Here is a 72089-nt window from a genome sequence, read left to right as displayed (position 1 = left end):
CCTGTACTAGGATCTGCAGTCGTGGTCTCAACCACCGGAGGGTCGCTGGTGCTGTCCCTTGCCGGAGAACTGTCCCTTGCCGGAGAACGCTCCCTTGCTGGGGAATTCTCCCTTGGCGGTGTAGTCGAAGCAGATGGCATTTCGGGAGCGGCTTCCGGGCACTCCTGGTGAGGCTGCTCTGCTCCTGCACAAACCAATAGTCAGATGTCAGCAAAGAAAGAGCACCCATGCGCGCCTAACAACAGGAAGTAAACCATATACTTACGCTGGGGGCTGCGCTGGGGGCTGCTTTGGGGAATAGTTGCCGGGTCCGGCAAGGTGGTCTTGGACACACCCCCTGCTGTCGCGGTGGGTTCGTCCTCGATGACAATCACCGAGACCTTGGCTCTCTTCGCCGCTCTCTGGGCCAGAGTCCTGAAAAGGAATGGATTCGGAGTAAAGCAAATCAGATACAAGACAAAATAGCAAGAATTGAAGAACTACAAGTACAACAAAGAATCTTACTCTTCTTCTTCCTCGTCGGAGCTGAGTGCGGAGAGATCGAAGTCCGGCTCGCCTCCGGTGCGACGAGGCGGAGGAGTAGGTTCCCTTGTCCGCTTGGCAGGAGCAGTAGCGGTGGACCGGGAAGACCCCGCTCCAGTTGCCGCAGCGGCGTGAGGCGCTCCTGCGGCAACAGTGCTTGCCGCGGTAGAGCGTGTCGCACGGCACGGCGGCTGTTGACTCGTCTGCCGCCCCGCTATGTCCCCGGCCTTGCGGAGACACCTTCTTGATGGAGCTGGGGGCTCCGCTTGCGGCGAGCTGGCTGAAGGTGGGGAGGAGGAGGAGCCGATCTTCAACGAGTCGCTCGCGCCCTTGGCGGGCTCGCTCGACTCAGCTTCAGGCCCGACAAGCTCTTCCTCGCTGGCAAGCTCCTCTCGCTCAACAAGGCTTGCCGCCTCTGCCGCCTCTGCCTCCTCCACGGTGAATCCGAACTCGCCCACGGTAGCGGATGCTGCCGCCTCTTCCAGCCTAGTGGCAATGCGCTGCATCTCCGCATCGGTGGTGTCGCGAGTAAGGCTCTTCTGTTCATCGGAACGAACTGGCACTTCTACCAAGCCGTCAAAGAACTCCCGCATGACGTCGTCTGCAGGCTCTTGCCAAGTTGGGACAATTCCATGCGAATCGCACAGCGTCATCATTGCACGGATGCGGTCGAGCGAGGAGTTGTTGCACAGCGGAACGACACCCCTCGGCAACATGAACGCTTCGGGATGTTGAGGATCGTGCTTGAACAGCTCCAGGATCATCGCATCCAGTTCCAGGACAGTGAAGTTGAAGTTGAGGCCCGGGCTCAGCCTCATGATATCCGCCGTATTCTGGAACTCCCAGGCGGGTCTCCTCCTCTCCTGCAGGGGGGCGATGCAGCGGCGAAGAAAATCTGCGCCAACGGCGCCTACGGTGAGCCCGGCAAGCCTAAGGCATAGGATCCGGGTGACGGCAATCTTCAGCCTATCGTCTTTCGGGGCCACGTTGCTGCAATCATTCCCGCGCGCTACTGGGGCTTGGCACTGGGCGGTAAATGGCTGCGGGTTCTCCTCGACAATCCAGCACCATTCTGCACTCCATTCCTCCCACTTGCTGCGGAGCTCTCCCTCCAGATAAGCTTCCTTCTTGCCAGCTCTCGAGATCCAGGCGATTCCGCCGGATAAAAGCTCCCCTCTCTCAACTCGGGGCATAAAGAAGTGGCGGAAAAGAGCTACGTTTGGATAGACTCCGACAAAGTTTTCGCAGAGATGTGCGAAAACTGCCATGGTCAGAACAGCATTTGGGGTGAAGTCAAGGAGGCGGAACCCGTAGGTGTTCATGATGTCACAGAAAAATTCAGAGAAAGGCGGGCAGAGCCCGCAGTAGAAGAACAGCGCGAAGAAAGGGTATCCATTCGGAGCCAGTTCCGAAGCGGCAGCTGGGAGTACCTTCGTACGTGGATGCACTCGCGTCTCCGTCGACCAGAAGAGGTAGTAGTACTCCCTCAGCTCCTTCGCGGCGAGCTGGGGGGGGGGAGATTGCCCGCTCCTTTCGCAGCTCCGCGAGCCGCTGCGCCTCGGCCGACTTCACGACCTTCCCCTTGTCGGCTTTCGGAGCCATGGCGGAGGTGGTGAGAGAGATCGACGGTGTTGGTGGTGCCGGTGGCGATGAGGGGCGGAGCGCTGCTCTCTTTCAACTTTGGGAAGAAGGGGGGAGCGGCGGAGATTTTTGAGATTGGAGTAGCAACCGGCAAGATGGGCGAACTGCCCCTGTTTCCCCTGCTTATAAAGAGGGAGGGGGCGGGCGTTCCGTCTTTCCGAATAAAGAAACCACCCACGATCTCTCCCATGATGCCGCATTCAACGCGTGCCGTTCGAGGAGGGCACGGTGGATACGGAGTGAGATACGGCGTAACCCAGGCCGCGCGTGCCCGTGCCCTGTTTTGGGCCTGGCCCAACAGCGCTTGGCACCGTGTGTGGCCCAGGCCCGGGGGCTCCTGTCGGTGTTCTAGAGTAGGGGTACCCTAGTATCCCGAACTTGTGCACAGGCAGTTGCAGCACCCCGCGGTAAGGCTTGCCGGGTGACCGCCAAGGTCCTCCGTGGTTCCTTTGGAGCCATTCAAGAACAAAGTATTCAAGCCAAGGAGACAAGGCCCCGGCAAGAGGAGCTTGCCGGGAAGGCCAACCAAGGCATCTCAAGGAGGCCCGGTGAGCGACAAGCTTCCGGACGCGACAAGACAACAGCCGCGGCAAGGCGCTTGCCGCGGCAAACTACCACTCTGTACCCGCGTCCAGCACATCCACCAACGTGTCTCCCTGGGACCTTTCCAAGCGCGCGTGGCAAGAGGCTGTGCGGCCAGCGGTGCGCGGTGGCAAGCGATGCTGACAAGATTGCCATCATGGCAAGCGGTGGCGTCCCTGACGGTCCCTTTTTGCACTATTTGGGCGACGTAGACGGGCATTTAATGCCTTTGTCCCCTGCCGTCAGGGTTAGGTATGATACACTGTACAGGTAGTTGTACCAACCGCAATTCCTTTTCCATTTTTGCCCTTCTCTACGTTGCACCTGTCGGTGACCCCTTTAGCATATAAAAGGAGGCCCATGCGCAATGTAGAGGGGGGTTCGAAGCCAGAAAAACACTCACGCTCGGTCTCGTTAGCAGCTAGAGGGTACTGTAGCACTCAGCGCTCCCGAGCAAGAACTCAATACACTCAGACATGCAACAGTAGGAGTGTTATCTCTCCGGAGAGCTCCGAAGCTGGGTAAACTGCTCATGTGCTTTGCCTCGATCCGCTCTTCGTGCGATCTCCGCCCCCCGCCGAACCGAAAGGGGCTCGGTCCGCCGGTCCCATAGGTGTTCGTGGATCAGCTTCCCCGACACCTTGTGTCGAATCAATAAATTTGGGCTGAATACTCTACCCTCGAAAACTGTTGGGATCCCCTATACTTGTGGGTTATCAAGAATATTTTCTAGCGCCATTGCCGGGGAGCATATCTATATTCTTTGAGTCACTTGGGATTTATATCTGCTGATCACTATGAGGAACTTGAAAGACGAAAGAACTAAGATTTATCCCTCAACTACGAGGGGAGGTAAGGAACTGCCATCTAGCTCCGCACTAGATTCTCCTTCTGTTATGAGTAAGCTTGCGACAACTAAACCTGCTTCTGCTATTATTTCTGATATGTCGCACGTTATTGATGATGCTACTTCTACTATGCATGATACTTATGATGAAACTACTTCTATGCTTGATACTACTGTGCCATTAGGTGAATATCTTGATGAACAACTTGCTAGGGCTAGAGAGAATGAAATTCTTGAAACTGATATTATTGATGATAGTGATGATGAAGGTTCTCCCCCTAAATATGAATTGCATGTTGTTCCTGAGGGTTATGTTATGGATGAAGAAACTGCTAGAGATTTTCTTGCTTGCAATGATAGATCTGATCTTAGGAAGTTATTAGCTAAACTGAAACAAAAATCTCTAAATGCTAGAATGAAATATGACCCTACTTTTGCTACTTCACCTATCTTTGTTACTGATAAGGATTATGATTTCCCTATCAACCCTGAGATAATTACTTTGGTTGAATCTGATCCTTTTTATGGCTATGAATCTGAAACTGTTGTGGCACATCTTACTAAGTTAAATTATATAGCCACCCTATTCACTAATGATGAGAAATCTTGCTACTATTATATCCTTAAGATATTACAGTTCTCATTAAAGGGTGATGCTAAAACTTGGTTTAATTCTCTTGATCCTGGTTGTGTTTTCAGGGAAAGAACTATTGATCAAGCTGAATTGCTATTGAATAATATGTTGACTAATGAAAATAATTGGACACTTCCTGAGCCAACTCCTGAGCCAATTCCTGAGCCGACTCCTAAACCAACTCCAAAGAAAAGGGGTGTTCTATTTCTCAGTCCTGAAGATATGCAAGAGGCAAAGAAATCAATGAAAGAGAAAGGTATTAAAGCTGAAGATGTTAAGAATTTACCTCCTGTTGAAGAAATACATGGCCTTAATATACCACCTATTGAAGAAATACATGGTCTTCGTAACCTGACATAGGTAGTAAAGGTAAATTCTCTCTATAGATAAGATAAAGTTTAAATCCCGTCTACTAAGTTTGCTAGCCAATGTTTGGATGAATTTGATGACTCTATGGCTAGACAAGAAAACTTCAATGCTTATGTCGGTAGACAATTAAAAAGTAATGCTTCTATGATTGGACACTTGAGTGATTATATGTCTAGAGTTAAGGGTGAACTTAAGCTCATTAGTAAATGTGCGTCTATGGTTACCACTCAAGCAGAACAAGTACTTAAATCTCAGAGTGATTTGCTCGATGAATTAAACAATAAACATGATCTTGCTGTTAGAGTGGCTACTAGAATAGGTAGAACGACTCAGGAACCTTTGTATCCTGAAGGCCACCTGATACGTCTCCAACGTATCTACTTTTCCAAACACTTTTGCCCTTGTTTTGGACTCTAACTTGCATGGTTTGGATGAAACTAATCCGGACTGACGATGTTTTGAGCAGAACTGCCATGGTGTTGTTTATTGTGCAGAAAACAAAAGTTCTCAGAATGACCTGAAAATCCACGGAGATAACTTTTGGAAAACATAAAAAATACTGGCGAAAGAATCAAGGCCAGGGGGGCCATACCCTGTCCACGAGGGTGGGGGCGCGCCCCCCCCTGTGTCGTGGGCCCCCTGATGCTCCACCAACCTCAGCTCCAACTCTATATATTCCTTTTCACGGAGAAAAAAATCAGAGAGAAAGTTTCATCGCATTTTACGATACAGAGCCGCTGCCAAGCCCTAATCTCTCTCAAGAGGGATGATCTTGAGTCCGTTCGGGGCTCCGGAGAGGGGGATTCGTCGCTGATGTCATCATCAACCATCCTCCATCACCAATTTCATGATGCTCACTGCCGTGCGTGAGTAATTCCATCGTAGCTTGCTGGACGCTGATGGGTTGGATGAGATTTACCATGTAATCAAGTTAGTTTTGTTAGGGTTTGATCCCTAGTATCCACTATGTTCTGAGATAGATGTTGCTATGACTTTGCTATGCTTAATGCTTGTCAGTAGGGCCCGAGTGCCATGATTTCAGATCTGAACCTATTATGTTTTCATGAATATATGTGAGTTCTTGATCCTATCTTGCAAGTCTATAGTTACCTATTATGTGTTATGATCCGACAACCCCGAAGTGACAATAATTGGGATACTTCTCGGTGATGACCGTAGTTTGAGGAGTTCATGTATTCACTATGTGTTAAAGCTTTGGTCCGGTACTCTATTAAAAGGAGGCCTTAATATCCCTTAGTTTCCATTAGGACCCCGCTGCCACTGGAGGGTAGGACAAAAGATGTCATGCAAGTTCTCTTTCATAAGCACGTATGACTATATTCTGAATACATGCCTACATTACATTGATGAACTGGAGCTAGTTCTGTGTCACCCTATGTTATAACTATTACATGAGGAATCGCATCCGACATAATTATCCATCGCTGATCCAATGCCTACGAGATTTTCACATATTGTGCTTCGCTTGTTTACTTTTCCGTTGCTACTGTTACAATTACAACAAAACTGCTATCGTTACTTTTATCACTGTTACCATTACTATCATACTACTTCACTACTAAATACTTTGCTGAAGATACTAAGTTATCCAGGTGTGGTTGAATTGACAACTCAACTGCTAATACTTGAGAATATTCTTTTGGCTCCCCTTGTGTCGAATCAATAAATTTGGGTTGAATACTCTACCCTCGAAAACTGTTGCGATCCCCTATACTTGTGGGTTATCAAGACTATTGTCTGGTGCCGTTGCCGGGGAGCACATCTCTATTCTTTGAGTCACTTGGGATTTATATCTGCTGATCACTATGAGGAACTTGAAAGACGAAAGAACTAAAATTTATCCCTCAACTACGAGGGGAGGTAAGGAACTGCCATCTAGCTCTGCACTAGATTCTCCTTCCGTTTTGAGTAAGCTTGCGACACCTAAACCTGCTACTGCTATGAATTCTGATATGTCGTATGTTATAGATGATGCCACTTCTGCTATGCATGATACTTATGATGAAACTATATGCTTGATACTACTGTGCGATTAGGTGATTATCTAGATGAGCAACTTGCTAGGGTTAGAGAGAATGAAATTATTGAAGATGAAATCGATAGTGATGATAAAGGTTATCCCACTAAGTATGAATTGCATGTTGTTCCTGAGGGTTATGTTATGGATGAAGAAACTGCTAGAGATCTTTTTGCTTGCAATGATAGATCTGATCTTAATAGATTACTAGCTAAACTTAAACAGAAAACTCTAAATGCTAGAATGAAATACGACCCTATTTTTGCTACTTCACCTATCTTTGTTACTGATAAGGATTATGAATTCTTTGTTGATCCTGAAATAAGTACTTTGGTTGAATCTGATCCTTTTATGACTATGAATCTGAAACTGTTGTGGCACATCTTACCAAGTTAAATGATATAGCCACCATGTTTACTAATGATGAGAAGTCTTGCTATTATTATATACTTATGATATTTCCATTGTTATTAAAGGGTTATGCTAAAACTTGGTTTAATTCTCTTGATCCTGGTTGTGTGCGTAGTCCCCATGATATGATTTATTACTTCTCTGCTAAATATTTCCCTGCTCATAAGAAACAAGCTGCCTTGCGGGAAATATATAATTTTGTGATAATCGAAGAAGAGAGTCTCCCACAAGCTTGGGGGAGGCTTCTCCGATTACTTAATGCTTTGCCTGATCATCCTCTTAAGAAAAATTAAATACTTGATATCTTTTATAATATACTAACCGATGCCTCCAAGGACCACTTGGATAGTTGTGTTGGTTGTGTTTTCATGGAAAGAACGGTCGACCAAGCTGAATTGTTATTGAATAATATGTTGACTAATGAAAATAATTGGACTCTTCCTGAGCCAATTCCTGAGCCAATTGAGCCAACTCCTGAGCCTATTCCTAAACCAACTCCGAAGAAGAGGGGTGTTCTATTTCTCAGTCCTGAAGATATGCAAGATTCAAAGAAATCAATGAAAGAAAAGGGTATTAAAGCTAAAGATGTTAAGATTTACCTCCTAATGAAGAAATACATGGTCTTAATCTACCTATTGAAGAAACACATTATCTTGATAACCCGACACAGGTAGTAAAGGTAAATTCTCTCTATAGATATGATAAAGTTGATATCCCGCCTACTAAATTTCCTAGCTAATGTTTAGATGATTTTGATGACTTTATGGCTAGGCAAGAAAGTTTTAGTGCTTATGTTGGTAGAGAGTTAAAGAGTAATGCTTTCATGATAGGACGCTTGAGTGATTATATGGCTAGAGTTAAAGGTGAACTTGAACTCATTAGCAAATATGCTTCTATGGTTACCACTCAAGCAGAGCAAGTACTTAAAGCTCAAAGTGATTTGCTTGATGAATTAAAAAATAAACATGATTTTGCTATTATAGTGGCTACTAGAACTGGTAGAATGACTCAGGAACCTTTGTATCATGTAGGCCACCCTAAGAGAATCGAGCAGGATTCTCAGAGAAATAATTTAGATGCACCTAATCCTTCTAAAAAGAAGAAAAAGAAAAATGATAGGACTTTGCATGCTTCTAGTGAACCTGTTGTAGACACACCTAAGAATCCCAATGATATTTCTATTTCTGATGCTGAAACACAATCAGGTGATGAACATGAACCTAGTGATAATGTTAATGATAATGTTCATGCTCAACCTAGCAATAATAATGATATAGAGATTAAATCTGTTGTTGATCTTGATAACCCACAATCAAAGAATCAACATTATGATAAAATAGACATTGTTGCTAGGAAGCACGGTAAAGAAAGAGAAGCATGGGTTCAGAAACCCATGCCCTTTCCTCCTAAACCATCCAAGACAAAGGATGATGAGGATTTTGAGCGCTTTGCTAAAATGATTAGACATATCTTCTTACGTATGTGCTTAACTGATATGCTTAAAGTAAACCCTTATGCTAAATATATGAAGGATATCATGTGACGCCCGGATATTCAAGCTACAGTGAACCTCTACTAATGATGCCACGTCACCTGGATTACTGTTGCTAATCTCACGTTAGTTCGAAACCGGTTCGAATTCAAATCCAAAATCAAACAAACAATAAAAGTTTTTAAATTTTAAAACTAAAATGTTCGGAGAGAACCAAATATTGCATAGGTAATTATGGTGGAGAAACGACACTTTTATAGAATGCTTAAATACTCTAAGATGAATAAAACAGCAGCAAAAACTATTATTTAAATACTTCTAAATAATAATTAATTACAAAACTATTTTACTTTGGGTAGAAAATTTTAATTTGGCAGTGGCATAATTGGTGACATCCATTTAGGTGCCACTTTGGTATATGGTTAATGCTAGGATAAACAACAACTAAAAGAAACAGAAAAGAAATAAAACAGACAAAAGGAAAACGAAAAGGTTAAAGAAAAGGAAAAGGGGACATTGTGCACTAGGCCTAGTGCACAGTGCCGGCCCAACTGGCCTAGCTGGCCCAACCCCGGGCCATCCCTTCCCTCCCCCTGTTCACCGTTGTATGGGTAACATCATGAAATTTCTCTCCCCTACCTAAGGAGTTTTCTACATAATATCCTATCATGGATATCATGCTCTGCTTGTCCTTGGGAAGGATATACCCCTGATATACGTGTTCAAGCACATTTTCCTTCCCGTTGTTTTGTTCAAACTTTCTCGTAAACTACTTAATCGAGCAGTGGTAATCCCCTGCTTAGATAAACACCTCGGTGTACCTTCCTGTCTGGTGTGACCCTGTTACTTTTGTTGATGACATTCCGGTAACCACCGATGGACGAGAACTTTGCCTACTGGTCCGCCTCGTTCAACGAGCAGGAAAATGGTTCTCTTCGTCCCTCGCCCTTGGTATCGATGTTGTTGTCGACATAACTGACATGCTATCCTCTGACATGTCTTGCTTACATGATCGTGCGAGACATTACCGCCCTTCCTACTTTTAACCCACATGGTGGGCCCATAACCCATAGCTCCACCAGGATCGAAACCTGACTCTCCTGTACACCCTCATGTTTCCAAAGTTATTCCTCGCACGTGGACTCGTATGAAATTCATGAGCCACCTACCGATGAGATCATCAATTCTGGTATCAGACGCAATACTTATTCTCGTTGCTCTGAACCCCTTTCACCTTCTGATTAGGCATCAAATGCTTGCGTATCCGTTTGAAACTTCTCATGGTACCTCCTTACTTTGCTCTCGATATTTTCTTAAGTTTCAATTCGAGAGTTACTTCTCGCCACCTTCCTAATGTTATCTACCGGATAAGAAACCGTGCAGAGTTTCGTTCTTTCGAGTTACCCCTTATCATTTTACGTAAGTACGATGGAGTTCCCAAAGAAAGGATGACAACTTCGTCCCGACGCACAGAAGTAGAGGAAAGGAGGATAAACATCATGGAGCAAACTCTTAGTGAAGAGCATCCAAGACCAAGGAGATTCGTCAGAATTTCGTAACCAGATCTTCCCCCTTGCTCCACCTCTTAAATCTCGGGACGAGATTACTTGTAGTGGAGGAGACTTGTGACGCCCGGATATTCAAGCTACAGTGAACCTCCACTTATGATGCCACGTCACCTCGATTACTGTTGCTAATCTCACGTTAGTTCGAAACCGGTTCGAATTCAAATCCAAAATCAAACAAACAATAAAAGTTTTTAAATTTTAAAACTAAAATGTTCGGAGAGAACCAAATATCGCATAGGTAATTATGGTGGAGAAACGACACTTTTATAGAATGCTTAAATACTCTAAGATGAATAAAACAGTAGCAAAAACTATTATTTAAATACTTCTAAATAATAATTAATTACAAAACTATTTTACTTTGGGTAGAAAAAATTAATTTGGCAGTGGCATATCCATTTAGGTGCCACTTTGGTATATGGTTAACGCTAGGATAAACAACAACTAAAAGAAACAGAAAAGAAATAAAACAGACAAAAGGAAAACGAAAAGGTTAAAGAAAAGGAAAAGGGCACATTGTGCACTAGGCCTAGTGCACAGTGTCGGCCCAACTGACCTAGCTGGCCCAACCCCGGGCCATCCCTTCCCTCCCCCTGTTCACCGTTGCGGTGGACGCCGCACCCGCGTCCATGACGCGGATGGCCACACATCGGCCATCCTGCGGCCGTCCCCGTCGCCCCCATCGACCTACAAGGACACCCATGCCCTGGTTGAACCCTAGCTGCCCTCCAGATCCCCCTCTCTTTGCCCCTCTCCCACACGCCCGAGCTCGTCGGCGTTGCCGTCACCATACCGCCGCCGTAGGCGCGGCCACTGGCCTCCCGGCACCATCGGAGAATGCCCAGGAGCTCCACTAGCATGCCCTGCTTCCCCTATGCGGATCAACTCGAGCTCGGAGCAACCACCTCGACCGGATCGACGCCTTCTTCTTCCTCGATCGTTGCCGCTGCTCTTCATCGATCCGTCGCCTCTGCAGCTCCTAAGCCACCAATGGGCCTCCGTGTGCCTCCGCGGTGAGCTCCTCGTCCGATTCCCCCTCTTCTCCGGCTCGATCTGTTCCGTTTGTGGTCGTCTCGTGAGCTTTGTCCACCATGGCAAAAGTTCAGTGTTCGCGTACGTGCATGCTGCCGCTCCTCTGAAACTGATGTGTGCTGCTGATGCGTTCTACCGTTGCCTGCCACTGCTCGCGCCGTCACGCCGTGCCCACACTCGCTAGCCTCTAGCCACGACCGGTTGCGCCCGGCTGCGCATACGCGCGTGCCCGCACCCACTGCCGCCCGGCGCCTGCTCACAACCGCCGCGCCCGCAAGCACCCGGCCTCTGCTACTCTGTTGCTGCCGTTGTAATGCAGCTAGTTACTGTAGCTGATGTGAGCTAGCTTTTCTAGTTCTACACTGTTTAACCCTCTGAACAGCCCCTAAACATCGACTAAATGACTTTTAACAGGAGCAAAAATATTATGGGAAGGTAGTACACTTGACAAGGCTCAAATGTTTTCATTGGACCTAATCCGTTAGATGCCTGGATTAAATCATACGAAAATCACAAAGTTCAATGTTCTGTTAATAGAAAAGCCGAAAACGGCTTTAATTTCATAGCTACTTTAGAGCTGTTGATGATCAAGCAAATGCACTCTAACAGAGATGCAAGTGCTACTATCTTGTAGATCATAGAAAAATGCTCAAAATTGGTATAAAGCACAAAAACAGAGGATGTACAGAACAATAGTTGTAGCGTTTTGAAAACAGCAAAGTGATGTTTAAAACTGACGAAATCTCAGACTTAGTAGAATTTCAGGGATTTTTGGGATATTGCTTAAAGCTTTGAAAATCAATAGAAAATAATCCGTAGCTTGAATGAAAAAGTTTTATACATGAAAGTTGCTCAGAACGACGAGACGAATCCGGATACGCAACCCGTTCGTCCGCCACACACCCCTATCATATCAAACTCGCAACTTTCCCCCTCCGGCTCCTTTGCCCGAAAACGCGAAACACCGGGGATACTTTCCTGGATGTTTTTCCCCCTTCGCCGGTATCACCTAATACCGCGTGAGGGCACACCTAACACCGCCGTTTGCTTTGTCACGCATCGTCATGCTTATGTTGCATTGTATTTATTGTTTCTTCCCCCTCTTCTCTTTGGTAGACTACGAGGCTGATGCTGCTGCTGGTACCCCGATCGACTACGGTGTTGACGGCCCCTCCTTCTTGTGTGAGCAACCAGGCAAGCCCCCCCCCCCCCTTGATCACCAGATATCGCCTATTCTTCTCAAAACTTCTTCCATTAGAATAGTGTAGCATGTTACTGCTTTCCGTTAATCCTATTCTGATGCATAGCCTGCCATTGTTGCTACAGTCATTGATACCTTACCTGCAATCGTAAATGCTTAGTATAGGATGCTAGTTTATCATCATTGGGCCTACATTCTTGTCAGTCTGCCTTACTATACTATTGGGCCGTGATCACCCCCCGAGTGATCACGGGTATATACTATACATATATACATACTACAGATGGTGACTAAAGTCGGGTCAGCTCGTTGAGTACCCGCAAGTGATTCGGATAAGGGGGCTGAAAGGACAGGTGGCTCCATCCCGGTAGAGGTGGGCCTAGGTTCCCGACGGCCCCCGACTGTTGCTTTGTGGCGGAGCGACAGGGCAGGTTGAGACCGCCTAGGAGAGAGGTGGGCCTGGCCCTGGTCGGCATTCGCGGATACTTAACACGCTTAACGAGATCTTGGTATTTGATCTGAGTCTGGCCATTTGGTCTATACACACTAACCATCTACGCGGGAGTAGTTATGGGTATCCCGGCGTCGTGGTATCAGCCGAAGCCTTCGTGACGCCAGCGACTGAGCGGCGCGCGCCGGATTGGAACGTAAGCCTGCTCTTGTATTAAGGGGGCTAGTTCTGCTTTCGGCCGCCCTCGCAACGTGCAGGTGTGCTAAGGGCGATGGGCCCAGACCCCTGTGCGCTTAGGTTTAGACCGATGTGCTAGCCTCTCTGTTGTGCCTAGGTGGGGCTGCGACGTGTTGATCTTCCGCGGCCGGGCATGACCCAGGAAAGTGTGTCCGGCCAAATGGGATCAAGCGTGTTAGGTTATGTGGTGCACCCCTGCAGGGAAGTTAATCTATTCGAATAGCCGTGATCTTCGGTAATAGGACGACTTGGAGTTGACCTTGACCTTATGACAACTAGAACCGGATACTTAATAAAACACACCCAGACAAGTTCCACGGACAACCCGGTGATCGCTTTTCCACAGGGCGACGAGGGGAGGATCGCCAGGTAGGATTATGCTATGCGATGCTACTGGAGCTGCTACTTGGAGATGCTACTTGGAGATGCTACTTGGAGGACTTCAATCTACTCTCTTCTACATGCTGCAAGACGGAGGCTGCCAGAAGCGTAGTCTTCGATAGGACTTGCTATCCCCCTCTTATTCTGGCATTCTGCAGTTCAGTCCACTGATATGGCCTCCTTACACATATACTCATGCATATGTAGTGTAGTTCCTTGCTTGCGAGTACTTTGGATGAGTACTCACGGTTGCTTTCTCCCCCCTTTTCCCCCTTTCCTTTCTTTCTGATTGTCGCAACCAGATGCTGGAGTCCAGGAGCCAGACGCCACCGTCGACGACGACCCCTACTACACCGGAGGTGCCTACTACTACGTGCAGCCCGCTGACGACGACCAGGAGTAGTTAGGAGGATCCCAGGCAGGAGGCATGCGCCTCTTTCGATATGTATCCTAGTTTGTGCTAGCCTTCTTAAGGCAAACTTGTTTAACTTATGTCTGTACTCAGATATTGTTGCTTCCGCTGACTCGTCTATGATCGAGCACTTGTATTCGACCCCTCGAGGCCCCTAGCTTGTATTATGATGCTTGTATGACTTATTTATGTTTTAGAGTTGTGTTGTGATATCTTCCCGTGAGTCCCTGATCTTGAGCGTACACATTTGCGTGCATGATTAGTGTACGATTGAATCGGGGGCGTCACATATCATTACAAATAAAAGAAAGATAACGGAAGCTGAAATTTCCACCATGCTTGCTAATTATACTTTTAAAGGTGGAATACGTAAGAAACTAGGAGATCTAGGAGTACCAACTATACCATGCTCCATTAAAAGATACTATGTTAAAACTGCTTTATGTGATCTTGGAGCTGGTGTTAGTGTTATGCCTCTCTCTTTATATCATAGACTCGAATTGAATAAGTTGACACCTACTGAAATATCTTTGCAAATGGCTGATAAATCAACTGCTATACCTGTCGATATTTGTGAGGATGTGCCTGTTGTCGTTGCAAATGTCACTATCTTTACGAACTTTGTTATTCTTGGTATTCTCGAGGACAATAGTATGTCGATTATCCTTGGTAGACCCTTTTTGAATACTGTAGGGGCTGTTATTGATTGCAACAAAGGCAATGTCACTTTTCATGTTAATGGTAATGAGCATACGGTACACTTTCCGAGGAAACAACCTCAAGTTCATAGCATCAATTCTATTGGAAAAATTCCAACTATCATTATTGGAGGTTTTGAATTTCCTTTCCCTACTGTCAAGAAAAAATATGATATTCTTATTATTGGGGATGTTCATATACCCGTTGAGGTAACCTAGTGTTATTCGAAATTTCTCCGGTTCCATGTTATTCAGAATGAGTTTGTTAACAAGACTTGGTCAACCTTGTTAGTGGATTCCTTTTGATGATCATGAGATGGATGAAACTAGAAGGCACAACCTTCTGTACTCTCTTTTTACTTTCTGTTGTTTAGAATAAGTAAAGAAAAAATAGTATTATCTGTCTATTTTCTGAATTATCCATGCAATAGAAAATATCCCGAAAATAAAAGTGCTCCAAATGCCCTGCAAATTTAGTATGATTTCTTATGGAATATTTAGGGATTTTAGGCACTGAGAATACAGGAGGGGGAAAGCACCTGGCCACGAGGGTCCAGGGCACGCCCACTCCCCGTGGGTGCACCCCCTGCCTCGTGGGCCCATGGTGGGCCCCCTCCACTTATTCCTGCACCCACACACTCCATCTTCCTGCCAAAAAATCCCCATCCAGCTCAAGCACGAGTTCTAGCTCATTTTGCTACGATTTTCGATCTCCTTGCTCAAAGCTTCATTCACAAAACTGCTTTGGGAGATTGTTGCTTGGTATGTGACTCCTCCATTGGTCCAATTAGTTTTTGTTCTAGTGCTTTATTCATTGCAAAATTTTGCTGCATACGTGACCCTGTTCTTGAGCTTGCATTTCAAATTTATGAGGTCCCAAGTAATTCTAACGCATGATATAGGCTCTAGACACTTGTGGGAGTAGTTACTATCAATCTTGTTTAGTTTGATTCACTTTTATTTTTAAGTTACTAAAAATTTTAGAAATTTTTCAGAGGAAGAAATATGTCTAGGAAAATGTACCAAGGTGGTTCCTCAAGAAAGAGAGGACCTAGGCGTGCTATGGGTGAGCAAAACGATGAAGCACCAAGGGAAGCTGAGGTGCGGTCTTGTGAGTGGCCGTCAGAAGAGCTTATGGTTAATGCAGTCATTAAGGATGAATTTGACGCATATGTGCGTAATGCTGATCTTGAGGACTTCATGCAAGGTAAGTGTCCTCAGTACTACCAATTGACTGATTCATTCGTGAGAAGATTTAAATTTACATCTTCGCGTAATTCTCAGAATGTCGTGTTTCATATTTATAATCAATCTTATACCATGGACCTAGAAGATTTTACAACTGCTTGCAAACTCCCACAGTGGGGCAATGTTAATGAACCCCACGAATCTGAATATAAATAATTTCTTGCTAGTATCACTGTGGGGGAATCTAGGGATATAGCACAAGCTACCATAGGGAGCATTCATTTTCCTGCTATACATTATTTTTCTCCCTTGATTGGTAGATGCATTAATGGTAAAGATGAATCATGTCACATGTGTGTCCCTTATCTTTGTGTTCTTAAGAGTACTGTATTAGGTAATAAAGATTACAACTTGGGAGCAATTGTTGCGCGTAGGTTGCATAATAATGGTTTAGTTGGAGATTTATTTGGAGGGATTTATGCGACCCGTGTTGCTAATTATCTTGGTATACCCCAACGTGAGGGTGATATGGAGTTGCCTCCCGCTTATTTAGATTATGACGCGATGGTTAGACATCGTTTTCTTTTGAGGAATGAACAATTCCTCCTGTATCGACTAATCTTTGACAGACCTCGCGCTGTCCATGTTACTCTCCCTGCTCCTTCCCTTTTTGATTACCAGGCAAAACAAAGATATGTTGTCACCAAGGAGGAGGCAGCCAAACACGAGAGGAGAGCGGAGGCAGCTCGCAAACATGTCGCAGCTCAGGAGGCATTGGCTGCTGCATCTCAGTACAACCCCAGTTATAACTTCGGATATCAGCTAGGCTATCCTTGGCATTAGACCAACTTAGTCCAAAAGCCTAAGCTTGGGGGAGTACGTATTTCTCACCGACTTTACATTCATGTTCACACACTTATTCTAGTTGTCGGTGCTCATACTCTTTCATTTATTATCCATGCTAGTTTAATTTATTTTTCTAGCTTTCTTCTAGTGTGTTTGATAAACATTCAGAAAACCAAAACAAAAATTTAGTTAGTTTACTTTCCATGCCCGTAGTAGTCATTAAAATTAAAACCCAAAAAGATTTCTCGTTCTTCTTTTGCTTGTTGGGAGCTTTCCCGTGTAAATAGTTTTATTTTCTTTTCTTTCCTTTGGGGGTCGAGACGAGAAGACCATATTGAAAATGTTTAGTGGCTCTCATATGCATGGTTGTTTATTTAACCAAGACCCATATTACCTTGTCTTCTCCCTTGAATTGAATGCTTGTAGATTCCAGCTTAGTCCAATGCACGTGCACTGTTATTATTATACACACCATTCGGCCGTGCAAGTGAAAGGCAATACTGACGGTATATGATGAACTGATTGAGATGAGAGAAGCTGGTATGAACTCGACCTCTTTTGTTTTTGTAAATCTGATGAGTTCATCGTTCCTGTTTCAGCCTATTACGAATAAACATGTTTGCAATGACAATTAGAGATTATAGTTGCTTATGCCATGCTTAATTAGCTAGGAGCTTATAATTGTTTACCTTGCGTGCCAACATGCTATTAAAATGGTTGTGATGTGGTATGATAGGGTGGTATCATCCTTTGAATGAATTGAGTGACTCGACTTGGCACATGTTCACGCATGTAGTTGAAACAAATCAACATAGCCTTCACGATATTTATGTTCATGGTGGATTATATCCTACTCATGCTTGCACTCAGTGTTGATTAATTTTAATGCATGTTCATGACTGTTGTCGCTCTCTCAGTTGGTCGTTTCCCAGTCTTTTGCTAGCCTTCACCTGTAATAAGCGGGAATATTGCTTGTGCATCCAAACTCCATAAACCCCAAAGTTATTCCATATGAGTCCACCATACCTTCCTATATGCGGTATCTACCTGCCGTTCCAAGTAAATTTGCATGTGCCAAACTCCAAACCTTCAAATGAAATTCTGTTTTGTATGCTCGAGCAGCTCATGTTTCAACTAGGGATGTCTGTATCTTCCATGCTAGGTGGGTTATTCTCAAGAGGAGTGGACTCCGCTCCTCATTCATGAGAAAATGGCTGGTAACTGGGATGCCTAGTCCCATGATCAAAAAGATCAAAGCAAATCGAAATAATTAAACAAAACTCCCCCAGGGCTATTGCTAGTTGGAGGCACTCGTTGTTTCGAGCAAGCCATGGATTGATGCTTGTTGGTGGTGGGGGAGTATAAACTTTACCATTCTGTTTTGGAACCGCCTATAATGTATGTAGCATGGAAGATATCGAGATCTCATAGTTGTTGCATTGACAGTGAAAGTATACCGCTCAAAATGTTATTCATCTCTATTTTAAAATCAAGCTCTGGAACCTCTACAAATCCTTCCTTCCCTCTGCGAAGGGCCTATCTATTTACTTTTATGTTTAGTCATCACCCTCTTATTAAAAAGCACCCGCTGGAGGGCACACTGTCACTTGCATGCATTACTATTAGTTTATATTGGGTATGACTTGATTGGATCTCTTTTACCATGAATTACAATGTTTAGTCAGTCCTTGACACTACAAAAAAAGACACACCCGTGACATTTTGGGACGAACAAAACTTTTTTCTCTCATACATATGACACTTCTATGACGATAATTGTGAGAAAACCCGATATCATCATAGATGTGGTGGGCTCCTACTTCTATGACAAAAAATCATGATAGAAAATGGGCTTTTCGTCCTGGGCGGGCCGGAGATGCAGTTGTATGACATTCTTTCTGCCGTCCATGATAGAAAAAAACCGTGGTAGAAGCGAGGGTGAGGAAAATTTCAGGGAGTTCCCGGTTATGGTGGGAGGTCGGGGGCCGAGCGATGCGCGTTTCTCTCGTACACATACGCGCGTGTGTGTGAGGCGTTGGCTCTAACTGAACGCAAGCGAGGCGTTGGGCTCTAACTGAACCCGAGCGATTGCACTGCAGGCTATGCGTTACTGAACCCGAGCGATTGATCGATGGCTGTTAACTGAACCCGATCGAGCGATTCCTTCGCTATTCCTGCTAACTGAAGCTGATTGATGCTGCCTCTTTGGATGAACAGTGAGTGTTGCAGGGGGGGTTGGATGAACAGTGACCGGTGGTGTTGCCTCTGGATGAACAGGACCCCGTGGCGTGGAGGGCTGGATGACCAGTGGACGGTGGAGGGGTGCCCGTGGAGGGGTGGTTGAACAGTAGCCGGTGGAGTAGCGCACGGTGGAGGCTAGATGAACAGGAGCCCGTGGAGGCTGGAGGAGGTCGACGGTAGCCCATGGAGGCTGGAGGAGGTCAACGGTGGAGATGAACAGTATCCCGTGGAGTCCCGTTTTGCGGTACGCCACACCCCTCCCGATGAACAGGACCCCCGTTTCGACCTAGCGCTCCAACACAAGTCCATTTCGTCCGTTTTGTGGTACGCCACACCCCTCCCGATCAACAGGACCCTCGTTTCGACTGTAGGAGGTCCATTTCCTCTGTTTTGCGGTATGCCACACCCCTCCCAATCAACAGGACCCTCGTTTCGACCATAGGAGGTCCGTTTCCTCCGTTTTGCGGTACGCCAGACCCCTCCCGATGAAAAGGATCCCGTTTCGAACGTGGCTAGTCGATCGCAAGGCCGTTTCCTCCGTTCTGCGGTACGCCAGGCCTCGTTTCCATCGCTTGTTCTGTCCGAGCCCTCCCGATGAACACGACGACGCATTCCGATCCGACCCAGCCGGTTGGCTCCCACGCGTTCCGTTGCCTCCCGATGAACACGACGCATTCCATTGCCTCTCCATGAACACGACGCATTTTGTTGCCTCCCCATGAACACGACGCATTCCGTTGCCTCCCCATGAAAACGACGACGACGTTGTTTCTCCGTTCTGACCCAGCGATGTACACGAGCCCTGGCCGTACGTATGCGCAAGTAGGCGTTCGAGACCCTGCTCGTATGTACGTATGTGGCCGTATTTTCTTTCTTGCACCCTGGCCGCTGTACGTACGTGTACATGCTACGTGTGCGTCACTCTACAACGACCAGTATCTACGTACACGTTCGCGACCAGAATGACAACGCTACATACGCTTCGACCAGCTGGGTCCCGACTGTCAGGCACTTCCTTGCCTGGGAAGATGTAGCTGGTGGGTCCCAACAGTCAGGGGGGCGAAATGTTTTGTTTTTTTTTGCCCAGACGCACTTCCTTGCGTGCGAAGGTGTAGCTGGTGGGTCCCAGCAGTCAGGGGGGCGAATCGTTTTTTTTGCCCGGACGCACTTCCTTGCGTGCGAAGACTTAGCTGGTGGGTCCCAGCAGTCAGGGGGGAAACCTTGTTTTCGCGAAATACGGTGGCTCGTCCGGTGGGTCCCTGCTGTCAGGTGGAGGAATAATTATTTTGCACATAATAAGGAGGCACTTCCTTTCGGCCCCCGTGGACCCAGATGTCAGCCTCTCCATGCATAGTACTCTTTCGTTGGAAGTCGGTCGTTGACCACATTGACCATGCCGCGCCGAGAGCACCACGGCGGTGGACGACGGCGAGGCCTAGAAAGGGGACAACGCGGAGCCGGGGAAGACGCAGCAGTGGATGCCCACGCGAAGAGGAGTACGAGGGTTCACTGTTTCGGCTACGGTGTGAGGCTGCCGTCGCCGCAGAATAACAGGGGGTGTGGGTGAGTAGAGGGATGGCCTGGCTAGCGGTGGGAGTTTTAGGGGGCGGTGAGGCCTCCGTAGCATCACAGCCGGCCACAGGAGGCAGGAGCATGCGGCATGACCGGCGCTGCTTTGGGCAGCTGGAGCACGAAGACCAGAGGTTGAAGAAGTACTACGGCCATTGGATGGACATCGTACGGTCACTAGAGCTAGAATCGTTCATATTGACTAAGTTGAGAAAGCCCTCCGTCCCCATAAACTTAGTAGGCCCACAAGTCAACCTCCCACCAAGGTGAGTCCCAGCTAGCAGGGGAGTATTCATTTTTTGTGTGTAATAAGGAGGCATTTTCGGTGGGTCCGAGATGACAGCGGGGGGGACGTTTTTTTCGTGAAATACAGAGGCCCTTCCGGTGGATCCCAGCTATCAGGTGGAGGAATCATTATTTTGCGCGTAATAAGGAGGCATTTTTCTGTGTGGACCCCTACTATCAGCCTCTTCCGATGGCTGTTGTTTATTGACCATGTTGACCTCGCCGCACCGAGAGCACAAACGCGGTGGACGAGGGCGAGGCCCAGGAAGAGAACCACCCGGAGCCGGCGAAGCCACCGTAGCGGATGCCCACACTAAGGGGAGAATGAGCGCTAACTGGTCGGCTGCGGGTTGAGGGTGACATCGCCGTAAAATAACAGGATGTGTGGGTGGTTAGAGGGATGGCCTAGCGGCAGCACAGCCAGCCACGGGAGGAGGGATCAGGCAGTCCTGCCGGCGCTGGTTTGGGCGGCTGGAGCGGGAATATCAGAGATTGAAGAAGCATGGCGACCGTTGGATGGACATCCAACAGTCACTGTTGTGTGTTAACTAAGTTGACAAAGCCTTGCGTACGCGTCAAAAAAAATTAGGACAGCGTCATCGTCAACCTAGTAGGCCCAGAAGTCAGCCTCCAAATCTGTGGAAAACAGCATACAACCCATTAGCCATTATTTTCAATAATTTACAGCCCATTTGCTAATTCTTAAGGATATTTGAAGCCCGTATTCTTTTTATTAGCATTATAGACCATATATTCTGGGCACTGCTAAAAAATTCAACGAAATTTTGCATATTTTGGTGGGGTCCGAACTCTTTTAATCACAAAATTTCGAGTCACATTAAAAATAATTTTGAAAAAATTATATCAAAATAAAATTCAAAAAATAGTTCTCCGCAAAAAAAGAATGAAATTTAGAATCTTAACTAGCAAGATTCATGTTCGTTGCACGGAACATGAAGATGCATTTGTATGAGTAGTTTATCTTGTGGGAGAAAAGATGATATTTTAATGTAATTGCCAGTTGGCTTTGGTTTTTATAAGAGTAGGGAGTAAAGAAATCCTGAAAAAATATTTTAATGCAATTGCTGGTTGGCTTTGGTTTAAAAATTTACAGCCCATTTCTTACAACTTATAGCCCGTTTTCTGGGGAAGCCCATTTCTTACTACTTACATCCCTCCTCGTCTTGAAAGATTTGCAGCCCAGCAGGGCTGAGAAAAGCAAGTAGGCCTCGGTTTTGGTATTCTCCAAAAAAAAGAACTGGGCTAGCCAATGTCAGAAATAAAAAATATATCAACTGGGCTCGTCATGGGCTTAATAAAAGCGTAAGCGTGGGCTAGATGGGCCACAGCCCCCGCACAGCGCATAGTTGAGCTCCGTCTCTGAAACTGAAAAACAACTAGGCGAGTTGTTGGGTCCCTGGTGTTATCTGCTTGTTGTGTAATTTTCTCGTTTATTGACTACATTGACAATGGTGTGGAACCTAGTTGTCAAACAATTAGGAGGAAGTATTTTTTTGTCTTGTAATAACGAGGCACCTGCTTGCGAAATGCAATGACCCTGGTGGATCCGTACTGTCAGCCTCTCCACATACAGTCATCTCCTGATTCCTCTTGGTTGTTGACCATGTTGACAATGCTAGACGGCGGCGGGCACAGTGAGCTAACCAAGGCGGAGAACGACGGCAAGCCTCGGACGGGAATGAACAGCAGCCATGGAAGATGTGGCAGTGTAGTGGCAGGTGGAGGGGAGTATGAGGGCAACAACATGCAAGTCAAGCATACAAATGGTACAAAAAGCCCAAGGATTAATTGTTCATCAAATTTTTAGACAAAACCCAGATTGAACATGACAGTAACATCTAACCCAACCACTCCTTTTTGCAGTCACAAACAAATGGATCGGTCTGATCCATAAAATCAACATCCTGTGCAAAAAAATTTATTTCAGGATGTCTACAACTTATTGTAAATAGAAGCCGAGCACGTTTAGAAGCCCATTTGTCCACTTGAAACTTCTTTTTTTGCTGTTCAACATGTTCATCCGTGAGAAATATCTTGCTGTAAAAATTAAGCCTCATGGACAATAGTAACCTCGCATTCAACAGGAAGAATGTGACAAAGCTTATGTTTGCCTGGTTGGATGCATATCGTCCCATCGTTATTGTCCTCAAACGAATGTCATGAGAACTGAGAAAATCCTTGTGCTTATTACGCCAACGGTTAGTTATATGTTTTTCTCCATGTGGTTCTGCCTAAGTAGACATGAAGATTGAAAACAGTTAAGGTCTGAAAAAAGAGTATGTCGAAAGAACGATAGCTGAACAGTTAACTCTAGTACAATATATACGGGCTTTCAATGTGCATGAAATAATCACCTCTATGTATAAATTCTCCAGAGATCGAAAGCACCGCAGCAAGCCAGTAATTATGTCCAGATCAAAACTATACATTCTGATATATATGATCTTGATAGAATCCACCAGCGTTGATAGGCTATCAATGGACGAACTCTTCATTGAGCATATAACATAATATTAGTACCCAAAGTGTACTACAAGATGATATAAAACTTATGCGCACAAATGAAAAATGGAGCATATGATTACAAATGTGTAGATGATAATATACGGCACCTGAATAAGTGAGGATCCAAACACCAACTCCTTGTGATTATTAAACGGGTCACGAATTACACCCAAGGTCTCCAGTTTGGGCGCAGAGACGACATTTATTTCTGAAGGTGTATACCAATTATGAAGGATCAACCTTTCAAGTGAAGGGGCATCTTCGATGATGAGCTGTTATCCTTTAAAACAAATTCCAATACTTTTAAGGTGAGGTGACTTTATTTGGAGACAACTGATACTAATTTCTATTCCCAAAACAATCAGCAAGCGCTCCAGGGCAGGGCAACTGGAGTGGACGATGCTATGCAGTGAGGCCTCCGACAGATAAACCACCACAAGCGGAAAAAAATTAGCAGTGGGAGTCGAAGCATTTGTACCAAATCGTCTGGTAGATGGCACCGGGCGAAGTTGGCGGTGTGGAGAGAGGAGGAAAACTGCGAGATGGACAATGGTGGTGTGGGCACGAATTCTTAGTATGTTCGTGGTATGAAACTTTCGTGGTAATGGTAGAACTCAAACTGCTGGAGTTTTACGAATTCAGGGGATTTCAGCCAAGCGTCCACCTTGCCGGGTATGGACAGCAGGTAGCTTGTCGGGTTGCAGAGAAATTGAACAGGGCCCTGCTGGTGAGAAGAGATGATGGCTCTGAGGAGATCAAATTCAGGAAGGACAGATATCTTACGACAGTCGAGATTGAGGGGCACGGTGTGCCATAGAGGGTGCCACCGAGTTGAGAGGACTTGTGTGCGGCAGCAATCCTTGGTGGGGAGAAGCGAGATGATCTCCTCAAGGATGACGCTCGGGAGATCACTGATGGGGTCCACCGGAGATTCTACTGGTTCCTCAGATCCGGGTGGGGGGGGGAGGCTCGCCGCTTCTCCCCGCGCTACGGAGTGCGGGATCTACAACCAGCGTCGCCACTGGCGGGAGCCTCATCTTCTTGGTGCCAGGGCCAGCCGACTCCAATTTCCTTATGGGCATCGCGCCAAGCTCACGGGTTTGAGCAGAGTAGCCAGAGACGAGCCTAGTGGCAGTCCGAGTGGGGAAGAAGGAGGGCTGGGGATTTCTGTAGGAGTGGAAGAAGAGGAGCAGGCGTTTTCTGTACGAGTGAGGAAGGTGAGCGTGGTTTTCTGGATGAGTGAGGAAGATTTGGGAGCGGGGGGAATTGGGTGGGGAGACGGAAGCGGGAGAGTGAGCTGTTCATGTTTATAAGGCCTGCTGCACTAACTACTCGCTTTTTCCCAAGAACCGCTCTCTTCTTTTGCATTGCTGCATTGGAGCTGGCGCATGGACTTGGCTGACTGGCCATGCATGCAAGATGCATGTGCCCTCCGACCACTACATGCGCCTAGTTTGTTACTAGGCCTATTTAATAGGGTGGTTATGGAGTAAATTAAGGAGATTTATTTTCTCTGTGTGCATGCACCAAATTAGAGGATGCGGTACTGGATGCAGACACTCACATTAAACTAACATTCAGAAGAATAAAAGTTCAGCATGTCTATGCATCTCAATGATTTGCCATACTATAACCAATACAAAGTTGTGAGAAGGTGTGGAAATAAAGAAAATCGGTCGATGCTTCTCTAAGCAAAGGGCCTCCCTGCGCACGCATTAATTTCCTGGGCATGCTTGTTTCTTCTCAATGTTGCGAGCACTTTGAGCATGTTAGCAACTCCACAGCTAGCTAGCTGCCTCATCTTGCAATTGATGCTGACACATTTGCAGCAAACACATGAGGCAATAGAGATGACTCAACATGGGTCCATATTGTGCAGTTCCCCTGAAATCATATTCATTGTCCTGAATCTGAAAAGATAGGAAAACAGTAGCTATACTTACACGGTGTTGCAAAATAGTAGCACATATCAATAGCTCGGCATGACAAAACACGATCATCTGGACGATGGGGATACCACTACAAAAAAATACACTTCTGTGATGATACGTGTTTGTCACAGTAGGTCGCGTTTTTTGTCATGCATGTACATCCATGACGATTTTATGACAGAATCAAGATAGTCATACATGTGCTGTCGTAGAAGTGTTCCATGATATTACCAAAATTATCATCATGGAAGTGTCCACTTCCATGACGATAAATCGCGCGTCACAGAAGTGCTTTCGTCAAGGGTGACCGACACGTGGCATCCACCATAACGGAATGATGTTAAGCTATTGGGTCGAGTTTTGGATCGATAACCCGTTAACAGCCCTGACCAATGGGGATTTTCCACGTGTAAAATCATCATTGGCTGGAGGAAACACGTGTCGGCTCACTGTTGGGACAGATGTCATCTGCTCATTGGACCGAAGGCGCCTATGATATGGCGACACATGGCACGGCCCAACAGAGGCCCATTCCTGTGAAAAGGCCGGCCCATTTACTTGGTCAAAAGGTGGCGGGCCAGCCCACGAAAAGCCTGTTAATGACCTGTTCGCATATAGCCCATTTACAGCCCGCTAACCCAGGGCCCGTTACGCCCTATCCGAATTAGGCCCAATAGCGTCATCTGGGTCGTCCAATATGATTTAGCCCGTTTTAACTTCCGGCCCATGTGTGGCCCATGACTTCTTTCAGCCCATATGAGGACCTTTGTAACTCTTGGCCCATTAACGGCGCATGGTGAAACTGGCCCGTAATGAACAGTGTATCACCTTATATCCATTAACGGCTCATTATTCCATTGGACCGTTTCCAGCCCAAGTTATCTTTCGGCCTTCTCAGGGCCCATTTATTCTTGGGCTCATTTGTAGCATTCGGTTACATACGGCCCATTACTATCATTTTCTGCTTGTGGGCCAAATTCAGCCCGTCATTATAGTCGGCCCGTTTGTGGAACATTAATACGTTGGGTCGTTTTCATGTCAACAAAAAATCCATTGGGCTGTTTTCATAGAGTTATCAAATACGGCCTATTAACGGCCTGTTATGGTCCACGAATAGTACGACCCATGATTGGTGAAATGATGATACGCCCCGTAGAAGGCCCATGGATCCTATGGCCCGTATGAGGCCCATGGATAGTACGGCCGTAGAAGGCCCGTGGATTGTACGACCCGTAGAAGGCCCATGGACCCTACGGCCCGTAGAAGGCCCATGGACCCTAAGGCCCGTATAGAAGGCCGATGGATCCTACGGCCCGTATAGAAGGCCAATGGATCCTATGGCCGGACGAAGGCCCATGAATCATACGGCCTACAGGAGGCCCATGGTTACAACAGTCCATGTGTTGCCATGATTATTTTGGCCTAGTTAACAAAAATAGGCTATTGTGGCCACTAGAAAAAAACAGAAAAAGAACTGCAGTGACTACAAGCAAACAACTAAACAAGACAATAAGGAAATAAATAAGCAAGCAATTAACACTAGCCTATTACCCCTATTACACACACTGGGAATCAAAGATCGCCACCAGTGAAAATATAGGGAACAAAGCAGCACATTACATACACTGGCCATCAAAATTGGCCACCAGTGCAAATAAACGCGGCAGCAAAACAAGAGCATAACTGAAACAACTTCGGAAGAGCTCAAGAAACGTTATCCTGGTATCCACCATGCTGGCAATAAGCTTAGCAAGCTGATTAGCTTTGTCCTGTTTGGCGCTAAAATCCCCCAACGCTTGCTGTTGCACCAGAAATTATGCATCTGAATGCTCTAGGGACTTCCGCAGTCCTTTCGGTTCTTGTCGCAGCACAGCTGATCGATGTCTTTCAACTTGTAGTTGAGACCCAAGAAACCGAACTGATTCAGACAGTGAGTTTGAATAGCTTGTGCAAGCGGTAGTGGCCAGTAACTCGAACACTAAACCAAGACAGGACTTTGGGGTTGTCTCGCTGTCTTCAAGATAGTTTTCCTTAGCTGTTTTATCAGCTTTGTTGGAGACCAACAAGGTTGTGTCACTATCCTGAACCTTATCTCAATTACTTCCTTTACCATTGCTTAATAAGGCACTCTTCCCCAATATTCTGTCAACATTATAAAAGAAGAAACTAGCAGACACATAACAAGTTTAGCATGTACTAGTATATGAAACTCATTTCGGTGGACCAGTTCAGTAGTAAGGTGGACAGGATTAAACCACCAAGTCTTCTATTGCCAAGTACTAGTACATAATAAAAGCATCAAGCAAACATATATCTATGTCCTATGGTCACTGCATTGTCTTGCCAAATCAAAATAGAGACATGGTTCAAATCATATCAGTTCAAGACAAAGCAGCAGTGAAAGAATACAAAGTGTGGGAAACTACATGGCACAACAAGATTTCAGATGGGTACCAAGGGTCTACATGTACAACAACAATATTGGCTCTGTTGTGATGCTAGTAATGTGCATGATATGAAAGTCAACTGTATACACAATTGAAATTGAAATCAACAGAGCTATTGATAAGAGCAAACCTGTTAAAGAAACAAATGTGAACATACCTGCTATGCCATTGGAGTTTCGATTGGATCCTTCAATTTAAAAATAAGTTTGTATGAGTAAATACAGTGATACAAGAGCAAAGCAATCATAGTTAAAAAAGGCGCGCCTAAGCGAGCGCTTAAGCGCGGCTAGGCTCTAGGCGTTGGCAAAACGCATTACGCATAACTACGCATAATGTATGCATAACTGCGCATAAGCATGCGCTTTGGTCAGTAAAGCGCAAGGCGGTGGCAAAACGCACAATTAACGCCTAGCGCTTTTTTGAACTATGGTAGCAATGGAATCTTAAATTAGAATAGTTGTTCTTCAGGTTTAGGCACTTGTTCTACATGAACAGTGTATAGTAAGACGCAAGAATATAATACTTAAAAATAGAAAATGAGCTCATAGACCTTACCACATTCTTGGTTCGAGACCAGTACAGAACAAGGCGTTCCCAGTCATCGTCCAGTAAATGTGTCTCAGGAGAACGTAAGGGAATTTGATGAGTTTTTTTGCCGGTGAAGTACGTTTTCTTCAGGTAATTCCGATACTGCCACCAAGCATTCTTGAAGATAGCAGAGGTATTAGCACAGGTTACCTCATCCTGAGTTTCCAAATCGGTCCTTCTCTATAGAGAAAAATGGGAAATTTTGTTGTATTATAACCATCATGGAGGTAGGATGTATGGGACGAAGCAAAGTAATTGCCATGAATAACATTACTTACACATAACTCCTGGACAAACACCTGCAACTGGCATTTTCCTTCATCTTTAGTATAATATTTCCAAGATGGGAAGATACGCACATAAAATTTAACAACATCAAATGCGATAGATGCTAAACTACGACTAGCTAGTTGTGCTTCCTCCACAGGAATAGGCGTACTAACTGGTGGAGTTGGGGTTCGCCGTGATAGTACTGGCCCTTTGGGCACTGGAGCTACCTTACTAACTGCTCTTGTTTGGGAGCTTCGTGGTGGAGATGGTGATGTGTCAACAGGAACTGGGTTACTATCGGCTGGGGTTGGGGTTAGATTGGGTGAAGCTGGTTCTCTGTCCATCGCAGTAGGGGGTACAATCTACGAGAGTTTGGGTTACGTGTGGTAGGGCTGGTTCTTGTGCATGTACAACCGGGGTGCTATCTCCACCAAGAGGTAGCACTGCTTTATTTGAAGACCGTGTTTTTAGTCCGCTAGATACTGGCATCACCCGCTCCAATTGAAATGGCTGATAAATAGGAAACCTAGTTGAATGTACAGACATTGTATGAGAGACGGATGCAATAGATAGTGTCGAAAAAAGAGGGTATGAAATAATTGACATGTATATTGTTTAATTAAAACGGATAGCATGACATAATTTCACATATATGATGTCTATGTAAACTAGATAGCATAGCATAACATAATTCAAAGATATGATGAATAACTAAATAGGATCGCATGACATAATTCACCTACATGTTATCTAAGTAATCAGGATCGCATCATTTAATTCACTTATGTGATTTATATGCTAAACAGAGGGCATTCGATATGATGTCTGAACTAAGAACATGGTGTTGAATATTGTGTATATGATGTCTAAACTATGCAATGTAAGACACCATATGCATGATATGAGCAGTATAACCGTGCCAAGTTAGAGCATACACCTCAGTGGGGGAATAGGACTGGTCATCTGTCTCTGAATCCAGCTCTAAGGAGCTATCGGGACCCAACAAGAGATCTCCTTCGACAGGTAGCACTGTCTGCTCTGAAGGCCTTGTTTTCACTTCAGATTTTTCCATCTGCCACCCAAATGGCTGATTCACAGGAAAAGTAGTTTAATGTACAAACATTGTCGACAAATGTAAATGTAATGAAGAAAATAATGGGCAATATATCATTCAAATATATGATGCCTGGTTAAACAGGATGGCATTGCACATTTCACATATATTATGGCTGGCTAAAACACATGAGACTGCATAATTCCCATATATGATATAGAAACTAAACAGGTGGCATTACAGAACATGTCTAAACTAAGCAGATGACATATATGATGTCAAAAGTAGGCGCTGCAAGGCAACATATGCATGATATGACTAACATCATCATGCCAAGGTAGAGCAAACACCTTGGGGGTAAATAGGAGCGGTCAGTTGCGTCTAAATCCGCCTCAGAACAGATATCTTCCTCTGGATTACAATCTGGAGAGGGATGGGGAAAGTTTGCCATTGAACCCACCATGGAGCGATGTCTGCATGACATTGTATTGCCGTGCAAAACTCTTCTCTTTTTCTCTACATGTTCAACATGACTGTGTACAATATCTGACATGCATACGAAAAAAATATGGTGAGATTATGTAAGGAGAGCATGCAGAAATTTAGAGTGATGGTAACAACTAGTGGATGGATCCAAAAATAATGATAGCAGGCTGATGATTGCTTTAAATTAATAAAAAGACATAAGATGATTGCTTTACTATTTGTTTCCCACCCAAGATGAACAACATAGGCATACCCTAGGTGAACCAGATATTAGACAGACGTACTATTCATTGTTGCCTCGATATGTGCCCCACAACTAATTTAGAACTCAAGTTTGAACATTAATTTGGACCTGACTTGGGAGTCCAAGAGCTGAACAGGACGATAAAGTAGCAGGTAAGTTTAAGCAATGCATAACATAAGCAGAAACAAAAGAGTGCGACCTCTCTTGTGGACCCGTGTACTCCTCAGGTTCATCTGCTGAGTCAATGATGGTGATGCCGTTGCGGTGGGTGCCGGTGGTAGGGAAGGAGATCTGAGGCGGCGAAAGATGGACATGAGTCATGATGTCTGGTTTGGTGGATGCTTCTATCGATGGAGTAGCTCAGGTGAGGTGGACGACGTCGCAGTAGGAGCAGGACAAACCACACAAAGTTCCCTTCGACACGTACCTGTAACTGAAGTAATTCTGTAAGGGCTCATTTGGCTTGCATGATTCTTAAAATGCAGGGATAGGAAAAACACCGGAATAGGATAGGAAAATGCACATGGTAAACAGAGCATTTGTAAACACAGGATTTCTGTCAACTTGGGTGTTTGGTTTACAGGAATTGGAAGAGCAGAGGAATGCAAAGAAACATGGCCAAAATAAAGTGAAACCATATGAAAGCGTGTACAGTTAGAATGTTATTCTGGCACTAATGCACTTGGTCTTGTTTTCATGCATAGGATTTTGAAAAGTAGGTCCAGGTGGATGTTTTGCTTCATTCGTTTCAACAAAATGCATGAATAATTGAATAGTAGAGTGCCATTGGAAAATTCCCTATTGCTATGTTTTTTCCGTTGAACCAAAATAGACCTAATGGATCGACGTGAATGTATAGTAATAAGTGATGCAACAAGTGTACAACCTCTTTGCCGTAGCCGTGTCGACGTCAGCATCATTGGGTTGGTCGTTGAAGCAGTTGAGGTAGAGGTGGCTGTCGGAGGTGTGGAGGAAGATCTGAGAAATCTGTAGACGGCGTCCAGGGCACTGCTCTGTTGTGATGGATTGTTCTGTCATGGGAGCAGCTCCGGTGAGCCGTAAGACGTCAAGGCTGAAGCAGCACAAGACAGACATCGTCAATCTCAAGTGGGATTCTAATAGCATCTCCAATAGATGAGGTAAACTAGATGTAAAATTAACATCACCAAAAACCACCTGACTACAACAGATGAGGTAAAAACTGTTGACTCTGAACTTAACTATAGAAACTGAAATTTACTGTGGAATCTGAATGCTACTGTCGAAACTGAACGCAATGGTAGCAGAGAGGCACTTGAGATGTAGTTTAGGGAGGGCCTGCAGTTCATCTTCAACCTGCACCCCCCTGAGCCGCCAGCCACCACCGGCCGAACCGCCGACACCAGCGCCGCCTCGCCGCCCCGAAACAACTCGCCACCGCCACCCTGGCCAGCCCTCTAGGCCCCCCGCCCCCCACCCTGAACCCTAAGATAGATAGTGGGGTACCTCTCCGGCGAGCCCCCATCCCCGCTGCGGGTGGTTCTTCCTTAACTCCGGTGAGCCCCCCCAACCCCTGAAAATCGACTGACCCAAAAGTCGATTCAGTCGAGTGAAGTGTGGCTTAATCGGAGCAGAGCAGCAGCACGAGCGAGGGGGAGTAGCTGCAGCAGTTGGGCGAGCCAGCGACCGAGTGAGAGCCAGAGCAGCAGCAGCCGCGCGAGCGAGCGAGCGAGAGCCGGAGCAGCAGCAGCACATCCGGCTGGTATATATGGACGCCACCGACGAAGGGGCCTCGCACTGGGGGAAAGCCGCCGTGGAGATGTCGCCCGCGGCGCCGGCTTCAAGGTAGCCGCTCCATGGGGGTGCAGGATGGAGCACCGTCGGCGGTGGGAGGTCGAGTTAAGGAGAAGGTGCGATGCAATGAGTGTACAACCTCTTTGGTGGCGCCGAGTAGGCCTCGGCTTCGTCCGAGGAGTCGGTGAGGATGTTGCGGTTCCGGTGGAGCAGGTTAAGGCGGTGCTGTGGGGATGGAGCAGTCGCGATAGACGAGTCAATCGTTGCAGCAGCTCCTTGGAGGTGGAGGGCGGGGCGGCTGAACCGATGGGACGGCGAGATGGACGACGGATCCTCATCCGGGGAGGTGGACGAGGGACGTCGAGCTGTTGCGGTGGACGACATCGTCGGGGAAGAGGCTCCGGCTGGGCAGTGGTGACGTGGCGTACGGAGGATGGTGGGGTTTCCCCTTTGGAGCAGAGAGGTTATGGCGGCCTGGGATTTCGAATGGCGAAAAGGGGGAGATGGGAGGGGGTGAAGCATGACTTAGGGACGCACTTGTCCAAAATGTAGGGTGTGTTCCCCACCGATTTGAACTAGCAGCCCTTTCGGCTCAGGGTTAGAAGGGGGATTTCACGTGTCGAGATTTGGCAGCTGGAGGGAGTTTTCGCACGTGTTTTAATTTCGGGATAGCAAGGCGCGGGTTGTGAAGGCGCCAGTTTTGAGAGCACGGTATCTGAATTTTCGGGATATAACAAGACGCGGGTTGAATTTTAGGGACAAGCCTAACGTGTAGTAATATTGTACTTGTACGTACCAAATCATTTTGCACTTCCCTCAACCAAAAAGAAAACGAAAAAAATAAAACTATTCACACCACACAAAGAGAGAGTCTTGCCCCATTTTACTATACAAATGCTATTCAAAGCTACTCCCTCCTTCCATCTATATAGGGCCTAATGCGTTTTTCGATGCTAACTTTGACCAAATATTAGAGCAATGATATATGACATGCAACTTACACAAAGTACACCGTTAAATTCGTCTGTGAAAGGTTCTTTCAATGATATAATTTTCACATTGTGCATGTCATGTACTATTAATCTTGTCAATAGTCAAAGGTGGTCTTCAAAATCTCATTACGCCCTATATAGATGGAAGGGGGGAGTATGAATCCATGTTATGTCCGATTAAGTTTTTTCACTTGCTGTATAATGCAAGTAACCTACTCATACCAACATTTTAGTGCATTCCAAATGTCTATACTACCGCTGCAATTCGAACTAAATTTGAATTCGTTTCTCTATTTCAATAAGAATCTACAATCATGATTGTTGCCAACTTCAACCATCATAGTTTCCTTGCTATCTACGAGATATAAATCGGACGGCCTATAATGGAGGATGGCAGGCACACCATCATCAACAACTCCGTTTTTTATAAGAGTAGAGATAAAATATATTAAATGTAGTATAACATGTTCATAACCACACCATGTGTATCACCATTATATATATTTACACATGCGTCGGTTTAAAACACTATGATAAATTCTTCAAATATCTGAATTCGCTTTTTATGATGAAGTATATATGATCTCTATTCGTCTTTTACACCCACACAACCCTCTTGTCTTTGTAGCAATCGCTAACTTTCTCTTATGCATGCAAACGCCCGCATCCCTCTCACCCTCCCTCAGCATTCTCTAGCTCCATCGCGCAAATTCGTCTTTTCACTTTAGGTCGTTCACCCATGGTGTGTGTAGGCCCCCCAGCTCCTTCTTTACGACACACATCGATCGATATGCCTCTCTAGCCAGGTGTGCCTAGCACAAACACAAGCTTCCCCTCTTCTCTTGTCACCGTCCATGCCTCACTCCCACCACTCTTTTCATTGTTCTTGTACTCGCACACTCCTCCCCCCTCGATATAGTATGCCTCTCATACCACCTCCTACATGCATCCCTCTCTCTATCCTTCTCCTCGTGCCTCATTTGCTTCTAACACACACATGCATGTATACCGATCGATCTCCCAACATATACCTAGATCGACTTTAACTACCCCCCCCCATCTATCGACGTACCTCACAAGTTATGTCTCTCCTTTCTCTAACAAAGGGCGATTGATCTTCCTATGTAGTTATGTCTGCTTACCACAGCCACATCGTCCCCCCTCATCATTCGTGCATGCATCCTGACCCGTCTCTCACACGCACGTGCACAGACAACAAGCAGCCATCTCCTCTCTTATTGATATTGCGGGCGTGCCCTCCGTTTGTCTAGCAAGCCTATCCCACCATTTTTTAGAAGCAACTCCACTACCACCCCCTTTAACACTCTAGCTCTGTCACTCTCCCAACCTTATTCCTCTCCTGCACATATGCATGGATGCTGATCGATCTCCCTTAATACATGAGGCAGATCGATCTCCTTAATACATGAGGTAGGCCTCTCTCCTCCTCCACACATATACCAGCCATTGTACCTCTATAGTTAATTGGGCCTCACTCTTCCCCCACCACACACCGATAGTCGAGCACTGCAGGTAGGTATCCATGCCATAGAGACAAACTGCACATGTCCCCTCTCAAGTTCCAGTAGGCCAGCCACTCTATATCTTTGACGTGGGCACACACAAATTCGATGGCACTCTTTATCGATCACGCGTGCGCGCACACACACACACACATCATCCCTCTCTTCGATTCTATGGACACCTCAAGCCGATGATACCTCCACTCTCTTCTCGTGGATCGCCCCCTCTATATATATGTTATATCCAGGACTCTATTTCACACACATTGCATATGTTACATATTTTGATTGACCCCCCCCCCCCAAAAAAAACTCTCAGAAACCCACACACTATATCTCTCTAGGTTTGTATCTCTCTCACACAACCCCACGTAGGTGGTGTACGTATACAAGAAGAGAATAGGTGCACAGTGCACGTACTCACGCTTCGTGCCCAGCCACACCCGCGCGGGTACACGGTGGAGCTCATTTCTTTACGAAATGGCAGCCCACGTGCTAATTTGAACGCCTGTAGCGGTTGTTTATCTAGGGAGATCGTGTACGACGCGTGCACGAAACAAAGTTCGACTTTACGCGTTGCCGCGTTATTTTTAAATAAAGTTATAGCGCTCAATGGCACGTACACAGAATATAAAACGATTTTTATGGAGAAAAAGGTAGTCCGCTCATTATATACAATGGAGCCTGCCTGCCTGGTTTGTCACTCTTCAGAGTATCTCACACAAGGCTGTGGTGGCCTCTCTCTCTCACCGTTGGTCACTGATCCGGCCGCATCCCGTCCGCCGGGGGAAAGGGAGTGCGATGGCCTCTCTCTCTCTCTCACCGTTGGTCACCGGTCCGGCCGCATCCCGTCCGCCGGGGGAAAGGGAGGAAGTGCATTGTTTCTCCGTTCGACGGCGCCGAGGCAGCACGTCCCGATCTACGGTACACGTCGTTCTCTCTGACCAAGCTCCGGCACGGTAGGGCCTACGCAACCTGCTCGCAGATTCCGCCTGCCGCCGCTCACCTAGTTACATCCCGACGACCGCTAGGTATCCCCTCCGGCCTTGCTCCACCACCCGTCTTCCCACGTCGCTGCATGTGGATCTTCCATAGTTCTTTGCCCAAAACGTAGCTCGTCCGGCGTACATTCCATATTGCATTCTCGTCCTCACACCGTTTTAGACAAACACAACCGTGTTGTTATCTTCCCTTAGGACAAGGAATATGCTTCTTTTTTGCCGTCGCATGTGTCATCAACTGTTATTGGCCAGTAATTGTTTCCTTTCTACCTCTTTTTTGCAAACAGGGCTATCCATTTCACCTCGTTGCTATTGGGACCTTTTGGTGAACTGCACAAATCACTTTTTTCTTAAGAGTATTTTTGTTGGAAATATGCCCTAGAGGCAATAATAAATTGATTATTATTATATTTCCTTGTTCATGATAATCGTTTATTATCCATGCTAGAATTGTATTGATAGGAAACTCAGATACATGTGTGGATACATAGACAACACCATGTCCCTAGTAAGCCTCTAGTTGACTAGCTCGTTAATCAATAGATGGTTACAGTTTCCTGACCATGGACATTGGATGTCGTTGATAACGGGATCACATCATTAGGAGAATGATGTGATGGACAAGACCCAATCCTAAGCCTAGCACAAGATCATGTAGTTCGTATGCTAAAGCTTTTCTAATGTCAAGTATCATTTCCTTAGACCATGAGATTGTGCAACTCCCGGATACCGTAGGAGTGCTTTGGGTGTGCCAAACGTCACAACGTAACTGGGTGGCTATAAAGGTACACTACTGGTATCTCTGAAAGTGTCTGTTGGGTTGGCACGAATCGAGATTGGGATTTGTCACTCCATGTAAACGGAGAGGTATCTCTGGGCCCACTCGGTAGGACATCATCATAATGTGCACAATGTGACCAAGGGGTTGATCACGGGATGATGTGTTACGGAACGAGTAAAGAGACTTGCCGGTAACGAGATTGAACAAGGTATCGGTATACCGACGATCGAATCTCGGGCAAGTACCATACCGCTAGACAAAGGGAATTGTATACGGGATTGATTGAGTCCTTGACATCGTGGTTCATCCGATGAGATCATCATGGAACATGTGGGAGCCAACATGGGTATCCAGATCCCGCTGTTGGTTATTGACCGGAGAACATCTCGGTCATGTCTGCATGTCTCCCGAACCCGTAGGGTCTACACACTTAAGGTTCGATGACGCTAGGGTTATAAAGGAAGCTTGTATGTGGTTACCGAATGTTGTTCGGAGTCCCGGATGAGATCCCGGACGTCACGAGGAGTTCCAAAATGGTCCAGAGGTAAAGATTTATATATAGGAAGTCCTGTTTCGGCCATCGGGACAAGTTTCGGGGTCATCGGTATTGTACCGGGACCACCGAAAGGGTCCCGGGGGCCCACCGGGTGGGGCCACCTGCCCCGGGGGGCCACATGGGCTGTAGGGGGTGCGCCTTGGCCTACATGGGCCAAGGGCACCAGCCCCTAGAGGCCCATGCGCCAAGATATAGGAAAAAGGGGAGAGTCCTAAAGGGGGAAGGCACCTCCGAGGTGCCTTGGGGAGGATGGACTCCTCCCCCCCTCTTAGCCGCACCCCTTCCTTGGAGGAAGGGGCAAGGCTGCGCCTCCCCCCTCTCCCCTGCCCCTATATATAGTGGAGGGGAGGGAGGGCATCCAGACCTGAGCCCTTGGCGCCTCCCTCCCTCCCGTGACACCTCCTCCTCTCCCGTAGGTGCTTGGCGAAGCCCTGCAGGATTGCCACGCTCCTCCATCATCACCACGCCGTTGTGCTGCTGCTGGATGGAGTCTTCCTCAACCTCTCTCTCTCTCCTTGCTGGATCAAGGCGTGGGAGACATCGTCGAGCTGTACGTGTGTTGAACGCGGAGGTGCCGTCCGTTCGGCACTAGGATCATCGGTGATCTGAATCACGACGAGTACGACTCCATCAACCCCGTTCACTTGAATGCTTCCGCTTAGCGATCTACAAGGGTATGTAGATGCACTCTCCTTCCCCTCGTTGCTAGTCTCTCCATAGATAGATCTTGGTGACACGTAGGAAAATTTTGAATTTCTGCTACGTTCCCCAACAGTTTTGTGCAGTTGTACTAAAATGTCACATGGGCAACGTCTCTACATTTCAGTGCGACTGCACAAAGGGAGATTGGTTTTACTCTATCCTCCTCATCCAACTCCGAGCCTAATCTTCTCCAACTAGTTAGTCTTAAGAGAGACTGCAAAGGTGACCGGCTTCTATTTGTGTGTTTATTGTTTCATCAGCAGTCCTCTATTATCGTAATCACACTTAATATCTTTGGAACAGGGACTCTCAGCTCTATTTTAGTGGAACTGCACAAAATGATCGGAATGTTGCATGCTCCAGACAGCTACTTTTTTCCCAACATGCCTTGTTGATTTAGACAGAGCTGGGGGGCATTGCTGCCAATGAAAGCATGGATGAATTTTAATTTAACACCTTCTCACAACTCTGTCTTGAGTTGTGATGTAATTATTAGCTCTGATATGCTAATAATTGACATGCATTAGCAAGGAAGTTAGTTTTTTATTGTTTTCGAAAGAGCATCAATGGCAAGACACGTGAAACAAAAGCTGAAAGCTCACACCATTGTACAATTTCATGTCGCTGGAAAATTATTTGTATAGTACGTCAATTATGTAAACAAATGATGGAAGCTTGATAGCATTGCTAGAAGCCTCTTCATCATCCAGGTCCATGTGCGATGAACAAAATTATACTCCTTCGTTCCTAAATATTTGTATTTTTACAAATTTCAAACGGGCATATTTTAGAGTGTAGATTCACTCATTTTGCTTCGTATGTGTACTCCCTCCGTTCCTAAATATTCTATTCATCTTTCTAGAGATTTCAACAAGTGACTACATACGGAGCAAGATGAGTGAATCTACACTCTAAAATATGTCTATATACATCCGTATGTGTCAGTCCATTTGAAATCTCTAAAAAGACAAATATTTGAGTAGTCACTCTTTGAAATCTCTAGAAAGACAAATACTCCGGAGTATATTTAAGAACCGAGGGGGTAGTGCACAACCGCATGGGAGACTCAGCCCAGTCGTTGCGCCACATTAATAGTGAGTAATGAGCAGTCAAATCATAAGCCCCACCTTTCCCATTGTAAGTTGCTCTGAAGAAGCAACCATCAATACGCTCTTCTTTGAATCCGCTCATACTACTCCATCCGTCACTGTTTATACAGCGCGCTTCAGAAAAAAGAAAAAAATCTTCGGGACCAGCGACTAGCGATCGGTCTGAAAAATAGCGTTGGTAGTTATAGCACAGCGTCTATTACTAGAGGGAATAATGCGTACACACATGCATGCAGTGCTTCCACCCCGGGTACACACATGCATGCACTTACTCCACTCAGTAGTAGTACAAAGTACATGGAGAGAAAATTGTGGACTTGATTGCAGTTACCACACCCTAATTAATTGAGCATTAAACCAAATGCGTCGAAATGCTCTCTGGTGGTGGAAATGCATTGAGAGAAATGCATCATAATGAAGCGCGCCCGGTAAACTATGACGAAGGGAGGAGTAGTATGAAGGTGCAAAACCAAGTACGCATATGGCCAGTCGGTCAACGCACCTCCTCTTGGCATATCACTGACATGTGGGACAGGAGTGTGAGCAAACCGATCTCAATTGACGGCAAAGAGCCAACCTGTCGTTCCTTGAGAGAGACGAGGAGCGAGAACACACAGACAGGCTCGCACGGAGGCCAAGATATATTCGAGCATGGTTGGTTGATTGGTATCATTCATTACATGTTGGGCTGCCATTTTCCGCCCTTCTCCGGAATAAACGTGTACTTTATCAGAGATAAAAAAATAAGACTACAGACGCTCCACCATGAGGTTCTAGTAGTAGTACTACTCGTACTACTGCGCTTGGCTCTTCGCCTCTTCGTGAAGTCGAACAATGATGGTACTCTGCATGTTGGGTACTACAGTGTATGCCTCTGACAATCTGGCACCAAATGGACTGATGCATGTCCACCGAGGGTAGGTTGCATTAGTCAAAAGGCGTAAGCGAGCTTCACCTTGTCCTGCAAGCTTCTCCTTGTTCTGCGAGTTGACGGGACACACCAAAAAGTAGTGCTAGTCCATACTCCCTCCTCTCTGGTTAATATGGCTTAATCTTTTTTGCGGGTAAATGAGAGAGCTTTATTCATATATAAGCATTCTTAGGATGATCAGCCAAGACACTGGTCGTTGGACTTCATAATACGCTCATTGCGCTCAATATATATATATATATATATATATATATATATATATATATATATATATATATATATATATATATATATATTCTGGTGTTTATACGGTCACTAGCTCACCCTGACTGAGTATGTGTGTGCATGCACGTGTAGGTTGAGCACTTGAGCGTGACCGTGTGTGTTCCATCGTGGGCTCGGACATGCATGCATTAGGGCGTCGCGCGCCATTTTGCGTCCATGTGTACATGTGACTGTTGCATACACGTAGGGGGAGTACGTGTAGGGGCCACTAACAAGAAGTCAAATCACACAGTAAGTTAGTCGGAAGAAGCAACCATCATTTCACTCTTGAATGACACGTACGCAATATAAAATGGTTGATATGGAGAGAAAAAGAAAACCACTATATATACACTAGCAGGAGCCTAAGCTACAAGCCTGCTTGCTTAGGTTGCTCTTTTCACAAGCATAGAACGACGGGCCTGATCCCGCAGCTGGGGGAAGGGAACAATGTTCTGCGTAGACGCGGTCGACATCGGTGAGGGAGAAAACCCACAGTCGGTGCGTCCCAATCAGGGTTCACCGCCGTATGGCCCGATGCCGCGTCCCAACCGCCCTTCTAGCTACAGCCCGACGTCCCAGGTATAGTCCATCTTCCTTTTGGAGCCGGCTTGCTCCACTGCCGTAGCTCCATCTCCTTGTCGATCTTTCTCTACTCCTACCGGCTTATACTTGTGATGAGTTTATGTCTCATGAACTAGTGCCAGTACTATTATTCTAATCACACTTCTTCAATATCTTTGCCATCAGGGATGCTCAGGTCGATTTTTAGTGGAACTGCACAAAAACATCGTATGATCCGAGGGTGCCAGCCGTCTTACCTTCGACAGGTTCTACCTGGCCAGGAAATTAAATCATGTTTAGGGTTTAGGGTATAAGTCGTAGTGACCCCATCAGTAGTTTTTCTTTCATACACACTCTCACAACTTTTTTCTTTTGTTGTGAAGTAAATATTGGCTAGGATCTATGAATCATTGAGATGCATCAGCATGCATGTTATTTTTCCTTTGTATTTGATGGAATGTTGTAACGGGGCAACCTTGGAATAGGTATGAAAATGGAGTGGAAAGTATCCGTTTTTCCAGAGAAAAAATGGAAACAGAGAGAAACCAACATTTCATTTCGTTGGATTGCGCCATCGAGAAAAACCAACGTTTAAATCACGTCTGTCGTGTTCGTGTCTCACCCTCCTCCATGGCTCAACACTACACGGTCGCTTGGCATGCCACTCATCGCAAACCGAGTAGTATACGATAACTTTCACGCCTGCTTGTCAATGGACCGCGCCATGGAGAACTAGCACTACTGGAAGAGATTGACGAGTTGGGGGAGGACAGCTAGCTGTAGCACGGACTCCCAAGAACTTTTTACATGCATGTTGTAGCCGGCTATTGTGACATTTGAACGTGGAGCAACCGCGTGCACCCGGAAGCGGCGCGGGGGACGCTCTCTCAACTGGCACACCGCTTCAATGCCGGCACCAGTGAGTGGTCGCATCCGCTCTGGCCGGGCATAAATGCGGCACTGACCGTTTCGGGCGGGAAGCACGCGCGGGTGATGAAGAGGGTTCGGGTTGGTCAGGACCGGTCGTGGCAGCGGTCCGGACATGCACAAACAAGAGATGTTGTACGTTAATATTGCTGCATATATAATTAACAACGTAAATAATGTGCCAGTTGGACAAATATGATTGGAGATGGAGATGGAAATGGAATTTTGTGTAAACACGGATATGCATGTCTATGTCTGTGTGTGTGCGCGATGACTCTCGCGACCTGGAAGCGGGGGCGTGTTTTTGATCGAGTTTTCTTTCTTGGTATGTTAGAAAATCAGTTTGTCTAATTACATCTAGATGTTATTTAAGGATTGTTGGAAATATGCCCTAGAGGCAATAATAAAATGGTTATTATTATATTTCCTTGTTCATGATAATTGTTTATTATCCATGCTAGAATTGTATTGATAAGAAACTCAGATACATGTGTGGATACATAGACAACAACATTCCCTAGTGAGCCTCTAGTTGACTAGCTCGTTGATCAACAGATGGTCATGGTTTCCTGACCATGGACATTGGATGTCATTGATAACGGGATCACATCATTAGGAGAATGATGTGATGGACAAGACCCAATCCTAAGCATAGCACAAGATCGTGTAGTCCGTTTGCTAAAGCTTTTCTAATGTCAAGTATAATTTCCTTAGACCATGAGATTGTGTAACTCCCGGATACCGTAGGAGTGCTTTGGGTGTACCAAACGTTACAACGTAACTGGGTGGCTATAAAGGTACACTACAGGTATCTCCGAAAGTGGCTGTTGGGTTGGCACAAATCGAGACTGGGGTTTGTCACTCCGTGTGACGGAGAGGTATCTCTGGGCCCACTCGGTAGGACATCATCATAATGTGCACAATGTGATCAAGGAGTTGATCACGGGATGATGTGTTATGGAACGAGTAAAGAGACTTGCCGGTAACGAGATTGAACAAAGGTATCGGGATACCGACGATCGAATCTCGGGCAAGTACTATACCGGTAGACAAAGGGAATTGTATACGGGATTGATTGAATCCTTGACATCGTGGTTCATCTAATGAGATCATCGTGGAACATGTGGGAGCCAACATGGGTATCCATATCCCGCTGTTGGTTATTGGTCGGAGAGTTGTCTTGGTCATGTCTGCATGGTTCCCGAACCCGTAGGGTCTACACACTTAAGGTTCGATGACGCTAGGGTTATAGGGAATAGATATATGTGGTTACTGAATGTTGTTCATTGTCCCGGATGAGATCCCGGACGTCACAAGGAGTTCTGGAATGGTCCGGAGGTAAAGATTTATATATGGGAAGTCATGTTTTGGTCACCGAAAAGGTTTCGAGTGCTATCAGTAACGTACTGGGACCACTGGGAGGGTCCCGGGGGTCCACCAGGTGGGGCCACTGGCCCCAGAGGGCTGCGTGGGCCAAGTGTGGGAGTGGACCAGCCCCAGGTGGTCTGGTGCGCCCCCCCCCCCCCACCAGGGCCCAAGGCGCCTAGGTTTGAAAACCCTAGGGGAGGGGGCGCCTCCACCTTGCTTGGGGGGCAAGTCTCCCCCTCCTCGCCGCCACCACTCCCCTCTAGATGGGATCTGGAGGGGGGCGGGCCCCTCTCCCCTTCCCCTATATATAGTGGAGGTTTTGGGGCTGCCAATGACATGAGTTTTCCTCTCCCTGGTGCAGCCCTACTCCTCTCCCTCCTCGTCTCTCGCAGTGCTTGGCAAAGCCCTGCTAGAGTGCCACGCTCCTCCATCACCACCAGGCCGTTGTGCTGCTGCTGGACGGAGTCTTCCCCAACCTCTCCCTCTCTCCTTGCTGGATCAAGGCGTGGGAGACGTCACCGGGCTGCACGTGTGTTGAACACGGAGGCGCCGTTGCTCGGCGCTTAGATCGGAATCAACCGTGATCTGAATCGCTACGAGTACGACTCCTTCATCCGCATTCTTGTAACGCTTCCGCTTAGCAATCTACAAGGGTATGTAGATGCACTCCCCTTTCCCTCGTTGCTAGATTACTCCATAGATTGATCTTGCTGTTGCGTAGAAAATTTTGAATTTCTTCTACGTTCCCCAACAGTGGCATCAGAGCTAGGTCTATTGCGTAGATTCTATGCACGAGTAGAACACAAGTTGTTGTGGGCGTTGATTTTGTTCAATATGCTTACCGTTACTAGTCCAATCCTGTTTCGACGGTATTGTGGGATGAAGCAGCCCGGACCGACCTTACACGTACACTTACGTGAGACAGGTTCCACCGACTGACATGCACTTGTTGCATAAGGTGGCTAGCGGGTGCCAGTCTCTCCTACTTTAGTCGGATCGGATTCAATGAAAAGGGTCCTTATGAAGGGTAAATAGCAATTGACATATCGCATTGTGGTTTTTGCGTAGCTAAGAAACGTTCTTGCTAGAAACCCATAGCAGCCACGTAAGACATGCAAACAACAATTAGAGGACGTATAACTTGTTTTTGCAGGGTATGCTATGTGATGTGATATGGCCAAAAGAATGTGATGAATGATATGTGATGTATGAGATTGATCATGTTCTTGTAATAGGAATCACGACTTTCATGTCGATGAGTATGACAACCGGCAGGAGCCATAGGAGTTGTCTTTATTTATTGTATGACCTGCGTGTCATTGAACAACGCCATGTAATTGCTTTACTTTATTGCTAAACCGTTAGCCATAGTAGTAGAAGTAATAGTTGGCGAGACAACTTCATGGAGACATGATGATGGAGATCAAGATGATGGAGATCATGGTGTCATGCCGATGACGATGATGATCATGGAGCCCCGAAGATGGAGATCAAAAGGAGCAAAATGATATTGGCCATATCATGTCACTTTTTGATTGCATGTGATGTTTATCATGTTTATGCATCTTATTTGCTTAGAACAACGGTAGTAAATAAGATGATCCCTCATTAAAATTTCAAGAAAGTGTTCCCCCTAACTGTGCACCGTTGCGAAAGTTCGTTGTTTCGAAGCACCACGTGATGATCGGGTGTGATAGATTCTAACGTTCACATACAACGGGTGTAAGCCAGATTTACACACGCGAAACACTTAGGTTGACTTGACGAGCCTAGCATGTACAGACATGGCCTCGGAACACAAGAGACCGAAAGGTCGAACATGAGTCATATAGTGGATACGATCAACATGAAGATGTTCACCGATGATGACTAGTCCGTCTCACGTGATGATCGGACACGGCCTAGTTGACTCGGATCATGTATCACTTAGATGAGCAGAGGGATGTGTATCTGAGTGGGAGTTCATAAGATGAACTTAATTATCCTGAGCATAGTCAAAAGGTTTTTGCAAATCATGTTGTAGCTCACGCTTTAGTTCTACTGTTTTAGATATGTTCCTAGAGAAAATTTAGTTGAAAGTTGATAGTAGCAATTATGCGGACTGGGTCCGTAAACTGAGGATTGTCCTCATTGCTGCGTAGAAGGCTTATGTCCTTAATGCACCGCTCGGTGTGCTGAACCTCAAACGTCGTCTGTGGATGTTGTGAACATTTGACATACACGTTTTGATAACTACGTGATAGTTCAGTAATGTTAAACGGTTTAGAATTGAGGCACCGAAGACGATTTCAAAACGTCGCGGAACATATGAGATGTTTCGGTTGAAATTGGGATTTCAGGCCCGTGCCCACGTCAAGAGGTATAAGACCTCCGACGAGCTTCTTTGCCTACAAACTAAGGGAGGAAAGCTCAATCGTTGAGCTTGTGCTCAGATTGTCTGAGTACAACAAATCACTTGAATCGAGTGGGAGTTGATCTTCTAGATGAGATAGTAATGTTTCTCCAAAGTCATCGCCACCAAGCTACTAGAGCTTCATGATGAACTATAACATATCAGGGATAGATATGATGATCCTTGAAATATTCGCGATGTTTGACACCACGAAAGTAGAAGTCAAGTAGGAGCATCAATTGTTGATGGTTAGTAAAACCATTAGTTTCAGGAAGGGCAAGGGAAAGAATGGATACTTCATGAAACGACAAATTAGTTGCTGCTCCAGTGAAGAAACCCAGGGTTGAACCCAAACCCGAGACTAAGTGCTTCTGTAATGAGAGGAACCGACACTAAAGCAGAACCACCCTAGATACTTGGTAGATAAGAAGGCAGGCAAGGTCGACAGAACTATATTGGATATACATTATATTAATGTGTACTCTACTAGTACTCCTAGTAGCACCATGGTAATAGATACCGGTTCGGTTGCTAAGTGTTAGTAACTCGAAATAAAAGGCTACGGAATAAACGGAGACTAGCTAAAGGCGAGGTGACGATATGTGTTGGAAGTATTTCCAAGGTTGATGTGATCAAACATCGCACGCTCCCTCTGCCATCGGGATCGGTGTTAAACCTAAATAATTTTTATTTGGTGTTTGCGTTGAGCATAGACATGATTGGATTATGTCTATCGCAATACGGTTATTCATTTAAGGAGAATAATGGTTACTCTGGTTATTTGAATAATACCTTCAATGGTCTTGCACCTAAAATGAATGGTTTATTGAATCTCGATCGTAGTGATGCACATGTTCATGCCAAAAGATATAAGATAGTAATGATAGTACCACCTACTTGTGGCACTGCCATGTAAGTCATATTGGTATAAAACGTATGAAGAAGCTCCATGTTGATGGATCTTTGGACTCACTCATTTTTGAAAAGTTTGAGACATGCGAACCATGTCTATTGGTGTATACGCATGAAGAAACTCCATGCAGATGGATCGTTTAGACTCACTTGATTTTGAATCTCTTGAGACATGCAAATCATACCACATGGGCAAGATGACTGAAAAGCCTCGGTTTCAGTAAGATGGAACAAGAAAGCAACTTGTTGGAAGTAATACATTTTGATGTGTGCAGTCTAATGAGTGTTGAGGCATGCAGTGGATATTGTTATGTTCTTACTTCACAGATGATTTGAGTAGATTCTGAGTATGTTTACTCGATGAAACACAAATCTGAATTATTGAAAGGTTCAAGTAATTTTAGAGTGAAGTTGAAGATCGTCGTGACAAGAGGATAAAATGTCTATGATATGATCATAGAGATGAGTATTTGAGTTATGAGTTTGGTATGCAATTAAGACATTGTGGAAATTGTTTCACAACTAATACCGCCTGGAACACCATAGTGTGATGGTGTGTCCGGACATCATAGCTGCGCCCTATTGGATATGGTGCATACCATGATGTCTCTTATCGAATTACCACTATCGTTTCTGGGTTAGGCATTAGAGACAACCGCATTCACTTTAAATAGGGCACCACGCAATTCCGTTGAGACGACACCATATGAACTATGGTTTGGAGAAACCTAAGCTATCGTTTGGGGCTGCGACGCTTATGTGAAAAAGTTTCATCCTGATAAGCTCGAACCCAAAGCGGATAAATACATCTTCATAGGACACCCAAAACAGTTGGGTATACCTCCTATTTCAGATCCGGAAGCAAAAGTGATTGTTTCTAGAAACGGGTCCTTTCTCGAGGAAAAGTTTCTCTCGAAAGAATTGAGTGGGAGGATGGTGGAGACTTGATAAGGTTATTGAACCATCACTTCAACTAGTGTGTAGCAGGGAACAGGAAGTTGTTCCTGTGGCGCCTACACCAATTGAAGTAGAAGCTTATGATAGCAATCATGAAACTTCGGATCAAGTCACTACCAAACCTCGTAGGTCGGCAAGGATGCGTACTACTTCAGAGTGGTACGGTAATCCTGTCTTGGAGGTTATGTTGCTAGACAACAATGAACCTACGATCCATGGAGAAGCAATGGTGGGCCCAGATTCCGAGAAATAGCTCGAGGCCATAAAATCCGAGAGAGAGGATCCATGTATGAAAACAAAGTGTAGACTTTGGAAGAACTACTCGATGGTCGTAAGGATGTTGAGTATAGATGGATTCTAAAAGGAAGACGGACCATGATGGTAAGTGTCACCATTAAGAAAGCTCGACTTGTCGCTAAGATGTTTTCCGACAAGTTCAAGGAGTTGACTACGATGAGACTTTCTCACTCGTAGCGATGCTAAGAGTCTGTTGGAATTATATTAGCAATTACTGCATGATTTATGAAATCTTGCAGATAGGATGTCAGAAACCATTGTTTCCTTGACGTTATTCTTGAGGAAAGGTTGTATGTGATACAACCAGAAGGTTTTGTCAATCCTGAAAGATGCTAACAAGTGTGCAAAGCTCCAGCAATCCTTCTAAGGACTGGAGTAAGCATCTCGGAGTTGGAATATACGCCTTGATGAGATGATCAAAGATTTTGGGTTTATACAAAGTTTATGAGAAACTTGTGTTTCCAAAGAAGTGAGTGGGAGCACTATAGAATTTCTGATGAGTATGTGTTGTTAACATATTGTTGATCAAAAATGCTGTAGAATTTCTAGAAAGCATATAGGGTTGTTTGAAAGGTGTTTTTCAATAAAAAACCTGGATTAAGCTACTTGAACATTGAGCATCAAGATCTATAAGGATAGATCAAAACGCTTAATAGTACTTTCAAATGAATACATACCGTGACAAGATTTTGAAGGAGTTCAAAATAGATCAGCAAAGAAGGAGTTCTTGGCTGTGTTATATGGTGTGAGTATTGAGTAAGACTCAAGACATGACCACGGCAGAAGAGAGAGAAAGGACGAAGGTCGTCCCCTATGCTTCAGACGTAGGCTCTATAGTATGCTATGCTGTGTACCGCACCTGAAGTGTGCCTTGCCATGAGTCAGTCAAGGGGTACAAGAGTGATCCAGGAATAGATCACAGGACAGCGGTGAAACTTATCCTTAGTAATTAGTGGACTAAGGAATTTTCTCGATTATGGAGGTGGTAAAAGAGTTCGTCGTAAAGGGTTACACCGATGCAAACTTTGACACTAATCCGGATTATTCTGAGTAGTAAACAGGATTTGTATAGTAGAACAGTTATTTGGAATAACTCCAAATAGAGCATGGTAGATGCATCTAGGAGACGACATAGAGATTTGCAAAGGACACACGGATCTGAAAGGTTCAGATCCGCTGACTAATAACCTCTCTCATAAGCGAGATATGATCAAACCACATGGGCGTTGTTTCATTACAATCACATAGTGATGTGAACTAGATTATTGACTCTAGTGCAAGTAGGAGACTGTTGGAAATATGCCCTATAGGCAATAATAAAATGGTTATTATTATATTTCCTTGTTCATGATAATTGTTTATTATCCATGCTAGAATTGTATTGATAGGAAACTCAGATACATGTGTGGATACATAGACAACAACGTGTCCCTAGTGAGCCTCTACTTTACTAGCTCATTGATCAACAGATGGTCATGGTTTCCTGACCATGGACATTGGATGTCATTGATAACGGGATCACATCATTAGGAGAATGATGTGATGGACAAGACCCAATCCTAAGCATAGCACAAGATTGTGTAGTTCGTTTGCTAAAGCTTTTCTAATGTCAAGTATCATTTCCTTAGACCATGAGATTGTGTAACTCCCGGATACCGTAGGAGTGCTTTGGGTGTACCAAACATCACAACGTAACTGGGTGGCTATAAAGGTACACTAGAGGTATCTCCGAAAGTGTCTGTTGGGTTGGCACGAATCGAGACTGGGATTTGTCACTCCGTGTGACGGAGAGGTATCTCTGGGCCCACTCGGTAGGACATCATCATAATGTGCACAATGTGATCAAGGAGTTGATCACGGGATGATTTGTTACGGAACGAGTAAAGAGACTTGCCGGTAATGAGATTGAACAAAGGTATCGGGATACCGACGATCGAATCTCGGGCAAGTACTATACCGGTAGACAAAGGGAATTGTATACGGGATTGATTGAATCCTTGACATCGTGGTTCATCCGATGAGATCATCGTGGAACATGTGGGAGCCAACATGGGTATCCATATCCCGCTGTTGGTTATTGGCTGGAGAGTTGTCTCGGTCATGTCTGCATGGTTCCCGAACCCGTAGGGTCTACACACTTAAGGTTCGATGACGCTAGGGTTATAGGGAATAGATATACGTGGTTACCGAATGTTGTTCGGAGTCCCGGATGAGATCCCGGACGTCACGAGGAGTTCTGGAATGGTCCGGAGGTAATGATTTATATATGGGAAGTCCTGTTTTGGTCACCGGAAAGGTTTCGGGTGCTATCGGTAACGTACAGGGACCACCGGGAGGGTCCTGGGGGTCCACCAGGTGGGGCCACTAGCCCCAGAGGGCTGCGTGGGTCAAGTGTGGGAGGGGACCAGCCCCAGGTGGGCTGGTGCACCCCCCCCCCACCAGGGCCCAAGGCGCCTAGGGTTGAAAACCCTAGGGGAGGGGGCGCCTCCACCTTGCTCGGGGGGCAAGTCTCCCCCTCCTAGCTGCCGCCCCTCCCCTCTAGATGGGATCTGGAGGGGGCCAGCCCCCTCTCCCCTTCCCCTATATATAGTGGGGGTTTTGGGGCTGCCAATGACATGAGTTTTCCTCTCCCTAGCACAACCCTACCCCTCTCCCTCCTCGTGTATCGCAGTGCTTGGCGAAGCCCTGCTAGAGTACCACGCTCCTCCATCACCACCACGCCGTTGTGCTGCTGCTGGACGGAGTCTTCCCCATCCTCTCCCTCTCTCCTTGCTGGATGAAGGCGTGGGAGACGTCACCGGGCTGCACGTGTGTTGAATGCGGAGGCGCCGTTGTTCGGTGCTTAGATCGGAATCAACCGCGATCTGAATCGCTACGAGTACGACTCCTTCATCCGCGTTCTTGTAACGCTTCTGCTTAGCAATCTACAAGGGTATGTAGATGCACTCCCCTTTCCCTCGTTGCTAGATTACTCCATAGATTGATCTTGCTGTTGCGTAGAAAATTTTGAATTTCTGCTATGTTCCCCAACAAGGATATCACATCTAAGCTCCCACAAGTATATAATGTAGCAACAAGAAACAAAAAAAACTAGGACAAAAAAATAGACCACAAACAGAGTGGACATCAACTTAGAAGTGACATAACTATGTCACATCTAGATGTGTCCTAGATAGACGCTTGAAAAATTGTCCGCCAGTTTTCGTTTCTTTTTTCCGGGAACGCGCGTATTCTATTTAAAACCACTGCTATGGAGAGATTTTTTACTCCATTATAGCCTCTTGTTTGATAGAGTTTCTCGCGTCTCGCTCTCTCACCCTATCCATATCAAAACAAGATGACAGTGTCCACTCTATCTCTCTCCTCACTGGTGGTCACAGATCCGGCTGAATCCCTCCGCTGCGGGAGGTGAGGAGGTGCAGCATTGACGTTGTCGCCGTCGGTGACGGAGGAAGCCGATGCGCACCGTCCTCTCGGAGTTGGTGCTGGCGCGGACGAAGATCCTCTGCGCCCTTGTTCGCTGCCGCCGTGTGGGCAGATCCCGCCCGCCCGCCTAAACGACATCTCGCCCACCTGAGGTATAACTTCTTGTATTGGTACAGCTCCCCAGGTCGCTGCGTGCGGGTTTTCTTCTATGCGACTACTCCCCAGCTCCCCATGCATAGTAGCTAGGGTTCGTCGGCTGGTCCAACATCACCTACTAGTACTATTATAAAGGAAATGCCACTCAAAAGTTGTCCTGATTTATGCCTCGGTGGAGGTATACATGTTGTTTCGAAAAAAAGTACATGGTGGTTGTGCGGTCATTCTCCATCACTTGTTAAATGAAGAAATGCTTCTTTTCTCGGGTATCCTGGTTTAGTTCCCATCAAGATAATTATGATGCTTCTGTTTGTTGGTGTACTTTTCATTAATTCTTATTGACAATTGAGATGTCGTTGCTAACACTTTTTTATATTTTTTGAAACAGTGATGCGTGTCTCCATACCCGGGCATGTCTTCCTCAATTTTAGTGGAACTGCACAAAATTGGATGGCCATTGTTGTTCCGCCTCACTGTACTCTGCCACATGGTTCTTCCTTCCTCGAGCTTGATTACTGAGAAGAAACAAACCATAGTGAGGATTTGTCGAACTTCATAGGTGCCTCAACCAAACTTGATGCCAAATGGATGATGCATCACCACGATGACCTATCGATGCTCATGGTTGCGTTGGCTGGTGAAGTTGATCGATTTTCAATGAAAAACAAGTTGTCTTCCATGAGTGCTCTTTGTTTGTTACGCACAAAGATGATATCCTTCGTCAGTTCACTTGGTTGCATTGGAGACGCAGTCGTCTTTCACGTTGTTGCAATTTTATCACACATTTGGCTATGAACCAAATGTTTCCTCGAAGAAGGATCGACGTTGGTACTAAGAGCATAAGTTTTTTATTGATTTCTAAGCCTTCTCACAACTTTTTCTCCAGCTCCCTGTAATTTTATTTGTCCAGCTATTAACTTTGATTTAAAAAATGGTGTGAACTAAAAACCCGGATGGACGTAGTAGCCCTCCATTTTTATTTACTTCGCATATTAGATTTGACTGAAGTCAAACTTTGTAATACTCTCAAACCTTTCCGATAATGGAAATTAAAATTCTTTATGTGTACACACTCTCACACGTTTCCGATAATTTGGCGCATGTGTGGTTGTTCACTTAAGGGAGGGTAGTGTGCCACACTTGAAGGACAGGAAGTGCGACCAGGATGTGTGGGCGTGGATCGTTAGTTCATCAGAAGTAGTACTAGTTTTCTTCACTGTACATTAAATAAAGAGTTCTGTTTCGTACTTACACAATTTAAAATGATTGTTATGGAGAGAATAAGAAAACCACTCCACTATATATTAGTCGTATACACGAGAGTACTATATGGACGCAGCTTCATTGACTTAGTGCACCTGCCTTTGGGTTTATGACAGGTGGGCCCAAAATGTGGCTGGCTCACCTGTCATACAGCCAAAAGCAGGTGCAGTGAAGGCACCGGAGCTCAGTCTGTACAACAATAGTATATATATAAGCGGGAGCCTCAGCGCTTGTTCGCTAGGGTTTGCACTCTACACACGCTCGCCGCACTACATATATGTTACACGCTGGAGGCTCAGCGTTCATTTGCTAGGGTTTGCTATATTCACAGTCTCTCAACCTCTCTTCACCAGATCTAACCAAGACTGTGTTGGCCACTTATCTCTCTCTCCCCCCTCACAGCTGGTGAAGGAGGCGTCCGTATGCCGTCGCACCGGGAAGGGGAGGAGGTGCAACATTGACTCTATCGCCTTCGGCGAGGGAGGCAATCCACTGCCGGCTGCGCTGTTCTCTTTCACCTAGCGCCCGTGCGGGAGGGCCACTGACCCCTTATTCCTTGCTGCCGTACGTAGTGTGGGCAGATCCGGCCTCCCGCCGCATGCCTTGCCACATCCTAACGACCCTAAGGTATAAGTTTCTTTGAAACCGTCGTTGCTCTAGCTGCATGTGGATATTTTTCGATCTGTAGTCGAATCTAGGTCTTGGTTCAAAGAGGAAAGAAGGGTGCGGTGGGCTGGAGCAAGAATCTAGGACGTGGTTCAATGAGGAAAGGAGGGGCGGAAATTAGTATAAACTGGCTATCCAGCCGTTTTGTAGGTCGAAAAGGGAAAAAGGAGGTAACCCAGTACACACATATGTAAGGAACCGATCTCTTTGTTGAAAAGGGTAAGAAACTGGGGGGTCGGGTAGTTTGTGCAGGACTAGATTTGCTGCCCTCACATAGGAAAAAGGTTCAAAGAGAACAAATATGGGACCAACGCATATATGTTGCTTGGCTACATACTCTGCATCACCCATTTATACATGTGGACGCACATGGTGCTGGCATGTCCCATACAGCTATTTCGATGTTGTTAATCTAAGAATGCCGCCGGAAAATTGAAGCAATGCCACTATTAAAAGTAAATTACATTTTTTAACGAATGTTGTTTCAAGAGAATGTCTGTGTTAATATGAATCAATGCAACCGTTTTATAAATGCTACTTTCCTACTTTGTTTTCCATCCAAGATAAGTTAGATGCTTCTTTCTGTCACCGTTTGTTTCATCCTCCTTTATCGGCAAGTAATTGTTTGCTTTTTTGCCTCTGTTAAAACAGGGGTATCGATTCAACTTGTTGCTATTGCGACATTTTGCTTCGCTACTCGAAACACTTATGTTTTAAGAGTGTTTTGTGCAGTTCAACTTGAATGTCACACCGGTGACTTTGCTTAATTTTGGTGGAACTGCACAAAAGGAGACCGAGATTTGTTTCCAGTCTTCATGGCGAGTTGTTTCAAATCTTGGTCTCATCCACATGATGTGCAGTGTGCTTTGAGATGTTGTGCTACTTGTTTTGGTACTGTTTTAAATAAATGTTGAACTAAAGCTATTGTATTGTTGTGTTTTCCCAGTAAGTAGTGAACAAAAATGGGACCAACCCAGACATGATGCTTGTTGCTTTGTTACAACAAATTCAGCATCACCCCTTTATAAGCCAGTAATTGATGCCACTCTCAAAATTAACTACTGAATCTTATTTCAAAACTACAACACTTGTTAGGATTGGCGGGATTACCATTTTTGTGGCCGCAAGTTTCATCCTCCTTTATTAGCCAGTAATTGATTCCTTTTTTGCTCTGTTTAAACAGGGATATCTATTCAACTTGTTGCTATTGCGACATTTTGCTTCGCTACTCGAAACACTTTGCTTGATTTCAGTGCAACTGCACAAAACGAGATTGGATTTCCTATTCGTGTTGGGAGATTCGTATTTTATCTTGTCCGTCTCATGAAAGGTCAGTACAGGACTTCATCCACATGATTGTGCAGTGTTCTTTGAGATGTTGTGCTACTTGTATTGGTACGGTTTTAAATAAATGTTGAATTGAAGCTATTGTATTGCTGTCTTTTCCCATTAAGTAGTGAACAAAAATAGGACCAACCCAGACATGATGCTTGTTGCTTTGTTACAACAAACTCTGCATCACTCCCTTTATAAGTAGATGGAAGCACATACTATTGTTGCGCCCACTCTCCCATGGAACTGTTTATGCTTTTCGTTAATCTAATGCCGCTGGTAAAACTAAGCAATGCCACTGTCAGAATTAATTAACTACTGAATCTTAGTTCAAAACTGCAACACTTGTTAGGAATGGTACTATCCTTCTTTGTAGTTGTTTATACATGTTTAACCAAGGTATTGTTAAGATAATGTCTCTGTTAAAATGAATCAGTTGCATTGTTTTAGGAATGGTACTTTTCTGCTTTGTCGTTCTTTATACATGTTGAAACAAGGCATTGTTAAGATAATGTCTCAGTCAATATGAATGAATCACACTGATGGATAATTGCTACTCTCCTGCTTTGTTTCCCATTAAGATAAAGTAGATCAGTAGATGCTTTTCTTCTAGCAGTACAAGTCATCAACCGTTATTTCTCAGTAATTGTTTCCCTTATACCTATTGTTGCTTACAGGGATATCAAAATTAAAACTCGGTTTTATTCCTACTTTGATTTTAGTTGAACTGCACAAAAGGAGCCAATGTGTCCAAGGCAAACTGCTGCATTACTAGGTCCAGTTGGTCGTTCCACCTTGCAGAAAGAAGCAATCACTATTTGCGCTACATTACAGAAGGAATGACCGAGAAGCTTTACATAGTATTGTTAGACATCGGTGACATGACTAGTCTGTAGAGACCATTGGCAATTTAACAACACGTGGAGTGCCCTGGGCAAAAATTTCCCAAACAACAAGAAGCTACGATAGGACTCCACAATCATAGGCATTACATATTTTGAATGGGAAAAGCTTGTCAAAGTTTAATCATTGATGTTAGCAAGAAGATGTTAGTTTAATATATTGGAATTGGAAAACCTTGTCAAAATTTGCTCATTGATGTTAGCCAGAAGACATGCATTTGATATTTTTGAGTGGGACGCCCTTGCTGTGAGCAGTGTCGAGTGTTTTTTCCTATTCATGTGTTCAGTTTAGAAGTAAACAGTTACTGTACTAAGATATTCCTGTGTTAAGAGTTTGTTCTAAATATTGTCTATGTAATGCCAGGCCTTGTGTTTGATTGCAAAGTTGAGCTTGGAATGTTGTGGCATGCGGCATCACGAGCTGTTCACCGTGCCTCCTGAGAATAATGCTTCGTATTGTTTTGCATGTCGATCTAATGCCAGTGATTTGCTTGTTAAGAAGATCATCCTCTTCTGTTGTTTCCATGCTTAAGATGTTCATCATCTGTTGTTTCATTCATAGCCTATACGACAAGTCGGGTAGGTTAGACATGAAGCCATATGATCTTCCGACCAACTCATGATATTAGGCCGTGATTGGATCGTCGTTTTCCAACCAAAACCGCTTGTAAAACTAACATTTATAAATTAAAGCAAATGGTCTCGGGCGAAGGCGCTTGGTTGGTCGATTTCGACTAGTAAAATATCGGAAGTACTTCACACACTAGAAAAGCGCTTGGTTGGTCGATTTCGACTAGTAAAATATCGGAAGTACTTCACACACGATAAAAACGCTGAACAACACTCGGATGATTGCTAATCCAGCTGTCAGCTGCCGTTTCAGCCTTGCCTATGGATGGCATGATACGCACGTCGTGCATGTATCGTCTGGTAATGTCGTCCATATAGCAGTGCTCGTAAAATATACACTGGTTTCTCAAATTATACGCGTAACCCGCCGGTTTTACTTACAAACCTTGGGCCCTCGGTTTCATTACGCCTGTATTTTACGCGTTGTTTCCGATGACGAGTAAATTACAATTGTATGTTAATACAGGTTTGAAATAGATCAGAGCTCCCAAGCGTGGCCTTACCGTTTCATGTTGTCTTAGTTTTTCGAAGGTGCTCATAGGTGTCCAATGATCTTGGCTTCCTGAATGAGCAGCGGGCGTTGTACAAACCATCCGTAGGGCCCGCGAGGCCCTCTCCGTTATCCTTCGAGTTGTTGCGCTCGCTGTGGCGCCGAGCATTGTTAACATCGTCAACGAACATGAGGATTCAGGAGATGACTTTATTTTGACTGCATGACACTAGAGACCCACTAGGGCCATAACCGTACGTACGCAAGTGCCTCCTTATTATGTACAACTATTTTTTTGCTTTCTCCTGGTTTCCTGACATCACGGTCCCACTCCATTGTCAACATATGTAGTCAATATAAACGAGAGAATTGCACAAGGTGCGGCCGATAGCTGGGACCAAGCATCTCGAGCAGTATTTGTGTTTTTGAGGCATGAGCAGTGCAGAGTTTTTCTTGGTGATGATTTCGTTGTTGTTTAGAGGAGAGCAGGGTATTAACTGGGCGGGCTGTGGCCCGTCTAGCCCAGGCCAGATATCCAGCCCAAATACTAATTTCTTCAAGATGAAAATGGCTAGCCCAGCTATACGTTTTTTGAGGAATACCCAGGCAAGGTCAACTTGTTATTCTCCGCCCCGCTGGGCTGCAAATCTTTCCTAGGAGGGATGCATTAGGCTTAACAGGAAAATGAGCTTTAAAAAATAATAAATGGGATGTAATTATAAAAACTGGGCAGTAACTATAAAAAATGCACCAAACACGAGATTAGTTTATAAAATATTATTTATGGATTTTGAAAATCTTAAATTTTCATTGTTGCGCGCGCAATGTTTCGTTGGATTTTTACGTAATACAAATTTATATTTAATCTGACTAGAAATTTCGGGATAAAAATATTTCAGATCCCATCAAAATGTGGGAAATTTTATTGAATTCTGTCTTCAACGGTTGGTTGAAATTATTAATCGTTGTCCAAGCTAGAAAATGGGCTGTACTTTTAACAAAATGTAAATGTGCTGTTGTAAATTCCATTAGAATTCAAAAATGGGTTGTACATTCAAAACGCAAATGGGCTATAAGTTCTCTACCACACACTTGTGGGCCTATGTCGGGGAAGCTGATCCATGAACACCTATGGGACCGGCGGACCGAGCCCCTTTCGATTCGGCGGGGGGCGGAGATCGCAAGAAGAGTGGATCGAGGCGAAGCACACGAGCAGTTTACCCAGCTTCGGAGCTCTCCGGAGAGATAACACTCCTACTGCTGCATGTCTGAGTGTATTGAGTTCTTGCTCGGGAGCGCTGAGTTCTACAGTACACCCTAGCTGCTAACGAGACCGAGCGTGAGTGTTTTTCTGGCTTCCGAACCCCCCTCTACGTTGCGCATGGGCCTCCTTTTATATGCTAAAGGGGTCTCCGACAGGTGGCAACGTAGACAAGGGTAAAAATGGAAAAGGAATTGCGGTTGGTACAACTACCTGTATAGTGTATCATACCTAACCCTGACGGCAGGGGACAAAGGCATTAAATGCCCGTCTACGTTGCCCAAATAGTGCAAAAAGGGACTGTCAGGGACGCCACCGCTTGCCACGATGGCAATCTTGTCAGCGTCGCTTGCCACCGCGCACCGCTGGCCGCACAGCCTCTTGCCACGCGCGCTTGGAAAGGTCCCAGGGCGACACGTTGGTGGATGTGCTGGAGCGCGGGTATAGAGTGGTAGTTTGCCGCGGCAAGCGCCTTGCCGTGGTCGTTGTCTTGTCGCGTCCGGAAGCTTGTCGCTCACCGGGCCTCGCCGGGACGCGTGGCGCGTCGCAGCAAGTTCCTTGAGATGCCTTGGTTGGCCTTCCCGGCAAGCTCCTCTTGCCGGGGCCTTGTCTTCTTGGCTTGAATACTTTGTTCTTGAATGGCTCCAAAGGAACCACGGAGGACCTTGGCGGTCATCCGGCAAGCCTTGCCGCGAGGCGCTACAACTGCCCGTGCACAAGTTCGGGATACTAGGGTACCCCTACTCTAGTACACCGACAGGAGCCCCCGGGCCTGGGCCACACACGATGTCGAGCGCTGTTCGGCCAGGCCCAAAACAGGGCACGGGCACGCGCGGCCTGGGTTACACTGTATCTTACTCCATATCCACCGCGCCCTCCTCGAACGGCACGCGTCGAATGCGGTGTCGTGGGAGAGATCGTGGGTGGTTTCTTTATTCGGAAAGACGGAACGCCCGCCCCCTCCCTCTTTATAAGCAGGGGAAACAGGGGTAGTTCGCCCATCTCGCCGGTTGCTACTCCAATCTCAAAAATCTCCGCCGCTCCCCCCTTCTTCCCAAAGCTGAAAGAGAGCGGCGCTCCGCCCCCCATCGCCACCGGCACCACCAACACCATCGATCTCTCTCACCACCTCCGCCATGGCTCCGAAAGCCGACAAGGGGAAGGTCGTGAAGTTGGCCGAGGCGCAGCGGCTCACGGCGCTGCGAAAGGAGCGGGCAATCTTCCACCCCCCCCCCCCCAGCTCGCTGCGGAGGAGCTGAGGGAGTACTGCTACCTCTTCTGGTCGACGGAGACGCGAGCACATCCGCGTACGAAGGTACTCCCAGCTGCCGCTTCGGAACTGGCTCCGAATGGATACCCTTTCTTCGCGTTGTTCTTCTACTGCGGGCTCTGCCCGCCTTTCTCTGAATTTTTCTGCGATATTATGAACACCTACGGGTTCCGCCTCCTTGACTTCACCCCCAATGCCGTTCTGACCATGGCAGTTTTCACACATCTCTGTAAAAACTTTGTCGGAGTCCATCCAAATGTAGCTCTTTTTCGCCACTTCTTTATGCCCGAGTTGAGAGAGGGGAGCCTTTATCCGGCGGAATCGCCTGGATCTCGAGAGCTGGAAAGAAGGAAGCTTATCTGGAGGGAGAGCTCCGCAGCAAGTGGGAGGAATGGAGAGCAGAATGGTGCTGGATTGTCGAGGAGAACCCGCAGCCATTTACCGCCCAGCGCCAAGCCCCAATAGCGCGCGGCAACGATTGGAGCAACGTGGCCCCGGAAGACGATAGGCTGAAGATTGCCGTCACCCGGATCCTATGTCTCAGGCTTGCCGGGCTCACCGTAGGCGTCGTTGGCGCAGATTTTCTTCGCCGCCGCATCGCCCCCTGCAGGAGAGGAGGAGACCCGCCTGGGAGTTCCAGAACGCGGCGGATATCATGAGGCTGCGCCCGGGCCTCAACTTCAACTTCACTGTCCTGGAACTAGACGCGATGATCCTGGAACTGTTCAAGCACGATCCTCAGCATCCCGAAGCGTTCATGTTGCCGAGGGGTGTCGTTCCGCTGTGCAACAACTCCTCGCTCGACCGCATCCGTGCAATGATGCCGCTGTGTGATTCGCATGGAATTGTCCCAACTTGGCAAGAGCCTGCAGACGACGTCGTGCGGGATTTCTTTGACGGCTTGGTAGAAGTGCCGGTCTTCTCCGATGAACAGAAGAGCCTTACTCGCGACACCACCGATGCGGAGATGCAGCGCATCGCCACTAGGCTGGAGGAGGCGGCGGCAGCAGCTGCCGCGGGCGAGTTTGGATTCACCGTGGAGGAGGCAGAGGCAGCAGAGGCGGCAAGCCTTGCCGAGCGAGAGGAGCTTGCCGGCAAGGGAGAGCTTGTCGGGCCTGAAGCTGAGTCGAGTGAGCCCGGCGAGGGAGAGCTTGTCGGGCCCGAACCTTCAGATAGCTCGCCGCAAGCGGAGCCCCCAGCTCCGCCAAGAAGGCGTCTCCGCAAGGCCGTGGACGTAGCGGGGCGGCAGACGAGTCAACAGCCGCCGTGCCGCGCGACACGCTCTACCGCGGCAAGCACTGTTGCCGCGGGAGCGCCTCACGCCGCTGCGGCAACTGGAGCGGGGTCTTCCCGGTCCACCGCTACTGCTCCTGCCAAGCGGACAAGGGAACCTACTCCTCCGCCTCGTCGCACTGGAGGCGAGCAGGACTTTGATCTATCTGCGCTCAGCTCCGACGAGGAAGAAGAAGAGTAAGATTCTTTGCTGTACTTGTAGTTCTTCAATTCTTGTTGTTTTGTCTTGTATCTGATTTGCTTTACTCCGAACCCATTCCTTTTTAGGACTCTGGCCCAGAGAGCGGCGAAGAGAGCCAAGGTCCCGGTGATTGTCATTGAGGACGAACCCACCGCGACAGCAGGGGGCGTGTCCGAGACCACCTTGCCGGACCCGGCAACTTTTCCCCAAAGCAGCCCCCAGCGCAGCCCCCAGTGTAAGTATATAGTTTACTTCCTGCTGTCAGGCACGCATAGGTGCTCTTTCTTTGCTGATATCTGACTATTCGTTTGTGTAGGAGCAGAGCAGCCTCACCAGGAGTGCCCGGAAGCCGCTCCCGAAATGCCATCTGCTTCGACTACACCGCCAAGGGAGGATTCCCCCGCAAGGGAGCGTTCTCCGGCAAGGGAGAATTCTCCGGCATCTGACAGTTCTCCGGCAAGGGACAGTTCTTCGGCAAGGGACAGCACTGGCGACCCCCCGGTGGTTGAGACCATGGCTGCAGATCCTAGTATAGGTAAACCTCTTGCTTGAAAACTTCCCTTGGGTTCTTCTTCTTCTGATTTTCTTTTTGGATATTTGCTTGACTTTTCTCCTTTTTCCGTTCGTCAGATCCATCTGCCACGGAGCCGATGGAAATTGAGCTCGCCGGCGAGGAGAACGCGCGCAGCAATACCGACGACACCGTTGCCACTGAAGGAGAAGTCGGCGCTGATGATCCCGCTGGCGAAGAGGCCGCCAAAGCTGCCGCCGCAGAAGCTGGAGAGGGATCCGGCGATCGCACTAACGGCCCCGAGGCCGCAGGAGCATCAGGCACTACGCCGACCGCCGATCCCTCCACCGCTGCTGCAGCGCCAGGCTCCGAAGAGCCCCAGCCCGGCGCCTATTTGAAGGCCGGCGACGGCATCTTCATCAAGCTCCCCTAGGCGTCAAGCTCTAGGGCGCCGGTCGAAGGAGAGATCTTGGATGGAGAGGTGCTCGCCTCCGCTGGGCTGATGCTGGTCGACGCACCAAGCAGCAGCAGCGACGAGCCTGAGGAGGAGCGGCTGCTGCGGAAGCTGTTGTCGCTTTACCGCGCCCGACAGGCCAAGCTGGAATCCCGAGAAGCGCTTGTCACGAAGGAGGGAGTGGACAATGAGAAGCGCGCGAAGGAGCTCCGGGGTCTCAGGCAGGAAGCTCTCCGATCCCTAGTAGAGGAGCGGGAGCAAGTCGCCAAGGAGCGGAAAGCCTTCCTCCTCGAGAAGGCTTAAGTTGAAGAGCAACAGCAGCTTGTTGCTGAAAAGCTATATGCGCAGGAAGGCGAGTTGGCGCAGCGCAAGGTCAACTTTGACAGCACCAGGAGGAGCTTGCCGCGCGCGAGCAAGCAATTGGCGGGGCTCTCAAGGAAGCAGAGGATGCTGCCACAGCTGCCGAGGCCGCCAAGAAGGAGCTGGAGACGAAGATGGCGCAGCTGGAGGCCGATCTCAAGGCGAGCGGCGAGGAGCTTGCTGCGCTCAAGCGTGAGCGCGAGAAGGATGCCGCCGCTCATGGCGAGCTGTAGGGTCGTCTCGCTGAGAGGAGCAAGGAGCTTAGCACCGCCAAGGACTCCAATGCAGATCTTGAGTTGAAGCTGGCTACTTTGACCAAGACGCTGGACGGCGCCAGGGAGCAGGAGGTGGCCTTGAAGGAGAAGATCAAGGCCGACGAGGCGCTGCTGGCGAGTGCTGCTGCCGCCCAGAATGCTTTTAGGGAGAATGTGGAGCACTGGACGGAGGGTCTCGTGGATGTTGCCGCAGCCATTGACGAGGAGCTGGCGCAGCTCGGGATGGAGGATCTCGGGTACTCCTCCGATGAGCACCTCCAACCCAGCGCCAAGCTCAGCTTGTTCTTCAAAGGCGTGGCGACGGCCCTCCAGCGACTCCGGGAGAAGATCCCAAAGCAGCTGGCCGACGAGTCGCGCAAGATCTGCGCGGGAGCTCTTCAAAAGGTGCTGGTGAAGGTGGCCTTCCGCAACCCAGGCCTCAACCTCACCAACGTCCTCAGGTCCCTGCCGCCGGATGCTGATCTGGAAGCGCTCAAGGCCCTTGTCGCACCCATTGTGGACAAGGTGAGCGGGATCAAGAGGGTTGAGGGCGATCGCGTAGATTAGGCCGCCCGTTTTCTCTTTTTCTTTGTCGCTGCTGGTCATGTCATGAGAACAATCTGTTAGAGCTGCGACAAGCTATCTTGTAATATAACTCTATTTTGGGTAGAGATTGCTGTGTTATTTCCTTTACTTGATTCCTTCCTTTGTATGTTTTTGCCCTACGCTTTTAGGGAACTTGTCGGCGCAGGCACCTTGGCCGCGAGCGCTGAGTGCGGGACGTCAGCAGCCTGCTGGCGGTGCTGCTACCGACAAGAAACCTTGTCGCAACTAGTCGCAGCTCACTTAAGTTGTTGAGCGGACTCGAAACAAAGTAAGGGCGCAACTAGCTACGAGTTGGTTCCTCCGCGCACAGGTTTTCCATACAAAGTACGGTCGTTCGAGGAAGATAACTTAAAAATTTAAAACTGATTGCTCAAACTTTGGCAACTTAGCTTTTCTGTCGTTTGCTTTCCGGTAAGGCGAAACTTCCTTGAACGATGCCTGGTCCACACCATTATCTTCTCCTTTCCCCCCGGCAAACTTGTGGGCGAGGGAACCTTCCTTTCCTTTTGAGAAAAGAAAGAAGAGAAAATAAAGATATGGAGCCTTACGGCTCGTTATTGCTTACCGGGGGTAGGCGCTGCACAAAGTGTCAGATAACGCATGCAAAAAAGTAGAAAGCATGAAATTGACAAGATGTGCGGAGCACATGAGCTTTACTTATGCACGGGGTCTGCGCCCGGCTTCGTACAAAGGATTACATGCAACATCGGCAAGACTTGTACAAAAGGTGGTTGCCGGAACAGGTTCCGGCAACCGCGCCCTACGGGTAAAACTTACGAAGATGCTCAATGTTCCAGGAGTTGCTCACCGGAATGCCATCTTCGGTCTCAAGGCGGACAGCGCCAGGCCTAGTGACTCGTTTCACCCGGTAAGGGCCTTCCCACTTCGGCGTCAACTTGTTGGAATTCTTGGCGGACTGAACGCGCCGAAGAACAAGGTCGCCTTCCTCGAGACTTCTGGCATTAACTTTGCGGCTATGGTAGCGGCGCAAAGCTTGCTGGTATCGAGCAGCTCGTACAGCGGCCTGAAGACGGTCCTCCTCAAGGAGCAGCGCGTCATCTTGTCGCAACTGCTCTTGCTCAAGCTCATCATAAGCGAGCACTCGAGGTGACCCGTATACGAGTTCCGTGGGGAGAACTGCCTCTGCTCCATAGACTAGAGCGAAAGGTGTCTGGCCAGTGGCTCGATTTGGCGTCGTCCTGATCGACCAAAGAACCACCGGCAGCTCCTCAATCCAGTTCTTTCCGCACTTGCGCAGCCTGTCGAAAGTCCTGGTCTTGAGCCCGCGCAGCACTTCAGCATTCGCCCTCTCCGCTTGACCGTTACTTCTCGGATGAGCAACAGAAGCGAAGCAGACCTTGGCGCCAAGATCTTGGACGTACTGCATGAAGGTGCGGCTCGTGAATTGCGTGCCGTTGTCGGTGATGATCCTGTTAGGGATCCCGAAGCGGCAAACAATCGACCTGAAGAACTTGACTGCTGACTGTGCTGTCACCTTCCTCACTGCTTCCACTTCCGGCCACTTTGTGAACTTGTCGATTGCAACGTACAAGTACTCAAAGCCCCCGACAGCTCGGGGAAAGGGGCCGAGGATGTCGAGCCCCCAGACCGAAAATGGCCAGGATAAAGGGATCGTCTGGAGAGCTTGAGCTGGCTGGTGTATCTGCTTGGAATGGAACTGGCACGCTTCACACTTGGTTACTTGTGCAGTTGCATCCTGGAGGGCTGTCGGCCAAAAGAAACCTTGCCGGAACGCTTTGCCGGCAAGTGCTCTTGCGCCAATGTGGTGACCACATATGCCTCCATGTATCTCTGCCAACAGCTTTTGTCCGTCTTCCCGGTGAATACACTTCAATTTCACACCGTTGAGTCTTCTTCTGTACAGTGTGTTGTCGACAAACTGGTACATACTTGACTGCCGGGCTACTCTTTCCGCTTCTTCTTGCTCTTCGGGAAGTTCTCCTGTCTGAAGGAAACGGACAATCTGCTGTGCCCATGCTGGAGCTTGCGGCTCGACAACAAGGACTAAAGGCACATCTGCTGCTGCGGGAACATCCGCTTCTACGGCGAGAACCTGCGGCTCAGCCGGAGCTTGACGTTCCCCGGCAAGCTTGCCGGAGCAAAACTTGTCGGGAGCGTCTGCTTCAACGGAACAAACCCTAGGGCTTGCCGGAGCAGACTGCTCCTCAGCACCCTTGGTGTTGATCTTGAGGACCTTCTTGGCGGCGGCTTCGGGGAGCTCTGCCGGAAAATAGTCACCAGAAATCAACTTCCTCTTCTTGCTCTGTCCAGTTGATGGCGTTACAGACGGTTGAGTCAGTTTGAGCACAAAGATCCCTGGTTCCACAGGTAACTTAAGTGCGGCGCACTTCGACAGGCCACCGGCAATGTCGTTCTGAGCTCTTGGAACATGTTCCATCTGTAGGCCGTCAAAGTGCTCTTCTAGCTTTCTCACTTCATCAACGTAAGCTTCCATCAACGGACTCTGATAATTCTTGTTCACTTAGCGGACGACAAGCTGTGAGTCACCCCTGACAATGAGCTTCTTGATCCCAAGGTCTGCTGCGATCCTGAGACCGGCAAGCAAACCTTCATACTCTACGGTATTGTTCGTTGCTTGCTCCTTGGGAAAGTGCATCTAGACTAAGTACTTGAGGTGCTCTCCGATGGGTGCAACGAGTAGCACACCCGCACCGGTGCCTTGCAGCGAGAAGGCACCATCAAAGTACATCAGCCACTCTCTGCTTGCTTCCTTGATGGGGATGCTCGTTTCTGGAATTTCTTCATCTTGTGTTGGTGTCCATTCTGCTATGAACTCCGCCAATGCTCTGCTTTGGATAGTTGAAGTGCTCTCAAACTTGAGGCCAAAGCTTGACAGTTCCAGTGCCCACTCGACAATCCTGCCTATTGCTTCTGGATTTTGCAGTATCCTCTTCAGCGGAAAACGAGTGACGACTGTGATCTCATGTGCTTGGAATTAATGGCGCAGCTTTCTCGAGGCCATGAGAAGGCCGAAAAGCAATTTCTGCACACCAGAGTATCTTGACCTAGCCCCCTGCAGAAGGGAACTGACAAAGTAAACTGGGCGCTGCACCATTCTTCTCTGCATCTTCTCACGCGCCTGCGCAGATCCATCTTTGTCGGGATCAGAGCTTGCCAGTGAAGTCCTCTGCTTGTCGCTGGATGCATCTGCTGTGGTTGCTGGCTCATCATCCGCCTCCCTCTCCGCTACTAACGCAGCACTAACCACTTGATTGGTTGCCGCTATATATAGCAGCAACTTCTCTTGTGGCTTAGGTGCGACGAGTGTTGGAGTGGAGGACAGGTATCTCTTTAAGTCCTGCAGTGCAGCCTCCGCTTCAGGAGTCCATTTCATTGGACCTGCCTTTTTCAATATTTTGAAAAATGGCAGGGCGCGCTCAGCAGACCTAGAGATAAACCTGCTGAGAGCAGCTACGCAACCGGCAAGCCTTCGCACATCCTTGACACGCTTTGGTGCTTCAATCTGCTCAATGGCCTTGATCTTGTCAAGATTGGCTTCAATTCCCCGCTGAGACACGAAGAACCCGAGAAGCTTGCCGGAGGGGACTCCAAACACACACTTCTCGGGGTTAAGCTTGAGGTTGATCTTGCGCAGATTTGCAAAGGTTTCGTCTAAATCTTGAATCAGAGTCGCCTTGTCCTTGCTCTTGACCACTATGTCATCCATGTAGGCTTCCACATTTCTGTGTATTTGCGGCTCAAAAGCGTCATGGACTACCCTTGCAAATGTTGAACCAACATTCTTTAAACCGAAAGGCATCCGTATGAAACAGTATGTGCCACATGGGGTGATGAATGCGGTCTTCTCCTCATCCTCTTCTGCCATGAAGATCTGATGGTATCCTGAGTATGCATCAAGAAATGAAAGCAAGTCACATCCGGCCGTGGAGTCAAAAATCTGGTCGATGCGCGGCAAGGGAAATGGGTCTTTGGGACAAGCTTTATTGACATCGGTAAAGTCGATACAAAGCCTCCATTTCCCGTTTGCCTTGCGCACGACTACAGTGTTGGCCAACCACGTAGGATGGAGCACTCCTCTGACAAGGCCTGCTGCTTCCAATTTCTTGATTTCTTCTGCGATGAATTCTTGGCGCTCCACTGCCTGTTTCCTGACTTTCTGCTTGACGGGCCGCGCATGAGGACAGACGGCAAGATGCTGCTCGATTACTTTCCTGGGAACACCGGGGATGTCAGACGGTTGCCACGCAAATACGTCGATGTTCGCCCGCAGGAAATCAACGAGCACGCTTTCCTATTTAGGGTCAAGAGTGGCACTGATGGTGAAGGTACCACTAGTGCCATCCTCCTTGGCGGACACCTTCTTGGTCTCTGGTGGAGCTGCCATTGTCTTCTTACACTTTCCGGTGGAGCTCGATGGTGCGTCCTCGACGGTAGCGCAGCACTCCGAAGAGGTGCGCTTGCCGGAGTGGGCATCAGAACTCTTGCCGGACTTGGTCTTCTTCTTCGCCCCGGGAGCTTCAACGGCAAGTGGCTTGCAATCTGTTGCGGCTGCTGCTTCCCGGTAGATCTTGTCGGCGCAGATAAGAGCATCCTTCTTGTCGCCAGGGACAGAGATGACACTTATCGGGCCGGGCATCTTCAGCATGTTGTATGCATAGTGAGAGGCTGCCATGAATTTGGCGAGTGCTGGACGGCCGAGTATCCAATTGTAAGGCAATGGAAAGTCAGCAACGTCAAAAGTGACCCTCTCAGTCCTGAAGTTCAACTCGCTGCCAAATGTTACCGGCAACGTGATCTTTCCCTTCGGCTTGCTCCTTCCCGGATTGATTCCTTGGAATGTGCCGGTCTCTTCGAGCTCGCCATCAGGGATCTGGAGTTTCTGGAGTACCACGGAGGAGATCAGGTTCAAGCCGGCCCCGCCGTCAACTAGCATCTTAGTGACCTTGAGATTGCGGATAGTTGGTGAAACCAACATCGGCAAGCACCCGACCGCAGTTATGCGATCAGGGTGGTCCTCAATATCAAAGATGATAGGCGTGCTGGACCATTTCAGAGGCTTGCGTGACTCGACGGGTGGTTCTGCCGCATTGACTTCCCGCACCCACTGCTTGAGCTGGCGGTGTGAAGTGTGCAGAGAAGCACCGCCGTCAACGCATAGGACCTCTGTGGCTTTCTGGAACTCCTGCTCATCGGTCTCGTCATCATCCATATCTTCATCATCGTCGTCATCTTCATCCTTGTCGCGGCCGCGGGGAGGTCTGTCTCCTTGCCGCTGCTTGGCCTTGCCGCGGCGTCCTCCTCGGCCGGGGCGTTTCTTGTTGGCTCCTCCAGCACCTTCCTGGGATTTCTCCTTGTCGCGTCGCTCGTATTCAGCCTTTTGCTGCTCGACAAGCTGCTCGACCTTCTTGCAGCTCTGGGGGTCGTGGCCCTTGGTGCGGTGGATCTTGCAGTACTGCTTGTTGGTGCCATCCTGCTTGTCGGCGACCGCCACAGCCTGGTAGTTGGTGCCTGCGGCAATCTCCTTGCCGGAGCTACCATCTTTGGCTTTCTTGGCGCCACCTCCGTTGCCGGACTGCTCAACGACTAGCACATCTCTGCCTTTCTTCTTCCTGTTGTTCCGCCACCGGTTTTTCTTTGTCGGGGCAGCCTCCTCACTATCAGATCCTCCTGCTCCTGTATTCTCTCCAGGGAGTTTCCTCCCTTCCTCAGCACGTGCACACTTGTCGGCCAGGGCATATAGCTCACTGACGTCTCTGATCTTGCACATCGCCATCTCCTCCCGCATCCTGCGGTTTCGCACGTTCTGATGGAACGCGCTGATTACCGCGGCAGGGTGGACATCTGGGATGTTGTGCTGTACACGGCTGAATCTCTGAATGTACTTGCGCAGGGGCTCTCCTTCCTTCTGGGCGAGCAGATGAAGGTCGCTCTTTTGGCCATGAGGCTTGTGGCCGCCTGTAAAGGCGCCAACAAACTGATGGCATAGATCTGCCCAGGAGGATATGGAGTTGTCCGGCAAGTGCATGAGCCAGGATCTGACATTGGGCTTGAGCACCAGCGGGAAGTAGTTGGCTAGGATCTTGTCGTCCCGCCCCCAGCAGCTTGCACCGCGATGGTATAGATGCTGAGGAACTCCGATGGATGCGACTTGCCGTCGTACTTCTCTGGTATGTCTGGCTTGAAATTCTTCGTGCTGGGCCACTGGACCTGCCGCAGCTCACGACTGAACGCAGGGCAACCTACCACGTACGGCAAGTCGCCTGGCTCCCCTGGTGCATGCATGTCGACAGAGGGCCCAGCGCGCTGGTCCGATTGACGCCGCGCTTCTCTTCGGCGCTCGATGCGAGTTCGAGCGTCTTCTTGCTGTCGTTCGTGAAGAACTTGGCGCTGATCGCGACGAGCTCATGGATCCGATGATGCGGTGGAGTCGCTGTCGAGGTGGATCCGGCGAGTCGGCGATCTTGGCCTTCGGGGTGGAGAGTGCATGGTGGTTGCATGCCCACCGGTTTCGTCGCCATCGGCTCGTGCCTGGTAGTCCTGCCGCGGCAGCGATGTACTCGGCTGCCGCGGAGTGTCGCCGTTGGCGAAGCCGATGAGACTCTGAATGGTGGCCCTCCATCCATCGATCTTGTCTGCCGTTGGAGGGTAATCCAGGAGCAGTTGAGCTCGCGCCAAAGCTTCTGCTGGAGTGGTGGGTGGCAGTGGCGAACGGTGCGAGGAGCGGGATATGCTCGAACTTCTAACTATGTTAGAAGGAGCAGTATCCCGTCCAGGCGACCGTGTCTCGCTCGTGCCAGCATGTTGGCGTGCATGCTGGTCTTGAGCACCCTGAGATCCACCAGCTCGATCTTGGTCCAACAAACGTATGGCACTGCGAATACCATGAGGCTGTCGGTCCTGCGCCTCCTGAGATGGGCGCGGTGCATGTACGGACGCCGAGGTCTGCGCAGCCTTGTCCTTGGACCTGGCAGCACCGTGAGCTCCCTCGTCGATGTTCGTTCTTCCGCCAGCGTCTACCCCACCACCCGTTTGCTCCGGTGGTGGTGGGATCGACGTGGACGGAACAGCTGCCGCCGAAGTCTTCTTCTTCGGTGGCATGTCGATGAAGAAGATGAAGATCTAGCTCGTGTGAACGCCGGATCAGGTTCACACAACCTCGACACCCCCTACCTGGCGCGCCAAAGATGTCGGGGAAGCTGATCCACGAACACCTATGGGACCGGCGAACCGAGCCCCTTTCGGTTCAGCGGGGGACGGAGATCGCACGAAGAGCGGATCGAGGTGAAGCACACGAGCAGTTTACCCAGCTTCGGAGCTCTCCGGAGAGATAACACTCCTACTGCTGCATGTCTGAGTGTATTGAGTTCTTGCTCGGGAGCGCTGAGTGCTACAGTACACCCTAGCTGCTAACGAGACCGAGCGTGAGTGTTTTTCTGGCTTCCGAACCCCCCTCTACGTTGCGCATGGGCCTCCTTTTATATGCTAAAGGGGTCTCCGACAGGTGGCAACGTAGACAAGGGTAAAAATGGAAAAGGAATTGCGGTTGGTACAACTACCTGTACAGTGTATCATACCTAACCCTGACGGCAGGGGAAAAAGGCATTAAATGCCCGTCTACGTCGCCCAAATAGTGCAAAAAGGGACCGTCAGGGACGCCACTGCTTGCCACGATGGCAATCTTGTCAGCGTCGCTTGCCACCGCGCACCGCTGCCGCACAGCCTCTTGCCACGTGCGCTTGGAAAGGTCCCAGGGCGACACGTTGGTGGATGTGCTGGAGCACGGGTACAGAGTGGTAGTTTGCCGTGGCAAGCGCCTTGCCGCGGTCGTTGTCTTGTCGCGTCCGGAAGCTTGTCGCTCACCGGGCCTCGCCGGGACGCGTGGTGCGTCGCGGCAAGTTCCTTGAGATGCCTTGGTTGGCCTTCCTGGCAAGCTCCTCTTGCCGGGGCCTTGTCTTCTTGGCTTGAATACTTTGTTCTTGAATGGCTCCAAAGGAACCACGGAGGACATTGGCGGTCACCCGGCAAGCCTTGCCGCGGGGCGCTGCAACTGCCCGTGCACAAGTTCGGGATACTAGGGTACCCCTACTCTAGTACACCGACAGCCTACTAAGTGACGCGTCCCCTAAAAAAATAAGTTGACGCGTATGCAAGGCTTTGTCAACTTATTATAGTCAACACACGGTTCTAGCAGCAGTGGCCGTTGGATGTCTATCCAACGGATGTCGTGCTTCTTCTTCAATCTCAGATATTCTTAGCTTCGGCAGCCCAAAAAATGATTCTTCCCCCTGACATCTGGGGCGCACCGTTTCGAAGGCTGACCTGTGGGCCTACTAAGTTGGAGCGTACCAAGGGCTTTGTCAACTTAGTCAATTATAAACGATTCTAGCTTCAGTGACTGTACGATGTCCATCCAACGGCCCTAGTGCTTCTTCAACCTCTGGTCTTCTTGGTCCAGCCGCCCAAAGCAGCGCCGGTCATGCCGCCTTCTCCTGCCTCTCGTGGCCGGCTGTGCTGCCGCGGAGGCCTCACCGCCCCCATACTACTCCCACCACTGGCCAGGCCATCCCTCCACTCACCCACACCCCTGTTATTCGGCGGCCACAGCAGCCTCACACCGCAGCCGAACCAGTGAACCCTCGTACTCCTCTCTGCGCGGGCTTCCACTGTTGCGTTTTCCCCGGCTCCGCATCGTCCCCTTCCTAGGCCTCATTGTCGTCCACCGCCCTGGTGCTCTCAGCGTGGCATGGTCAACATGGTCAACGACCGACTTCCATCGGAAGAGTACTGTACATAGAGAGGCTGACAGCTGGGTCCACGGCGGCCGCAAGGAAGTGCCTCCTTATTACGCGCAAAATAATTATTCCTCCACCTGACAGCAGGCACCCACCGGACGGGCCACCTTATTTTGCAAAAAAAACGTTTCCCCCTGACTGTTGGGACCCACCGGACAGGCCACGGTATTTCGCAAAAAAAAACGTTCCCCCCGCTATCAGCTCGGACCCATCGAAAGTGCCTCCTTATTACGCACAAAAAAATGAATACTCCCCCTGCTAGCTGGGACCCACCTTGGTGGGAGGCTGACTTGTGGGCCTACTAAGTTGACGGGGACGGAGGGCTTTGTCAACTTAGTCAATATGAACGATTCTAGCTCCAGTGACTATACGATGTCCATCCAACAGTCGTAGTGCTTCTTCAACCTCTGGTCTTCTTGCTCCAGCCGCCCAAAGCAGCGCTGGTCGTGCCGCCTGCTCCTGCCTCCTGTGGCCAGCTGTGCTGCTGCGGAGGCCTCACCGCCCCTACTATTCCCACCGCTGGCCAGGCCCTGCGACGACAGAATCCTCACACCGCAGCCGAACAAGTGAACCCTCATACTCCTCTCCGCGTGGGCATCCACTATCGCATCTTCACTGGCTCCGCGTCGTCCCCTTCCAAGGCCTCGCCGTCATCCACCGCCCTGGTGCTCTCGGTGCGGCGTGGTCAACATGGTCAAGGAACGACTTCCATCGGACGTGGACTGTACGTGGAGAGGCTGACAGCTGGGTCCACGGCTGTAGCAAGGAAGTGCCTCCTTATTACACGGAAAATAATGATTCCTCCACCTGACAACAGGGACCCACCGGACAGGCCACCGTATTTCATGAAAAAAATGTTTCCCCCTGACTGCTGGGACCTACCAGCTACACCTTCGCACGCAAGGAAGTGCGTCTGCACATAAAAAAAGGATTCACCCCCCTGACTGTTTGGACCCACAAGCTACATCTTCGCACGCAAGGAAGTGCGTCCGGGCAAAA

Source organism: Triticum aestivum, chromosome 5B (genome assembly GCF_018294505.1).
Source record: "Triticum aestivum cultivar Chinese Spring chromosome 5B, IWGSC CS RefSeq v2.1, whole genome shotgun sequence".
NCBI classification, from domain to species: domain Eukaryota; kingdom Viridiplantae; phylum Streptophyta; class Magnoliopsida; order Poales; family Poaceae; genus Triticum; species Triticum aestivum.
The sequence above is the reverse complement of the archived record's forward strand: the minus strand, read 5'-3'. Positions refer to the sequence as shown.